At 48.7% G+C, this 70,033-nt stretch overlaps 2 protein-coding genes across 7 annotated transcripts in view; one reads left to right on the top strand and one right to left on the bottom strand.

The window, feature by feature from the left end:
• The window catches only part of ADAM11 (ADAM metallopeptidase domain 11), a 21,997-nt gene extending 13,455 nt beyond the window's left edge, over nt 1-8,542 (top strand). The window contains exons 7-27 of one of the 5 annotated variants that reach the window (XM_037993457.2): nt 113-179; nt 245-308; nt 706-780; nt 866-937; nt 1,107-1,273; nt 2,133-2,217; nt 2,330-2,420; nt 2,538-2,589; nt 3,050-3,149; nt 3,232-3,303; nt 3,422-3,514; nt 3,988-4,068; nt 4,605-4,655; nt 4,759-4,822; nt 5,049-5,148; nt 5,365-5,484; nt 5,577-5,745; nt 5,834-5,948; nt 6,034-6,124; nt 7,162-7,179; nt 7,674-8,542. In XM_037993457.2, the coding sequence (XP_037849385.1) occupies nt 166-179; nt 245-308; nt 706-780; nt 866-937; nt 1,107-1,273; nt 2,133-2,217; nt 2,330-2,420; nt 2,538-2,589; nt 3,050-3,149; nt 3,232-3,303; nt 3,422-3,514; nt 3,988-4,068; nt 4,605-4,655; nt 4,759-4,822; nt 5,049-5,148; nt 5,365-5,484; nt 5,577-5,745; nt 5,834-5,948; nt 6,034-6,124; nt 7,162-7,179; nt 7,674-7,689 (1,710 nt within the window). In that variant the 5' untranslated portion in view covers nt 113-165 and the 3' untranslated portion in view covers nt 7,690-8,542. Of the gene's footprint in view, nt 1-112; nt 180-244; nt 313-705; nt 781-865; nt 938-1,106; nt 1,274-2,132; nt 2,218-2,329; nt 2,421-2,537; nt 2,590-3,049; nt 3,150-3,231; nt 3,304-3,421; nt 3,515-3,987; nt 4,069-4,604; nt 4,656-4,758; nt 4,823-5,048; nt 5,149-5,364; nt 5,485-5,576; nt 5,746-5,833; nt 5,949-6,033; nt 6,125-7,161 lie in introns of all 5 variants that reach the window. The other 4 variants (XM_008012395.3, XM_008012396.3, XM_008012397.3 and 1 more) reach the window with 4 other exon arrangements.
• Nucleotides 8,543-30,967: 22,425 nt separating this feature from the next.
• Nucleotides 30,968-62,236, bottom strand: GJC1 (gap junction protein gamma 1). 2 transcript variants are annotated; one of them, XM_008012394.3, is made up of 3 exons: nt 62,091-62,236; nt 40,497-40,572; nt 30,968-38,940 (listed from the first exon to the last, which is right to left on the bottom strand). In XM_008012394.3, the coding sequence occupies exon 3, from the start codon at nt 38,918-38,920 to the stop codon at nt 37,730-37,732; it is 1,191 nt and encodes a 396-aa protein (XP_008010585.1). In that variant the 5' UTR covers nt 38,921-38,940; nt 40,497-40,572; nt 62,091-62,236; the 3' UTR covers nt 30,968-37,729. The 2 variants fall into 2 exon arrangements, with proteins under 2 accessions (XP_008010585.1, XP_008010583.1); XM_008012392.3 differs by lacking the exon at nt 62,091-62,236 and adding an exon at nt 61,516-61,867.
• Nucleotides 62,237-70,033: the final 7,797 nt, after the last annotated feature.

Genomic DNA, 70,033 nt, shown 5'->3' with positions numbered 1-70,033 from the left:
AGTTCTGGGTCACCCCAGGGTGGGATGGGGGTGAGGACTGGATCTGGCCCCCCCAAGTGGGCCTGGAGCAGACCCAGTTGGCACCCCAAGAACTAATTTCCCCTCATTGCAGGGACCCCTTCCCCACCTCATTTACCGGACCCCTCTCCTCCCAGATCCCCTCGGATGCAGGGAACTAGGTAAGGGAGGGAAGGGGGGTGGGGAGGGGCTGGCTGTGCCCCCCTCACCTGCCCCCTCCCCACAGGCTGCCTGTTTGCTGTGCCTGCCCAGTCGGCTCCTCCAAACCGGCCGAGGCTGAGAAGGAAAAGGCAGGTACGGGGGCCCGCACAGACCTCGGGCTGCAGAGACCTCAGGCTGCACAGACCTCAGGCTGCAGAGAGACCTCGGGCCATGGCCCAGAGCAGGAGGGCACCCCCAACCATGGCTGGGGCGAAGGAGGGCTCAGATGGATGTGGCTGGGGACCAGGGACTGTGTCTGGGAGAAACCCCCACCCCTTCCCTAATGCTGGCATCTACAGAGGTCACATCCTGGGCAAACCGAGGCTGCCTGCCCTCATTCCAAAGCTGAGGAAGGACAGCACCCTCTGCCAGTGGGGAGCTGCCACTGTCCCTGGCTGGAGTTCAGACCCCCCCATCCCCATGGCTTGGCCATGAGATCAGTCAGACATGGAAGGGACTGATTCCAAGTGCCCACCCACCCCCCAGGTCCGCCGGGGCCACCCTACCGTGCACAGTGAGACCAAGTACGTGGAGCTAATTGTGATCAACGACCACCAGCTGGTGAGTGTCAGGGCAGGGACGGGGGGTGACACTGGGAGGAGGCCCCAGAGGAGCCTCACCCTCCTCGCACTCTTCTCTCTCCCAGTTCGAGCAGATGCGACAGTCGGTGGTCCTCACCAGCAACTTTGCCAAGTCCGTGGTGAACCTGGCTGACGTGGTAAGCAGCTCTCCCTCCCTCCTTCCCTCTTCCTTATGGCCCCCACCCCATCACACACATCAGGGGGCACTGTCAGCCCCTGGCTCCCACTTCCTGGAGAGACAGGTCCTCCTCCAGCCCTGGCCCCAACACCCACTCCCACCCTCCAGCCCCCTCATCTTCTACCCAGATATACAAGGAGCAGCTCAACACTCGCATTGTCCTGGTTGCCATGGAAACATGGGCAGATGGGGACAAGATCCAGGTGCAGGATGACCTCCTGGAGACCCTGGCCCGGCTCATGGTCTACCGACGGGAGGGTCTGCCTGAGCCTAGCGATGCCACCCACCTCTTCTCGTGAGTCCCCCACCCCACACCTCCTGCCAGCCTCTGCTAGTTGCTACAGTGCTTAGGGTTACTTAACACCTGCCCTGTGCCAGGTGCTCCTCTCAGTGTCTGGGGACTGGGCTCACCTTGCACCTGCCACCTCCCCCCAGCCACGTGCAACAGGCTGGGCATCATCCCCCGAATCTGAGGTTGATGCCCTTGTCTTAGCCCTGGTGGCCCTCTTCTGTCTCTCACCTTCTCTTAGTTCTGTCTTTCCCCTTTTAAACTGTCCCAGCATCCCTTCCTCAGGGACCCAGTGCCCTGGTAGCGGAAAAAATCTAATAAAAGGGCCTTGCAACTAGACATGGTCTACTAGGAGCCTCTCCTTTGCCTTATGGGCAAAAGAACCCAAGAAGGGGCCAGGCGCGATGGCTCATGCCTGTAATCCCAGCACTTTCGGAGGCCAAGGCAGGTGGATCATTTCAGGTTAGGAGTTTAAGACCAGCCTGGCCAACATGGTGAAACCCCACCTCAAAATACAAAAATTAGCTGGGCGTGGTGGTGTGCACCTGTAGTCCCAGCTACTCGGGAGGCTGAGGCAGGAGGTGGAGATTGCAGTGAGTCGAGATGGTGCCACTGCACTCCAACCTGGACCACAAGAGTGAAACTCTGTCTCAAATAAAAAAAAAGAAAGAAAGAAAAAGAAAAGAAAACAATAACCCAAGGAGGCGGGGAAGGGTCTTGCCTGGGGTCACCAAGGCTGAGGTAAAGGGCCAGGCTCATCTCCCGAGGAAGGACTCTAGTGTGCGGGGCTCCCCAAGGCACCACCACCACCCGGGGAGCCACAGGGGAGGCCAGCAGGCCATCCTGACAGTGCACTGCCTTCCAGGGGCAGGACTTTCCAGAGCACCAGCAGCGGGGCAGCCTACGTGGGGGGCATCTGCTCCCTGTCCCGGGGCGGGGGTGTGAACGAGGTGAGCAGTGAGGGGACATGGCTGGGGTGGCGGCTGAGGGAAAGGGGCTTCAGGGGCACGACGTGCCTGTTGGAAGATGTAGACATCTGTGCCCCATCTTCCCCACCCCCAGTACGGCAACATGGGGGCGATGGCCGTGACCCTTGCCCAGACGCTGGGGCAGAACCTGGGCATGATGTGGAACAAACACCGGAGCTCGGCAGGTATCCGCCCCCCGGAAGCCCCCGTGTGGCCCACGCCCAGCAGCTCTGGAACGCGGAGGGTGTCAGTGGGAGGGGTGGTCCTTGGCCTCCCTCATATCCGCCTGGCTCACCCCTCAGGGGACTGCAAGTGTCCGGACATCTGGCTGGGCTGTATCATGGAGGACACTGGGTGAGTTCTTGGACAAACCGGGGGAAGGTCTTGGGCGAGGGGAGTCTTAGAGCGAGCATTGTTTGGCAGTCTGGACCAGGGGGCTCAAGAGGCCCACCTCACAGAACCACTCAGGATCCCAAGAAGCCCAGTTTGCCGCAAACACTGCCCCGGGAGACCCAGATTTCCCTGCTGGGACACCAAAACCAGCCAGGCTGCAGTGCGCATCGTGGCCACTGGGCGCCGCCCAAGCCTCGCATGGAGACACCTTCCCTCCAGCGCGGCTGCGAGTCCCCAGGTTCAGCGGAGGGGACGGGAGCGACAGGGACAGGCGGGAGGATTCTGGTGCAATCCCGGGGAAGATCCTCCGCCTCCTCGCGATGGTGACCAAGCCCCCCAGTGTACCCCCTCCCCAGCCTTGAGACGGGTGAGGGTGGGTTGGAAGGGAGCAGCCAGCGGCACCTCCCCTCGCCCTATCCAGGTTCTACCTGCCCCGCAAGTTCTCGCGCTGCAGCATCGACGAGTACAACCAGTTTCTGCAAGAGGGTGGTGGGAGCTGCCTCTTCAACAAGCCCCTCAAGGTACCAGCCCCGCGGCGGGGAGCATGGGAGCGGGGCCTGGGCGGGGTCCGGGTCAGACTCCCGACCTGTCCTCCCGGTCCAGCTCCTGGACCCCCCAGAGTGCGGGAACGGCTTTGTGGAGGCAGGGGAGGAGTGCGACTGCGGCTCGGTGCAGGTGAGCGGTGGTGCGGGCGCCAGGTGGGGGACCCGGATGCGGGGGTGGGCACGAGGGAGCGTCCGAGTGGGAGGATTAGGGCTCGCCCGCCTCCCTCCCCTTCTCCCGCGTCCCTCAGGAGTGCAGCCGCGCAGGTGGCAACTGCTGCAAGAAATGCACCCTGACTCACGACGCCATGTGCAGCGACGGGCTCTGCTGTCGCCGCTGCAAGGTAAGGAGGACCGGCCGGGAGGCGGGGCCAGGACACAGGAGGAGCGATTGGAGGCCTTCAGATAAGGGGCGGGAGCTAGGGAGGGAAGCGGAGCCTTCGTGGGCGGAGGCCTCTGGGGCGGGGCTTGATGCGAAGATAGCGCCAATGGGGAGCAGGGGCGGGGCTGAAGGATGTTGAAGGCGGGGCTACGAGGAGCGGGAAGGGAAGGCTGCCCGGAAGCAAGGAGGGGAGGGAACGTGGGCGGGCTTGGGGGCGGTGCTGAGTGCGCTGGGAGCGAGGTGGGGAGCGTCCAAGAGTTGGTGGGAGCAGAGAAATAAGAACAAGCCTCCCAAGAGTTGATGGGAGCAGGGAAATAAGGGGCGCTGGGGAGCTGGAGGGCCCGGGGACGTGGGGGCCCGGGGAGTGGGCGTCCTGGGGAGGGCAGGGCCGAGGCATCCATCCTGCCTGACCCGGGGAGCGCGTCTCTTCTCTAGTACGAGCCACGGGGTGTGTCCTGCCGAGAGGCCGTGAACGAGTGCGACATCGCGGAGACCTGCACCGGGGACTCGAGCCAGGTCCGCCCGGCCCCGCCGTCCTGTGGAGCCCTGGGCGAAGCAACCCCTACCCTTGTCGATTTGGTTTTCCCGGGCGAGTGCTCAGCACGCCCCTCCTCTCCACAGCTGGCTTCAACCCCCAGTGATCAGACTCAGTTTTCTTATCTGAGAAAGGGGTTCTTTATGCTCCTGGCTTTGTTCCTTCAATCGTTAAACCAGAATGTATCGTCTGACTGGTATTCCCAGCGCCTGGCCCGGTGCCTGGTGTAGGTTAGGGATCAGAGTAGATGATAATATTAGTTAACATCTATTACAACCTAATTACTCGCCAGGCATTTATCTCCCAGCCTTACGAGGGAGGGAGGCTGGAGCGGCTCTGGGGCTTGCAAATCCGGGTGGTCTGGGTCCAGAAACAGATCGCTTGTCCTAGGCGTGGAAGAGCCCTGTGGCATGAGCCCCCACATGAGGGGCACTTGGCACCCCAGCATTCCTCCGTGGCACAGCCCTCAGCTCCAGTCCTGGGGCTGCTCCACTCAACCCCACCCCTCTCTCCACAGTGCCCCCCTAACCTGCACAAGTTAGACGGTTACTACTGTGACCATGAGCAGGTATGATGGTTGTCCCCTCAGCCTGGGCTTCAGGGCAGTCTCTTGTCTCCACTGTGACCACTCAGCATCTCCATCCCTTGTCTCCTAATTCTTGGACCCTCAGGGCCGCTGCTATGGAGGTCGCTGCAAAACCCGGGACCGGCAGTGCCAGGCTCTTTGGGGCCATGGTGAGTCTGGCTAGGGCTAGGAGCGGGGACTCCAGAGGATCCAGAGCTGAGGGCCTGGGGAGAGTGGGTTCCAACTGAACAGGCCCCCAAGGGTATAGCTCCCCAGGATCTCAGGGACCCAGGCAGGCAGCCTGGGGATCAGGCCAGAGTGTGGGAGATGCAGGCCTGAGGTCTTGGGGTGGGTCCTGGGGTGCGTGAGGTGACACTTGGCATCCTCTCCCCACAGCGGCTGCTGATCGCTTCTGCTATGAGAAGCTGAACGTGGAGGGGACGGAGCGTGGGAGCTGTGGGCGCAAAGGATCAGGCTGGGTCCAGTGCAGTAAGCAGTGAGTACTGAGGCTCCCAGAGGGCCTTTCAGCTCCAGGGTGGGTGTGAGACTTTTCAGAGATGGTGCAACAGGTTCTCCCAGGAGGAGCCTGTCAGTCCCAGTGGGTGGTAACGTGGCAAATCAGGTGGCAGGGTGCAGGGTGAGGGCAGCTTAGAGTTCAGTAGTTGAGTCTGAGGTCAAACTTGGGGCTCACTGTCTCTATGTGCCCCAACAGGGATGTGCTGTGTGGCTTCCTCCTCTGCGTCAACGTCTCTGGAGCTCCTCGGCTAGGGGACCTGGTAGGAGACATCAGTAGTGTCACCTTCTACCACCAGGGCAAGGAGCTGGACTGCAGGTGCTGCCAGGACCAAGACTAGGGAGGGAAGGTTGCAGCTGTGCTGGGGGTTAGGAGACAGAGGGCTGAGGCTGGCTGTGTCGCTTCCCCAGGGGAGGCCACGTGCAGCTGGCGGACGGCTCTGACCTGAGCTACGTGGAGGATGGCACAGCCTGCGGGCCCAACATGCTGTGCCTGGACCATCGCTGCCTGCCAGCCTCTGCCTTCAACTTCAGCACCTGCCCCGGCAGTGGGGAGCGCCGGATTTGCTCCCACCACGGGGTGACTGCCTGGAGCCTGGGATGGCGGGAAAGGCTTTCAAGAGGGGACAGGCCCCTGCTCACCTCTCCTGGCCCTGCCCTGCCTCTAGGTCTGCAGTAATGAAGGGAAGTGCATCTGTCAGCCAGACTGGACAGGCAAAGACTGCAGTATCCACAACCCCCTGCCCACGTCCCCACCCACGGGGGAGACAGAGAGATATAAAGGTGAGGCTGGAGCTGGCCGAGGGGGGTCTGTCTGTCCCACTCTCTATGCCTGTCCTTGCCAACTAAGCCCTGCCCTTCTCCCCAGGTCCCAGTGGCACCAACATCATCATTGGCTCCATCGCCGGGGCTGTCCTGGTTGCAGCCATCGTCCTAGGTGGCACGGGCTGGGGATTTAAGTAAGAGACGCACACACCCTGTGTCCCCTGGCATCCTTGATGGGAGGGTCAGAACCCCTGACTGGTGGAGCTGAGGGGCCCTCCCTGAAAACTCAACTAAACCAGAGCTCACACGTCATAGGCCCAAGTCGCCTGCAGGGCTTAACATTTCCAAACTAGGAGATTTTAGGCTGGATGAGGTAGCTCACGCCTATAATCCCAGCACTTTGGGAGGACAAGGCAGATGGATCACCTGAGGTCAGAAATTCCAGACCAGTCTGGCCAACATGGTGAAACCCTGTCTCTATTAAAAATACAAAAATTAGCCAGCCATGGTGGCACACACCTGTAATCCCAGCTACTTGGGAGGCTGAGGCAGAGAATTGTTTGAACCAGGGAGGTGGAGGTTACAGTGAGCCGAGATCGCGCCATTGCGATCGCGCCATTGCACTCCTGAGTGACAGAGCAAGACTAAAAAAAAAAAAAAAGAAAGAAAAGAAGGAAGGAAGGAGAGAAGAAAAGAAAGGAAAGAAAGAAAGGAAAAGAAAAGAAAAGAAATCAGGAGATTTTACACTAGCAGTTCAGATTTCCAGCTCTGGAAACATGAGGAGGTTGAGCCCCAGCGTGCCTCTAAGCATCCCCGAATAGCCACAGAATGGAGCTGGGCAGGGGCTGCCCAAGCCAGGCATGTGTCCTCTGGTCCCCAGTCCCCACCCAGCCTGTCATGCTTTGTGCGTGTCTAAGTCTGGGGTCCTTGTGCTGGTCTAACCCCCTTAATGTTCAGAGGAGGAACCCATGGCCCAAGGTCACATGATTGAGTTAGTGGTGGAGTCAGAACTGGAACCTGGGATGCATTTTTGTAATTTTTTGTAATTTTTGTAATTACCTGGGGTGCCCTCGGTAATTCTCCCAGGCCCTTACATTAGTGTCCAGGCCCCGGGGACCCTGGCCCCACTCTGGGGCAAGGGGTCGCATGGCAGCCACAGGCCCCTCCCTGAGAGAAGCAGAAGGTCAGATGTCTCCTTTTCCTCTCCCCTTCCACCATCCTCCCCCTGCAGAAACATCCGCCGAGGAAGGTACGACCCGACCCAGCAGGGGGCAGTGTGATGCCGGCCACGTCATCCCTCCCGCTGTCCTTGTCTCCTCCATCTCATTCGTCACCCCGCGTTCTGTGGATGGGGAACGGGGGCTGATTCCCCCACCCCTGCTGCCAGGCTGTCCCAGCAGGGGTGGGAGAGCCTCGCTCAGGGAAGAAGGTCCCTGCTGCCCTCGCCCGCTCAGGCCACGTCCTTCTCGACTGCCCTGCTGCGGCCAGGCCCTCCCCCGCCACCAAGTGGAACTGGAGCTGTGCCCCTGGCGGTCCCCATCCCTGGGAGGGCCCTCCCTGTGCGTCCCATCTGTTTTGTCTTCCATGTCACCACTGTCTGACCTCCTGCAGATCCCTTCCCCGGCCAGCCTGTGACTTGCCGCCTGCCTCCAGGGCCCAGCACTGAGCTCCGGGGACCCTGCTGGGGGGCTCTCCCCATGGCCCCTGCTCACGCCCTCCCCTGATGCCCCCTCTCCGTTCCAGGTCTGGAGGGGCCTAAGTGCCACCCCCCTCCCTCCAAGCCTGGCACCCACCGTCTCGGCCCTGAACCACGAGGCTGCCCCCATCCAGCCACGGAGGGAGGCACCATGCAAATGTCTTCCAGGTCCAAACCCTTCAACTCCTGGCTCCGCAGGGGTTTGGGTGGGGGCTGTGGCCCTGCCCTCGGCACCACCAGGGTGGACCAGGCCTGGAGTGCACTTCCTCCACAGTCCCCCGCCCACCTCCTGCGACTCAGCCTTGCACACCCACTGCCCCGTGTGAATGTAGCTTCCATCTCATGGATTGCCACAGCTCAACTCGGGGGGCCTGGAGGGATGCCCCCAGGCAGCCATCAGTGGACCTAGCCTGGATGGCCCCTCCTTGCAACCAGGCAGCTGAGACCAGGGTCTTACCTCTCTGGGACCTAGGGGGATGGGGCTGACATCTACATTTTTAAAAACTGAATCTTAATCGATGAATGTAAACTCGGGGGTGCTAGGGCCAGGGCAGATGTGGGCATGTTTTGACATTTACAGGAGGGCCCGGAGAAACTGAGGTGTGGCCATCCCCCAGACCCTCCCCCAGGATGACCACGCCCAGAGTCCTGTCACTGAGCACAGGCAGGGGCTGGGCATCCCAGCTTGCCCCCGCTTAGCCCCGCTGAGCTTGGAGGAAGTATGAGTGCTGATTCAAACCAAAGCTGCCTGTGCTGTGCCCAAGGCCTCGGTTATGGGCACGGCAACCACATGTCCCAGATCGTCTTCAATTCTAAAACAACTGTCCTGCTGTCCCTGTCAGGACGCATGGATTTGGGGGGGGCGGGCTCTAGAAAACATAGTTCCTGAAATAAAATGGCACCTTCCCCCTTTCAAGAAGGGTAATTCTGGGGCCGACTCAGGGTTTAGGTGCCCCCTGGTGTGGCCTAGATGTCCCCGCCTGGGCCATCTTTCTGGGGAGGACTCTTCCAGGTAGGGAAGGCCAGAGGTGGCCCAGTGCCTGGAGGGTTAGGGGCTCTGCCTGGGATGTACAAGAGGAAGTAGGAAAGGGAAGTCTCATGGACGATCCTAGGCTGCTAGAAGTCCTTAAGGCCCCATCAAGTCCATTCCACTCTCTACCCCCATTCCAGGGCCGAGTAGTAAGTTTACAGATGTTTCCCCCCATTACTTGCCCCAACCCATCTCTGCTGCGGCAAGCCTGAGAGCCAAGCGGAGCCAGGCACAGCTCCTCAGTCTTCTCACACAATCCTGCCAGTGGCCTTCCCTCATGACCCTTGCTTGGGAGGGCAGAGCTCTGGCTCCTTGACCCTAAAAGGTAGCTGGCAGGGGCAAGATGGGGGCCAGCTACCTGACGGATGAAAGCCACAAGTGAATACAGTTCTTGTCACTAGGGGTGCCCTGCCCTCACTCGGCAGGGAGTTCTGACACCCCAGGGCCCATGAGCTGCCTGTTTGAGCCCCTCTGTTTCTGGGGCACCTTCGAGGAGGCGCTGTGGAGGAAATCGCTCCCTGTTTATTCACACCCCTCTCAGGGGCAAACAGGCCTGGGACCCGCTGACATCATTTTGGGTGGCTGGATGCACCTGACAGCAGTGGGGTCCTCACAGTGAGCTCTAGCTGGCACTGCCCACTTAAGGGCTGAGTGGAGGGACCCCCCCCCACAGCCAGCTCTGCCCCACCAGCCCTACAAGCTGAGGCGGGGCGGGGAAAGGGCTGGGTGTCACACTATTGCTGCGCTGCCGTAAGGCATGTGTCCTCTGGTGGTGCACCCGTGCACACAGGTACAGTGCATCTGGGCACAGCTTTTGGATCCACATCTCTGCACAAGTGTGAATACCTCTGCACACACGGGCATGTCTGTGTGTGCTCATGTATATGGGGTAGGGAACACGAGACTTCCTGTGACCAGTCCACCCTGGCTCCCAGCTGTCTGCATCCTCCTGCCCCGCCCTGGCGAGTGCCTACCCTGGCAGAACCCAGGGAGGAGTGGAGGCTGCCTCTGCCTGGGCCTCCACACAGCATCCTGTACATATGCCACCTGGGCTGGGGGTGGGGAGGCAAGGCCAGGAGCATCGATTAAAGATCACATCCTGGGGCTTCCAGGGAGCTCACACCAACCTTGTGTCTCTCTCTTGTCTGTGAATGGCCATGCTGTGACTTGTCCCCTCCCTGTCCCCTCTGGCTCTGGAGGGAGCATGACAACTAGGGTGCTGGAGGCAGGAAGGGAGCGCTCAGGACCAGCTCCAGGACCCAGAGGAAGGGGTGTTCCTCTCCATTCATGGTGAGGAAACAGGGTGGAGGCCTGGCCCTCCCACTTTGCTTCTTCGGCTCTTCCAACAAAGACAGCTGTGCCCCTCCTCTGGCTCCAGCAAAGCAGGAGGCGCAGCGAGTAGAAAAGCATTTTCCCAAAAGTCAGGAGACCCAACTTCCCTTTTATGGCTGAAGCCAAAGAAACCTCTCCTTTTCTCCCAAAAGATTCCGAAACGCTGGACAAAACCATCAGCCTGTCTGGTCCCAGGGCGTCGTGTTCCTGGGCAGCAGAGAATCTGCTCTTTCCCCACCCCTGTGCCCTCTGGCCGAGCCTGGGGCAGGAGGGGACTAAGCAAGGCCAGTGCTGGGAGTCCCTCCGCTGGCTGGGGGCTGAGTCTGAGCCAGGAACCTGCGATGATTATTCCTGTCTTCCCCTGCTGAGTGCTTGGGCCTAGAGGTATTCACAGACTGAGGGACCCGGAGGAAGAACTGGGGGAGGATCCATTGGGCTCTGGAAGTCCTGCTTGTTAAGGGAAAAGATAAAAAAGAAGCAGTTGGGGGCAGGGAAACAAATTAAAGGCTAGAAAAAATGGAGAAAGAAACAGCAGCACCAAGAGGGGCCTGGTGAGAATTGGCAGCTAGAAGCTTTGGGATGATGGCCCCCCCATTCCTGAAGAGGTAGAGTTCCCAAGGCCACCTCAGATCACGTGTCAAGAGAGTAGGACCCAGGGCCTCGTTCAGCTTAGATTCCTACTCTGGCATCTGGTCGCTGCAGGACACTGGGTAACATCTAACTCCAGTGTCTCCCGCGGCAGAAGGTCAGCTTCTTCCTATTCAGAGTGCAGGGGGAAAAAAGCAAGAATCATTCTCAAACCGATCAGTCATGAACTGAAGTCTAGCTGTGCCCTTGTCTTCCTTGCTCTAGGCTGAATAACACTATTTTTAACTTTCTCCTTTGCTTCTGCCTCTCAACTCCTCCATGTCCATGCTTAACCCTTTCTCAGTTCCCAGTTTGCAGTCTATCTGGGTCTCATGTGTGGTTCAGCTGACCCTCCAGATACGGAAAGGGTGGCTTCTGGCAGATGAATGGCAAGAAGGCAGAGAGGGCACAGGTGAGGCTCAGCCTCTGTGACTCTCAAAGGTCAGTGCAGGCCAAGCATGGTGGCTCACACCTGTAATCCCAACACTTGGGAGGCCAAGGTGGGTGGATCACTTGAAGTCAGGAATTCAAGACCAGCCTGGCCAATATGGTGAAACCCTGTCTCTACTAAAGATACAAAACTTAGCCAGGTGTGGTGGCACTTGCCTGTAGTCCCAGCTACTTGGGAGGCTGAGGCAGATAATTACTTGAACCCGGGAGGTGGAGGTTGCAGTGAGCTGAGGTCACACCACTGCACTCCAGCCTGGGCGACAGAGCAAGGCTCTGTCTCAAGGAAAAAAAAAAAAAAAAAAGGTCAGTTCAGAGTCGCCGGACACCTCTCAGCCTTGGACCAAACCCTGGAGCCCTAAGTGTCCCCCCGGTGGGCAGTAGGCAAGGGGATGCTGGAGAGGCACCGAACTCTCTGTCCTTGTCTTGCCTACCTGGGGATGCCAGCTCACCTTTTCCCAACTGGCCAGGAGAGGAAATAAATCTCCACAGGTTGGAGTGGAGAATCAGATCTGACCCAAATGGAACATCTGAAAAGACTGACTTTGGTTTCAGAACTGGTTACCGGCAGCTCTGATGGAGTGATTCCTAAACAACATGGAGCGGAACCAGGAATTTGAAATTTGAAGTGAAGGCCACTTATTGCAAGGTATTCCCAGGAACCCTTATTTTTCAAAAGTAGAAATTCCTTTGGCCAGTAGCTGTGGCTCACGCCTATAATTTTATTACTTTGGGAGGCTGAGGTGGGAGGATCACTTGAGGGAGTCCGGGAGTTCAAGACCTGCCTGAGCAATATAGTGAGACCTTGCCTCTACAAAAAACTTTTAAAAAATTAACTAGGACTGGGCGCGGTGGCTCACGCCTGTAATCCCAGCACTTTGGGAGGCCAAGGCGGGTGGATCACGAGGTCAAGAGATCGAGACCATCCTGGCTAACACGGTGAAACCCTGTCTCTACTAAAAATACAAAAAATTAGCCGGGCGTGGTGGCGGGCGCCTGTGGTCCCAGCTACTCTGGAGGCTGAGCCAGGAGAATGGCGTGAACCCAGAAGGTGGAGCTTGTAGTGAGCCAAGATCGCCCCACTGCACTCCAGCCTGGGCGACAGAGCAAAACTCTGTCTCAAAAAAAAAAAAAAAAAATTAACTGACCAGGCGCAGTGGCTCACGCCTATAATTCCAGCACTTTGGGAGGCCGAGGCAGGTGGAACCACAAGGTCAGGAGTTCGAGACCAACCTGGCCAATATGGTGAAATCCAATCTCTACTAAAAATACAAAAATTAGCTGGGTGTGGTGGCGCATACCTGTAGTCCCAGATACTCGGGAGACTGAGGCGGGAGAATCGCTTGAACCGGGAGGTGGAGGTTGCAGTAAGCCGAGATGGTGCCACTGCACTCTAGCCTGGGTGACAGAGCAAGAATCTGTCTCAAAAAAAAAAAAAAAAAAAAGTCAAACATGGTGGTGCGGGCCTGTAGTCCCAGATACTTGGGAGCCTAAGACAGAGCAAGACTCTATCTCAAAGAAAAAAAAAAAAAAGAAAAGAAAAGAAAATCCTTTGATAAAATCGCCATTCCAGGTTGCCTCCGAATCATCCCCCTCACCCCCTCACTTTTTTGTTTTCTTTTTTGAGTCTGTCGCCCAGTCTGGAGTGTAGTAATGCATCATAGCTCACTGCAGCATTGAACACTGGGGCTCAAACAATCGTCCCACATCAGCCTCCTAAGTAGTTGGGACCACAGGTGCTGGCCATCATGCCTGGCTAATTTTTTTTTTTTTTTTTTTTTTTTTTTGAGACTGAGCTTGCTCTGTCACCCTAGTGAGTGGCGCCATCTTGGCTCACTGCAACCTCCACCTCCAGGGTTCCAGCAATCCTTTCACCTCAGCCTCCCAAGTAGCTAGGGTTACAGGTGTGTGCCACCATGCCCGGCTAATGCCTGGCCAATTTCTTTTAGTAGGGGGCTGGGTGTGGTGGCTCAGCCTATAATCCTAGCACTTTGGGAGGCCGAAGAGGGAGGATCATGAGGTCAGGAGTTCGAGACCAGCCTGGTCAACATGGTGAAACCCTGTCTCTACTAAAAATACAAAAATTAGCTGGGTTTGGTAGCAGGTGCCTGTAATCCCAGCTGTAATCCCAGGCAGGAGGATTGCTTGAACCTGGGAGGCAGAGGCTGCAGTGAGCTGAGATTGTGCCACTGCACTCCAGCCTGGGCTACAGAGCAAGACTCCATCTTTAAAAACTAAAAATAAATAAATAACTAAATACATCTATTACATCCAAAATACTCTTATGCCAACATAAAATCAACATAAAATAATTATTGAGATGGTACGTCCTTTTTTTTTTAAATACAAAGTCTTTGAAATCAGGGATGCATTGTGCCCTTAAAGCACATCCTTAGTTTGCCCAGTTTCAAACTCAGCAGCTACATGTGGCTATTACTGTTAAGAAGCAACATTTACACCCAGGAAGCTTTGAAAGAAGGAAAGGACAGAAGAGAAACAGACAACTACGCGTGAAAGACTTAGGTCAGGAACAGCAGACACTGCCTCCTTAAAGGTCAGAGGAAACCTGTGTGTATAGTCCTTGCTAGAAGGCAAGAGATGGCGGGGCGCAGTGGCTCGTGCCTGTAATCCCAGCACTTTGGGAGGCCGAGGCGGGCAGATCACGAGGTCAGGAGATGGAAACCAGCATGGCCAACATGGTGAAACCCCGTCTCTACTAAAAATACAAAACAATTAGCCAGGCGTGGTGGCACGTGCCTGTAATCCCAGCTGTTCTGGAGGCTGAGGCAGAAGAATCGCTTGAATCCGGAAGGCGGAGGTTGCAGTGAGCTGAGATTGTGCCACTGTACTCCAGCCTAGGTGACAGAGCAAGACTCCATCTCAAAAAAAAAGAAAAAGAAGAAGGCAAGAGACAAGTCAGGCTGATGTTGGCAGGATCAAGGAATTTTAACTTAATCTAGAGTGAGAGACCTAGATTTATCCTGCCCCGAAAGGAGCTCTGGCCCCAGGAACTTGCTTTAGGCAAAAGAAGATTTCTGTCAATCTTTCCGGAAGATCAGCAGGAGAGAGAAGCGTCCCCAGCCCCAGGCTTCGTGCTGAGGAAGATCCAGCCCAGCCCAGAAACCCGGTGCCTGCGGCCTGGGCTCTTCAGGCCTTTGGTGTTGAAAGCAAACGTGGGAAATAAACACCGGTCGGTGGATCGTGTCCTCTTAAGAGGCGAAAGCTGTTACAACCTGGAGAGCATCCCTGGCAACAGCTCCTGAAACATGCCCTGACAGCCCCTGCCACGCGCAGGAGTCCTCAGGAGGCCTGTTCACCACCGATCCTTCGCTGAGCCCCCATGAGGTTGATGAGGCCGTGAAGCCATGCCCTCCACCTCAGTCACAGGCGGCATTCCAAGTCAGCTCTCAGGACTAAGTGACACTTGGCTCTTCAGAATGCTGACAGAACACCCCAGTGTGGCCAGGCACAGTGGCTCACGCCTGTAATTCTAGCACTTTGGGAGGCTGAGGCAGGTGGATCACTTGAGCTCAGGAGCTTGAGAACAGCCTGACCAAGATGGTAAAACCCCGTCTCCACTAAAAATAGAAAACCGTGCGTGGTGGCTGGCACCTGTAATCCCAGCTATTGAGGAGGCTGAGACAGAGGGATTGCCTAAACCTGGGAAGGGGAGGTTGTAGTGAGCCAAGATCACGCCGCTGCACTCCAGCCTGGATGACAGAGGGAGGCTCTGTTTCAAAAAAAAAGAGCACTCCAATGCAAGGGGCCTAGGGGCCTTCAGAGCATGGGGAGTGGCAAGGGGTCCCCAACAAACTCCTTTGCTTTGCACGAGGCTATTCACATGGTCCATCTGACTACAGATGGAGACCAAGCCTGGGCCACCACTGGGTACAGGGACTATGACAGTTATCACTTACACTGGCTCCATGTGGCCCCAGGGGCAGCCCAGCCTGAGGTCCCCACTCGCTGTGCTTAGTCCTCCAGGCCTGGCTGCCTCCTTAGGCCACGCTGGTGTTGGGTCCCAAAGGGTTAATTGCTGCTACCCTCACCCCCACAGACCCCTCTGTTCAGCCCTGGCCCTCTGCCACCTGAACCCCTGCCCACTTGGCAGCCTCAGGCTTCCTGACAAGTGTCTGACCGGCTGCCAATCTCCACTCTGCCCAAGAGCCGTCTGCTTCTCTCTGGCAGCCGCGGTGCCCACTTGGGTTTAAAAATAAACTTGCTATCTGCCTTTCCTCCAGCCGAATCCCAGGCACTTCTTCCATGTGGAGCTGGATCCCAGCCGCCCCCGAAAGCGTCATGTCGCTGTCATCTCAGCGGCCTCTGCGAGGAACACGTTCTACGACTCCATTGTAGGGACTTCGCTGCAGAAAACTCCATTTTATCAGGGGCACCTGTCACTTCTCCCATCTGAGGGTCATTTCTGGGTGGAGGATGTTAAGTATAGGAGTGGGGTGGAGGCGTAGGGCTGCTCTAAGGGGTATGGGGGTCCCAGGATGGCTCAGACAGGTGTCTCCGCAAAACCAGCATCTCCAGCCGTGGGGTACTGTGTGGCCTTCACACCCGCAGTGTTCCCTCCCCTCTTCCCACCATTTAATTTCTCCTCCTCTGCTCTCTTCAGAACTCACCCTGACCCACCCCTTCTCTCCCTGATGGCCTCTCCCCTCTTGCTCCTAGGAGAAAGGCCAGCTCCCCAGCTCCTTGCTTGCTTTTTCCCAGCACCTTCAGGCCCTTCCCCAAGGGCTAACCCCTCCCACTTTGGTTCAGCCCCTGCCCCTCGTACCACTTCAGGCCATGGTTCTGCCATTTATCAATCTTCTCCCCCATGTCTCCTGCTCCTTCCCATAACCCAGGTTTTTTCATACTTAAACACAAATCACCACCCCAACCACCCCCAGCCCCAGCGCCTCCGCAGCCGCATTGCACCGTGGCATTGCTGCTCCCACTGCCACAGTTCCCACTGCTGTCCAGTCCTTGGTGCAAACAATGGGGGCTGCCAACTCCAAACTGGCCTCCTGCTCATGCCACCACCTGATCCAGTCTTACAGGCTGAGCACCACAGACCCTCCTCCCACTGTGGCTGTGGCCAGAGCTCTGGCTCACCTGCCCCTTCCTTGCTCACCTCTCCAGCCTGTTTCAGCCCATCTTCCCCGCTAGGCTCCTGCCTTGGGAATTTCTTTCTGTTCCTGTTCCCTGAAAACTGTCACCCTTGGACCTTCCCCCGCATTTTTGACTTCCTCCTATTTTATTTATTTTTGAGACAGAGTCTCACTCTGTCACCTAGGCTGGAATGCTTTGGCACAATCTCGTCTCACTGTAGCCTTCACCCCCCAGGCTCAAGTGATTCTCCTGCCTCATGTCCCCTGAGTAGTTGAGACTACAGGCAGCGCCACCACACCTGGCTAATTTTTGTATTTTTTGTAGAGACAGGGTTTTGCCATGTTGTCCAGGTTGGTCTTGAACTCCTACACTCAAGCAATTCAGCCTCCCAAAGTGCTGGATTACAGGGGTGAACCACCACTTCTGGCCTCCAGCCCACTTTATATGACTAACTCCTACTCATCTGTTAGGTCGAAATTTATCCATCACTGCTCCAGAAAGCCAGCCTGGATGAGATGCCTGTGCCCTGTGCTCCTGGAGCACTTTCTGATCAGCTCCCTGGGTCCAAGCACGCAGCACCCTGAACCCTGACAGCCTGTCTACTTCCCCTCGGCAGTGTCAGCCCCTTGAAGAGTGGGATGGGGTCTGCCTGTTACAGAGTCATAGTTCCAGCATGGAGTCTGGTGCCAGCATGGAGTAGTGCTTAATAAATGCTTGTGAACTGCTCAAGTGCTACACAAGACTAGAACAAATGGGCAAATGTAAAATGGGACCAGAAAATCCAGACTGGCTCACAACTGTTTTTACTTTTATTGGTTCTTTTATTTTTCTTTTATTTATTTATTTATTTATTTTTTGAGATAGGGTCTTGCCCTGTTGGCCAGGCTGGAGTGCAGTGGCTCCATCATGGCTTACTGCAGCCTCGACCTCCCAGGATCAAGTGATCCTTCCACCTCAGCTTCCTGAGTAGCTAGGACTATAGGAATGCCGCCATACCCAGTTAATTTTAGTTATTTGTTTATCTATTTTATTTTATTTTATTTGTTTATTTAAAGACGGAGTCTCGCTCTCTCACGAGGCTGGAATGCAGTGGTGCAATCTCAGCTCATTGCAACCTCCACCTCCTGGGTTCAAGCAATTTTCCTGCCTCAGCCTCCCGAGTAGCTGGGACTACAGGTGTGAGTCACTATGCCCAGCTAAATTTTGTATTTTTGGTAGAGAAGGGGTTTCTCCATGTTGGTCAGGCTGGCTCCTGGCCCCTTTTTTATTTTATTTTATTTTATTTTGTTTTATTTTATTTTATTTTATTTTATTTTATTTTTTGAGATGGAGTTTCTCTCTTATTGCCCAGACTGGAGTGCAATGGCGCAATCCTGGCTCACCGCAACCTCTGACTCCCGGGTTCAAGCGATTCTCCTGCCTCAGCCTCCTGAGTAGCTGGGATTACAGGCATGCACCACAACGCCTAATTTTGTATTTTTAGTAGAGATGGGGTTTCTCCATGTTGGTCAGGCTGGTCTCGAACTCCCAACCTCAGGTGATCCGCCTGCCTTGGCCTCCCAAAGTGCTGGGATTACAGGTGTGAGCCACTGCACCCAGCTTATATTATTTTATTTTATTTATTTATTTTTGAGACGGAGTCTCGCACTGTCACCTGGGCTAGAGTGCAGTGGTGCGATCTTGGCTCACTGCAATATCCGCCTCCCAGATTCAAGTGATTCTCCTGCCTCAGCCTCCCGAGTATCTGGGACTACAGAGTCCCGCCACCAGGCCCAGCTAATTTTTTTGTATTTTTAGTAGAGACAGGGTTTCACCATGTTGGCCAGGCTGGTCTCGAACTTCTGACCTCGTGATTCACCTGCCTCAGCCTCCCAAAGTGCTGGGATTACAGGCGTGAGCCACTGAGGCAGGACTATTTTTATCTCTCTTTTTTTGAGACAGAGTCTCGCTCTGTTGCCCAGGCTGGAGTGCAGTGGGGCTATCTTGGCTTGCTGCAACCTCCGTCTCCCGGGTTTAAGCAATTCTCCTGCCTCAGCCTCTCGAATAGCGGGATTACAGGCGTGTGCCACTACACCAACCTAATTTTTATATTTTTAGTAGAGATGGGGTTTCTCAAACTCCTGACCTCAGGCAATCCGCCTGCCTTGGCCTCCCAAAGTGCTGGGATTACAGGCGTGAGCCACCATGCCCAGACCCAGTTAATTTTAATTTTAATTTTAATTTTTGTGGAGACAGGGTCTCAATATTTGCCCAGAATGGTCTCGAATTCCTGGGCTTAAGCAGTCCTCCCTCCTTGGCCTCCCAAAATGCTGGGATTACAGGTACGAGCCACCATGCTTGGCTGACAACTATTCTGCTTAACTGGAGTTTAAACTGAAATTTCAGTTATCTTTGGGATGTGGAGGCAAAACAGTTTCATTTGAGACATGCCCCATGGCACGTGCACACTGTAGAAATGTCTTTCCTGGCCGGGTGCAGTGACTCATGCCTGTAATTCCAGCACTCTGGGAGGCCAAGACGGGTGGATCAAGAGGTCAGGAGTTCGAAACCAGCCTGGCTAAGATGGTAAAACCCTGTCTCTACTAAAAATGCAAAAATTAGCTGGGTGTGGTGGCATGTGCTTGTAATCCCAGCTACTTGGGAGGCTGAGGCAGGAGAATTGATTGAGCCCGGGAGGCTCAGATTGCAGTGAGCTGAGATTGCACCACTGCACTCTAGCCTGGGCAACGGAGCAAGATTCTGTCTCAAAAAAAAAAAAAAAAAAGAAAAAACAAAATCAAGCCTAAAGACCAGTGTTGTTGAAAAGAGGATGGGGCTGGCGAGATGGCTCACGCCTGTAATCCCAGCACTTTGGGAGGTCGAGGTGGGCAGATCACGAGGTCAGGAGATGGAGACCATCCTGACTAACATGGAAAAACCCTGTCTCTACTAAAAATGCAAAAAAAAATTAGCTGGGTATGGTGGCGGGCACCTGTAGTCCCAGCTACTTGGGAAGCTGAGGCAGGAGAATGATGTGAACCTGGGAGGCGGAGCTTGCAGTGAGCTGAGATCTGGCCACTGCACTCCAGCCTGGGTGACAGAGCGAGACTCCGTCTCAAAAAAAAAAAAAAAAAAAAAAGAAAGAAAGAAAGAAAAAGAAAAGAGGATGGAGACTAAAATCCTGTTTATTCAGATGGAATTGCAGAATCTGAAGACAAGAGGGACGTGAGAAAGAATTCCACAACTCGTGGGCTTTATGCAAATCCTTACCATAAGGGGAAACACAGCCCCCCAAAAAGTAACAGATTCCGTCTCAGAAAACTCAAATGGTGTCTAAGCTTGGCCTCCCTGCAATTTCTACACACCGGGGCCCGCTTCCTAGGACAGTCCTTTAAGTATATAAAGATGCTGTTTCCCTAGTGCACGTCTTCTCTTTCTTAGGCTAAGAAGGCTTTCAGGTTCTCTAGCTGCTCCTCACAGCTATGGGCCCTGCCCTACCCTGCCCTCCCCAGCCCAGCCCTGCCCTGCCTTGCCCTCTGAACAGGCTGCAACCCACCCACTTCCTCCTGAAGTACTTTGTGCAGAAATAAAGAGCAAGCTCCAGTGCATTCTGCCCAGAAGAGCCAGGGTGCATTGGGCCCATTACCCTCCTCGATGACGGTTATCTTATTTCTAAGGAAGCAATAACTGTGCTCTGATTAGACCACATTAAGAATGGGTATTTGGCCGGGCACAGTGGCTCACACCTGTAATCCCAGCACTTTGGGAGACTAAGGTGGGCAGATCACATGAAGTCGGGAGTTCGAGACCAGCCTGACCAACATGGAGAAACCCCGTCTCTACTAAAAATACAAAACTGGCTGGGTGTGGTGGCGCATCCCTGTAATCCCAGCTACTCTGGAGGCTGAGGCTGGAGAATCGCCTGAACCCGGCAGGCAGAGGTTGCGATGAGCCAAGATTGCGCCATTGCACTCCAACCTGGTCAACAAGAGCGAAACTCCGTCTCAAAAAACAAAAGAATGTGTATTTGGTGGCCAGGCATGGTGGCTCATGCCTGTAATCCCAGCACTTTGGGAGGCCAAGGTGGGTGGATCACTTGAGGTCAGGAGTTCAAGATCAACCTGGCCAACATGGCAAAAACCCATCTCTACTGAAAATACAGAAATTAGACCGGCATGGTGGCAGGTACCTGTAATACCAGCTACTCAGGAGGCTGAGGCAGGAGAATCACTTGAACCCAGGAGGCGGAGGTTGCAGTGAGCTGAGATCGTGTCACTGCACTCCATGGAGACAGAGCCAGACTCCGCCTCAAAAAAAAAGATGTGTATTTGGGCTGGGTGTGGTGGCTCAGACCTGTAATCCCAGCACTTTGGGAGGCCAAGGTGGGAAGATCGCTTGAGCACAGAGTTCAAGATGAGTATGGGTAACATGGCAAGACCCCATCTCCACATAAAATATAAAAAAATTAGCTGGTTGTGGTGGTGCGCACCTGTGGTCCCAGTTACTTGGGAAGCTGAAGTGGGAGGATCACTTGAGCTCAGGAGGTCAAGCCTGCAGTGAGCTGAGCTCACACCACTGCACTTCAGCCTGGGTAACAGAGCAAGACTCTGACTAAAAAAAAAAAAAAAAAAAAAAAATGGCCTTCGTCTTACCTTGATTTGGGCTAAATCTGATAAAGTTATTTGGGCTAAATTTAATATGGCTTTCAGTTTTTCTGAAATTAAAAACCACATACCAATCCTTGTTCAGAGAATTTACTATATGAGGACACTTGAAATTATTACCCATGTTTATAGATGAATAAGTGCTTGTGTGCATTTATTTTTTGGTTTAATTTTATAGACACAAGATCCCACTCTGTTGCCGAGGCTGGAGTGCATTGGTGCGATCATAACTCACTGCAGCCTGACCTCCTGGGCTCAAGCAGTCCTCCTGCTTCCGCCTCCCAAGTAGCTGGGACTACAGATGCCCACCACTAAACCCAGCTACATTTTTTTTTTTTTTTTTTTTTTTTTTTGAGACAGAGTTTTGCTCTTGTTGCCCAGGCTGGAATGCAGTAGTGCAATCTTGGCTCACCACAATGTCCGCCTCCCGGGTTCAAGTGATTCTCCTGCCTCAGCCTCCTGAGTAGCTGGGATTACAGGCATGTGCCACCACGCCTGGCTAATTTTTTGTATTTTTAGTAGAAACAGGGTTTCTCCATGTTGGTCAGGCTGGTCTTGAACTCCCGACCTCAGGTGATCCACCCGCCTTGGCCTCCCAAAGTGCTGGGATTACAGGCGTGAGCCACTGTCTCGGGCCTAAATTTTTTTTTTTTTTTTTTGGAGGTGGAGTCTCGCTCTGTCACACAGGCTGGAGTGCAGTGGCACAATCTCAGCTCACTGCAAACTCCGCCTCCCGGGTGCACGCCATTCTCCTGCCTCAGCCTCCTAAGCAGCTGGGACTACAGGTGCCCACCACCAAGCCTGGCTAATTTTTCTTTTTTTGTATTTTTAGTAGAGACGGGGTCTCACTGTGTTCGCCAGGATGGTCTCGATCTCCTGACCTCATGATCCGCCCGCCTCAGCCTCCCAGAGTGCTGGGATTACAGGCGTGATCCATCGTGCCTGGCCCGGCCTAAATTTGTGTGTGTGTGTGTGTGTGTGTGTGTGTGTGTGGAAATGGTAGTATTGCTATGTTGCCCAGGCTGGTCTTGAACTCCTGGCCTTAAACTATCCTCCTGCCTTGGCCTCCCAAAATGTTAGGATTACAAGCAAGAGCTGCTGTGCCCGGCCACATATATGCTTTTAAAAAGACAATGCTGGCCGGGCGCGGTGGCTCAAGCCTGTAATCCCAGCACTTTGGGAGGCCGAGACGGGTGGATCACGAGGTCAGGAGATCAAGACCATTCTGGCTAACACGGTGAAACCCCGTCTCTACTAAAAAAAAAAAAAAAAAATACAAAAAACTAGCCGGGCGAGGTGGCGGGTGCCTGTGGTCCCAGCTACTCGGGAGGCTGAGGCAGGAGAATGGCGCAAACCCGGGAGGCGGAGCTTGCAGTGAGCTGAGATCGGGCCACTGCACTCCAGCCTGGGCGACAGAGCGAGACTCCATCTCAAAAAAAAACAAAAACAAAAACAAAAATAAAAAAAAATACAGTGAAAAAAAAAAAAAAGTCAGCTGGGTGCAATGACTCAACACTTGTAATCTCAGCACTTTGGGAGGCTGAGACAAGAGAATCACTTGAACCCAGGAATTCAAGACCAGCCTGAGCAACACAGTGAGACCCCCCCTATCCATGAAAAATTTAAAAATTAGCCGGATGTAGTGGCATGTGCCTGTAGTCCTAGCTGCTTGGGAGGCTGAGGTGGGAGGATCACTTGAGCCCAGGAGGTCGAGGCTGCAGTGAGCTATGATCATGCTACTGCACTTCTGCCTAACAGAGCAAGACCCTTTCTCAAAAAAAAAAAAAAACTGAGGCCGGGCGCGGTGGCTCAAGCCTGTAATCCCAGCACTTTGGGAGGCCGAGATGGGTAGATCACGAGGTCAGGAGTTCGAGACCATCCTGGCTAACACGGTGAAACCCCATCTCTACTAAAAAATACAAAAAACTAGCCGGGCGAGGTGGCGGGCGCCTGTAGTCCCAGCTACTCGGGAGGCTGAGGCAGGAGAATGGCGTAAACCCGGGAGGCGGAGCTTGCAGTGAGCTGAGATCCGACCACTGCACCCCAGCCTGGGCGACAGAGCAAGACTCCGTCTCAAAAAAAAAAAAAAAAAAAAAAAAAAAAAAAAAAAAAAAAAAAAACTACTTGAACTATATGCACTGTAAACAGGTATATTTATTCTCTGTAAATTATGCCCCCATAAAGTTAATGTTTAGAAGCTAAAAATGCCTTTAGATGGCCTACGTTCATTTCAAAATGTGTATTCTGGCACGTTAGTTATAGTCTTTATGGAAGAGTCTAATTCACGTACACTGGCAGCAGGGGTTCCTGGTCAATTCGCAAGTGTTCTCTTCAAGACAAAGTAAGTTCTCTAATTTTGGTGCCACCAATTTTGGATTTGGAGACCTGTAGCTCTATTACCAAAGACAACAATTGCAATTTGGCTGAATAAATGGTTCACTAAGCAAAGAGAAGACATATGTATATGCTTGTATATGCACAGATATTTCTGGGAAGAAATGGTAGACTGAACAGTGGTCACCTTTGAGGAGTGGGAAGACTCGGGAGCATGGGGGCACTTAATTTTCTTTTCTTTTTTTTGAGATGGAGTCTCCCTCTGTTGCCCAGGTGATCTGCCTTGTGATTTGCCTGCCTCGGCCTTCCAAAATGCTGGGATTACAGGCGTGAGCCACCAAACCCGGCCCTTGTTTTTTTGTTTGTTTGTTTTAAGACAGAGTGTTGCTGGGTGCAGTGGCTCATGCCTGTAATTCCAGGAGTTTGGGAGGCCAAGGCAGGCGGATCAGCTGTGGTTGGGAGTTCGAGACCAGCCCGACCAACATGGAGAAACTCTGTCTCTACTAAAAATACAAAATTAGCCAGGCGTGGTGGCGCATGCTTGTAATCCCAGCTACTCAGGAAGCTGAGGCAGGAGAACTGCTTGAACCCAGGAGGCGGAGGATGCAGTGAGCCGAGATCATGACATTGCACTCCAGCCTGGGCAACAAGAGCGAAACTCCGTCTCAAAAAAAAAAAAAAAGAGTGTCTCACTCTGTCACTCAGGCTGGAGTGCAGTGGCATGATCTTGGCTCACTGCAACCTCCGCCTCCCGAGTTCAAGCAATTCTCCTGCCTCAGCCTCCCAAGTAGCTGGGACCACAGGCACCCACCATCGCGCCAGCCTAATTTTTGTAGTTTTAATGGAGACGGGGTTTCACCATGTTGACAAGGCTGGTCTCAAACTCCTGACCTCAGGTGATCCGCCTGCCTTGGCCTCCCAAAGTGCTGGGATGACAGGCGTGAGCCTCAAAATTCTTTTATTTGTTTGAATATGTTTTTTAAGTGTTTAAATTGTGGTAAAAAACACATAATACAAAACTTACTCTCTCAATGTTCAAGAGTATAGTTTAGGCCGGGCGTGGTGGCTCAAGCCTGTCATCCCAGCACTGTGGGAGGCCAAGGTGGGCGGATCACCTGAGGTCAGGAGTTCAAGACCAGCCTGGCTAACATGGCGAAACCCCATCTCTACTAAAAAATACAAAAATTAGGCCGGGCGCGGTGGCTCAAGCCTGTAATCCCAGCATTTTGGGAGGCCGAGACGGGCGGATCACGAGGTCAGGAGATCGAGACCATCCTGGCTAACACGGTGAAACCCTGTCTCTACTAAAAAGTACAAAAAACTAGCCGGGCAAGGTGGCAGGCGCCTGTAGTCCCAGCTACTCCGGAGGCTGAGGCAGGAGAATGGCGTAAACCCGGGAGGAGGAGCTTGCGGTGAGCAGAGATCCGGCCACTGCACTCCAGCCTGGGTGACAGAGCCAGACTCCGTCTCAAAAAAAAAAAAAAAAAAATACAAAAATTAGCTGGGTGTTGTGGCAGGCGCCTGTAATCCCAGCTACTCGGGAGGCTGAGGTTGCAGTGAGCCAAGATCACACCACTGCACTCCAGCCTGGGCAAAAGAGTGAGAGAGACTCTGTCTCTAAAAGAAAAAAAAAGTATAGTTCAGTGGTATTAACTATATGCACATGGTTGTATAGCAGATCTCTAGAAGTTTTTCATCTTGCAAAACTAAAACTCTACACCCATTGACAACTGCCTGTTCCCCACTCCCTCCAGCCCCTGACCACCACCACTCTATGTTGTTTTCATGATTTTGACTATTCTAAGTCTCATATAAGTGGTCACACAGTATCTGTCTTTTTGTGGCTGGCTTAATCCACTCAGTATAATGTCTTCAAGTCTCATTCATGTTGTAGCAGATGTCAGGATTTCCTTCTTTCAAGGCTGAATAACTTTCTATTGTATGGATGGACCACATTTTCTTTCTTTCTTTCTTTTTTTTTTTTGAGACGGAGTCTCACTCTGTCGCCCAGGCTGGAGTGCAGTGACGCAATCTTGGCTCACTGCAAGCTCCACCTCCCGGGTTCACACCATTCTCCTGCCTCAGCCTCCTGAGTAGCTGGGACTACAGGTGCCCACTACCATGCCCAGCTAATTTTTTTTTTTTTTGTATTTTTAGTAGAGATGGGGTTTCACAGTGTTAGCCAGGATGGTATCGATATCCTGACCTCATGATCCACCCGCCTTGGCCTCCCAAAGTGCTGGGATTACAGGCGTGAGCCACCGTGCCGGGCCAATGGACCACATTTTCTTTTCTTTTTTGTTTGAGGTGGGGTCTCACTCTGTCACCCAGGCTGGAGTGCAGTGGTGCCATCCCGGCTCACTGCAACCTCCGCCTCCTGGGTTAAAGCAATTCTCATGCCTCAGTCCCCTGAGTAGCTGGGATTACAGGCGCCCACCACCATGCCCGGCTACTTTTTGTATTTTTTGTCAAGATGGGTTTTTGCCATGTTGCCTAGGCTGGTCTCAAACTCCTGGGATCAAGTGATCCTCCTGCCTCAGGCCTCCCAAAGTGCTGGGATTATAGGAGTGTGCCACCATGCCCAGCCTTTTAAAAAAATATTTTATACTGTATATATTTTATCTTTCACTGTACCTTTTGTTCAGATATGTCTAGATATACAAATACCATTGTGGTGCCATTGTCTACAGCATTCAATAAAGAAACATATTGCATGGGTTTGCAGCCTAGGAGCAATAGGTTATACTACAGAGCCTACGGGTGTAGCAGGCTATGCTGTGTCAATTTGTGTGAGTTCACTCTATGATATTTGTACAATGACAGAATCACCTGATGTTAAGTGTTGCATGACTGTAACAGTCCCCACCTTATACCATGTCTCTTCTAGGCCAAATTCCCCTCCCCAGAGCAGACCCCTAGCACTCCACAGCAGGATCACAAGCTGGTCTCTGGTTCCAGACCCTGCGGATCCTTGTCGACGCTTCCAGTCTCAATCACTTCCCGATGGTTTGAATGTGAAGTCAACAATCCACTGGACAATTTGCACTTACTATTTCCAGGGCTTTTGCAGTTAAAAGTGTCTTCAGGTTCCCCGATCTTCCTGCAGATCCCCCTGCAGTCAGAGGCTGAGTCTGTCCCTTCTCCCAGCAGCAGCTGGGTACAGGATGTAACATCAGTCTCTGCCTGCTGGGCAGAAGCCACAGCTGCAACGCGCTTTCAGAAAAAATGGGCCAGGCCAAAGGAGCTCCCTGTCAGTGCTTTTCAGTGTTTCCAGCACAAAGATAAAATTACACTTCCATAGGAGTACACAAACTAAAAATAAAATTTAAAGAAAGCTATCTAGTTCTGTATCATTTTCCCCATGGTCGGGTCCTGTTCGGGTCACTGGACATGCACTGAAATCGCTTATGAACAGCTGCTTGGTTCTGCCTCGCCTGGAGTTTAAGGCTCTGAGCATCCCCAGCCCTCTGTGATGGCCCCAGGAGAGCCGGGCAAACAAGGATACTTGTGGCAGTTTGGCTGAGGGTGAAGATGAAGTCATCAGTTCTTTCCTCCAGGCATGAGCAGGGGTCTTCCTTAGGTTTTTCTTCCACAAGCCCCTAGCTAGCTTAGAGTAGGCATAGCACCTCAAGGGCAGGGCAAGGAAACGCTGTGCCATTTCCTTAGGATCCTGGGGGCGGGAGAAAAAGTCAATTGACAAAGAATGCTTGTCACCATGTCATGTCAGCAGCTCTTTTCCTGGTGCTTCCCAATCCTGAGTCACTTCCTGTTTCTAAGTTCCTCCAAGATGTCATTAACTGTAGGGAGGAGAAATTTATAAGTAATGACACTAATTCTTGCTTACATACAAGGTGAGATGGTTCTTTTCACATGAGCCTAGTCACAGTCATGATTCAGAAGTTCTAAATCCATATTTTATTTATTTATTTATTTATTTATTTATTTATTTATTTATTTATTTTGAGATGGAGTCTCACTCTGTCACCCAGGCTGGAGTGCAGTGGTGCGATCTCAGCCACTGCAACCTCCACCCTCCCGCCCCAGGTTTAAGCAATTCTCTTGCCTCAACCTCCCGAGTAGTTGGGATTTCAGGCGCCTTCCACTGCACCCAGCTAATTTTTGTATTTTTAGTAGAGACGGGGTTTCGCCATCTTGGCTAGGCTGGTCTTGGAACTCCTGACCTCATGGTCCACCTGCCTCAGCCTCCTAAAGTGCTGGGATTACAGGCATGAGCCACCCCTCCCAGCCACTAAATTCATTATTTCATGATGAAACAGGAAAAGTTCCCTTGTCCCCTTGCAGGGTGTGCGATGGGGGAGTGGCTCACTTCTTCAGTGCCCTGCTGCTCAAACCCCAAACTTCTAGGGGAGCATACAGATGGGCAGGCTGTGGGGCTCTGACCCCAAGGCAGTGTCTAGGGGTGAATGTTTATAGCTGAAGCCCCAGTGGGCGTATGTTACAGTGTGTGCTTTTAGTTTTGCTCTTTTAGTTTAGCCATCTATAGGCGGCTTGTGTTAGCTCAATTAGCCCTCCGCCTCATTGCAAAGACAGAGGGCTTTCTGTATCCCAAGGTTCTTGCCTTAGCGTACTGGAAGAATTGGACCACACGTGGGCTTGGAGAATGAGTGCAAGGTTTTATTGAGTGGAAGTAGCTTTCAGCAGATGGGGGAGCCAGAAGGGAGACGGTCTTCCCCTGGAGTCCAGCCGCTTGGCGGCCTGGGCTCTCCTCTGACTACCCAGGCCAAACTCCAGTTTATTCTGCTTCTGCAGGTTGGTGGCCTGCCTGCGCACCGGTGCCTGTTGGTGTGTTCCTCTGGACATCCAGCTGCCTGCGTCTGCCTACTAGGGTCTAGGGGATGGGGGCGGAGCATTTGGGCAGGAAATGCCAGTCCTCACCCAGGTCCGTGGGGGTGGAGCCCTAGTCAGGAACCATGCCCTCCTCTATGCAGCACTTCCCTTACCCCCTTCCATATCATTTAAAGGGACCACCTCTTCCCTTTCCAGCACTCCCATATCCAAGATATTTTGAAACATATGCTTAACATCTAGTCAGGGATGGCACACTCTTCCATCAACCCTGCCCCAACCTCAAAATCACTGATAAGATTATTTGGCTGAACCCAAAGGAGTCCCTGGATCCTCTACATAGACCTCCCCTCCAGGCAGCCAGCAGTCATTCTGAGCTGACTGATGAGATGAAACTCACGTGCTATGCCAGGTCTAAACCTTCTTGAACAGAGGACGTAATTCAAAACAATTCTCTTTCCCCTTTTATTTTGGCTACTTCAAACCATTTTTTTTTTTTTTTTTTTTTTTTTTTTTTTTTTTGAGATGGAGTCTCATTCTGTTGCCCAGGCTGGAGTGCAGTGGTGTGATCTCTACTCACTGCAAGCTCCGCCTCCTGGGTTCACGCCATTCTCCTGCCTCAGCCTTCCCAGTAGCTGGGACTACAGGAGCCTGCCAACACTTCTGGCTAATTTTTTTGTATTTTTAGTAGAGACAGGGTTTCACTGTGTTAGCCAGGATGGTCTCGATCTCCTGGCCTTGTGATCCGCCCACCTCGACCTCCCAAAGTGCTGGGATTACAGGCGTGAGACACCGTGCCCAGCCTACTTCAATTTTTAAAAAATGAGTGGTTTTCAAACTATAATGTACATAAGAATCACCAGATAATTTGGGGGTAATGCAACTATTCTGCATCTTTCTGGTTTGGTTACTTAACTGTATGCATTTCTAACTATACAACAGTTTTACTCCATGTAAATTATATCTTAATAAAAGATTTTTTTTTTTTTTTTTTTTTTTTTTTGAGAGAGTCTGGCTCTGTCGCCCAGGCTGGAGTGCAGTGGCACGATCTCGGCTCACTGCAAGCTCCGCCTCTCGGGTTCACGCCATTCTCCTGCCTCAGCCTCCTGAGTAGCTGGGACTACAGGCACCCACCACCGCGCCTGGCAAATTTTTTGTATTTTTAGTAGAGACGGGGTTTCACCGTGGTCTCGACCTCCTGACCTCGTGAACCGCCCACCTTGGCCTCCCAAAGTGCTGGGATTACAGGCGTGAGCCACCGCGCCTGGCTAATAAAAGATTTTTAAAAAATGAATCGCCCAGAGAACTTGTTAGTTCTGATTATTTAGGTCTGCAATGGATCTAAGGAATATACACAGACACACACACACACACACACACACACACACACATATATATAGATAGAGAGAGACAGACAGGGTCTCGCTCTCGCTCTGTCATCCAGGGTGGCGTGCAGTGGTGCAACCACAGCTCACTGCAGCCTCCACCTCGGCGGTCAACCGATCTTCCTGCCTCAGCCTCCCAAGGAGCTCAGACTACAGGTGAGTACTACCATGCCCGGCTAATTTTTTCCTTTTTTTTTTGTACGGGTCTCACTATGTTGCCCAGACTAGGAATCTATATATCTATATCACTCTCTCTCTCTCTCTCTCTATATATATATATATATGCATGTATATATAGTATTTAGAGACGGAGTCTTGCTCTGTTGTCCAGGCTGGAGTGCATGGCGCAATCTCGGCTCATTATAAGCTCCGCCTCCCGGGTTCACGCCATTCTCCTGCCTCAGCCTCCCGTGTAGCTGGGACTACAGGCGCCCACCACCACGGCCGGCTAATTTTTTTGCATTTTTAGTAGAGACGGGGTTTCACTGTGTTAGCCAGGATGGTCTCGATCTCCTGAACTCGTGATCCGCCCGCCTCGGCCTAAAAATCTATATTTTAATAGCATTCCTGTTACTTCTAACAAGTAGTCCAATGGTCCAATGGTTACATTTTGAGAAAGTATTGTAATAGACAGATACAAGGTCCACCCAGCAAAGATGCCCTCAAACCCTTGTGAGCACCCGCTAACAGCTGCTTCTGGACCCTCCTCTTGCAGAACAAAGGATACTGGATTGTATAGACCTGGATTTTGTTCCCAACTTTGCCTCCACTTCCATGTTCTTCATGCCCCTGTGTAACCTGCTTCCAACGGGAGATATCTAAAGGAAACAAACCCTAAAAGTATCATATAAGCCCTTAAAACCTTAAAAACAGTTTTCAAACTCTGTGTAGCAAGGAAAACATATTTGATGCCAATACCTTTTTCAGGTATTAGTCTCCGTACTGATGGCAAATCTGCCAAAGAATCTGCTTTCAAAAATAACAGATCCAGAGTGATTTAACTGCTCCAATAGCTTTCAAACAGCTCACAAGTTCATTACCAAATATGGTTGGCTGACCAGTCTACAATCTGCGCTGCTGAGGGTGAGCTGTTCGTGACCTACCAGTCAGCTATCCCGTATCTGAAGGAACAAAAGGGCATTGCTGTTTCCTTCTCAGGAGGTGGATTAGGCTTTCCAATGACACTGCTCACTCTGCTGCCGCAAAGGGTCCCTTGCAGAAGGCACTCCAGGAAAGGCCTCCAGAACCGAGGGATGTCAAGGGTGCATTCCCAGCTTCTGAGCTTAGACCCCAGCCTCCCCCACCAGGCTACCTATATTCTCCAGATTGCGACGCCACAAATATGCTGACCTATTTAGCCACAGTAGTCCCAGAAGAGCTTCAAATCAGCTCTGAAAAAAGGCATCTTATACGCCCAAACCTTTAGTTGGAAATTTCTCTGCTCAAGTATTCCCACCAAGATCAACTTACAGGTGAAATGTATGAGGAAGAGATTTTCATATTAGGTTTCCTGAGTATATCACTAAGCTCTTGGGTATTATTTTATATGAATAAGGTAAAATCCTCAACATGACATTTCCTGGCAGCTGATTTTCAGTTGGTTTCGAATTCTGAGAAAGGAAGCACAAACCACAAAAGAATCTTCAAAACTGTATTTGGAATTGACAAAATCTTCCTGGAGACAAGGCCCTGAGCACAGAGTCTGTCTCCACCATGAAAGTTTTACATAAGCTGTACAGAACAAAATTAGCAATGAGTGATCTTTGGCACTAGAACAGGTGATTCCTTAGCTGTTCATGCAATATCCAAACTGCACACCACATGACATTAGATTGCTGGTTAACCGTTTAATTTTACATTTAAATTATCTTAAAAGGCTGGAAGTCCTAGCTAAGTTTTCGATATCAATATGCTACCCACGTCATAACACTTAGTGCCTGAGGTAGAGATTTCTGTAAGATATTTTTGAAAACACAATTGAGAGTATAATACAGAAAAACATTTTAAATCTTGGAAGCATATAGCCTGGTTCAACAAGCCAACTCTGAAATGCAGAACTAGTATCTTTTTTTTTGAGTCTCACTCCGTCACCCAAGCTGGAGTGCAGTGGTGCAATCTCAGCTCACTGCAACCTCTACCTCCCGGGTTCAAGAGATTCTCATCTCATGCCTTAGTCTCCCAAGTACCTGGGATTACAGGCACGTGCCACCATACCTAATTTTTATATTTTTAGTAGAGACAGTTTTGCCACGTTGGCCAGGCTGGTCTCGAACTCCTCACCTCAGGTGATCCACCTGCCTTGGCCTCCTAAAGTGTTGGGATTACAGGCGTGAGCCACCACACCCAGCCAGAACTATTACTTATCTCTGCAGAAACTGCACTGGTGCACTTTTTTCCTTTTTTTTTTTTTTTGGCGACAGTCTTACTCTGTCGCCCAGGCTGGGATGCAGTAGCACAATCTTGGCTCACAGCAACCTCTGCCTTCTGGGTTCAAGGAATTCTCATGCCTCAACATCCTGAGTAGCTGGGACGTGCACCTCCATGACCAGCTAAATTCTGTATTTTTAGTAGAGGGGGTTTTACCATGTTGGCCAGGCTTATTTCAAACTCCTGACCTCTAGTGATCCACCCACCTCAGCCTCTCAAAGTGCTGGGATTACAGGCGTTAGACACCACACCAGCCGAGAGCTTTCTTTTATTTGGACTCCTGGATTTTAGAATACCATGGTTTCTTTAAAAAAAAAAAAAAAAAAAGGCCGGGCGCGGTGGCTCAAGCCTGTAATCCCAGCACTTTGGGAGGCCGAGACGGGCGGATCACGAGGTCAGGAGATCGAGACCATCCTGGCTAACACGGTGAAACCCCATCTCTACTAAAAAATACAAAAAACTAGCCGGGCGAGGTGGCGGGCGCCTGTAGTCCCAACTACTCGGGAGGCTGAGGCAGGAGAATGGCGTAAACCCAGGAGGCGGAGCTTGCAGTGAGCTGAGATCCGGCCACTGCACTCCAGCCTGGGCGACAGAGCAAGACTCCGTCTCAAAAAAAAAAAAAAAAGTACGATTATTAACGTTAATAACACAGGAACCAAACTCAATATCATTATTAAAAACAGGCTGGGCACAGTGGCTCATGCCTGTAATCCCAGAACCTTGGGAGGCTGTGACGGGAGGATTGCTTGGGTCCAGGAGTTTGAGACCAGTCTGGGAAACACAAAGATCCCTGTCTCTACAAAGAATACAAAAATTAGCAAGGTGTGGTGGTGAGCACTTGCAGCCCAGCTACTTGGGAGGCTGAAGTGGGAGGACTGCTTGAGCCCAGGAGGTCCAGGCTGTAGTGAGTTGAGATTATGCCACTGCACTCCAGCCTAGGCAACAGACCCTTTCTCAAAACAAACCCCAAAAAACAAAACCAAACATCGATAGAACTACATAGGGACAACAGCAAATACAAATCTTTAAACTTCATGATGTGGTCGGAATGAGTACAATTACGCAATTCAATGATTCCAACATTTGATGGTGACTGTGAATTATTACATATTTATTATATATAGATGAGTTTAAATTTTATTTCCAAACTGCATGCCAGGACTTTGTTGTTATTATTTTTGAGAGAGAGATTCACTCGTTGCCCAGACTGGAGTGCAATGATGCAATCTCGGCTCACTGCAACCTCCACCTCCTGGGATCAAGCGATTCTCGTCTCAGCCCCCTGAATAGCTGGGACTACAGGCACCCGCCACCACGCCCGGCTAATTTTTGGTATTTTTAGTAGAGATGGAGTTTCACCATGTTGGCCAGGCTGGTCTCAAACTCCTGACCTCATGATCCGCCCGCCTTGGCCTCCCAAAGTGCTGGGATTACAGGCGTGAGCCACCACTCCTGGCCAAAACCTTTGATTTTTAAAAAGGCGTTTCTTGAAGTATCTTATTAAACATTTGATTTGAAGGAAACTGTGTATGTCTAACATTCTTGCCTTTTACAGAAAGCTGGCTAGCCAAAAACGTATCATCAACTATTGATGTTATTTTTAGAAGTGGACTGTCTCTTAAATGAGACAGAAAGCATGAAGTATGGACTTGCACAAGCTGAACGAGTAAATCATGGGTGTAACTGATAACAAATTAAGTCCATTCTTGGTATAAACTGCTAAAGAGTGTTTCAGACCATCACTGATGTCTGTGATAAACAGCACCAAGCGTCACAGTCCAACTTTTTTTTTAAGCGCCAAGTTCAAACAAGTGACCAATAATAATGGTTGGTCCTTGAACACCTTTTACCAGAGGCTTTTTCTAACCACTTCGTAACACTTTTGAGAGGTACATGGCTCCTGAAACTTGGAAAAGTAAAGTGATCTGCCTAATTTCATATCATGAATAAATGAGTTAATAAAGTACCTAATACTGATTTTTTCCCCTTTAAAGATACAGATGTCCTTCCAAAAAAAAAAAAAAACACATTAAGTGGAAGTCCGAAACTGAGAATCATTCTGGATGGCAAAGTTCATTTGTATCAAGAGTAAATAATTCTATAGACATTAGTCGAGGAAAATCCCCAGAAAAACTGACTTAAAATGATGTAACATACTTGTGGCTTTAAATGAACACATAAAGAAACAGGCAAAACTAAATAAGCAAAAACAAAGCCACAAAATGAACATTAACATTTCTTTAGGGGAAAATGCTATCTAATTTTCCCCTCAAGTTTGAATTAACTAAAAAAAAAAAAAGGCGCATTTCTTTTACAAATCTCTTCTGAATAACGGGTTTTAAGAAGAGCAGGCCGGGCACGGTGGCTCATGCCTGTAATCCCAGCACTTTGGGAAGCTGAGGTGGGCAGATCACAATATCAGGAGTTCAAGACCAGCCTGGCCAACATGGTGAAGCCCTGTCTCTACTAAAAATACAAAAAAATTTAGCCGGGTATGATGACAGTGCCTGTAATCCTAGCTGCTCGGGAGGCTGAGGCAGGAGAATCGCTTGAACCCAGGAGGTGGAGGTTGCAGTGAGCTGAAATCACGCCACTGCATTCCAGCCTGGGCGACAAGAGCAAGACTCCGTCTTAAGAGAAAAATGAAGAGCAAAGGACACACCACATCTGCATAAATCAAAGTGTGTTAAGGAACATAATCATGTCGATTGTATCCTGATTCTAGCAGGTGAAGGACTAAGAACTCAACTTATATTTGGAGTAGAAGCAAGTGTCATGATGGAGCGTGTCTTATATGGCAATTCAAAACACTATGATTCTGATGGGGTGGGGAACTCAATGTTGGACAGGCTTTTTATACAAACCCCACCTGCATGTTTCAGAACAATACTTAGAGATTCAATGCAGACCCCACCAATGGGTTAGGCAGACATGAATAGGCTCATTTTCTTTCTTTTTTTTTTTGAGACAGAGTCTCACTCTGTCTTCCAGGCTGGAGTGAAATGGTGTGATCTCAGCTCACTGCAACCTCTGCCTCCTGGGTTCAAGCAATTCTTCTGCCTCAACCTCCCAAGTAGGTGGGATTACAGGCGTCCACCCAGCACGTCTGGCTAATTTTTGTATTTTTAGTAGAGACGGAGTTTCACCACGTTGGCCAGTCTGGTCTTGAACTCCTGACCTCAGGTGATCCGCCAGCCTGGGCCTCCTAAAATGCTGGGATTACAGGCATGAGCCACCACGCCTGGCCCATTTTCTTGATGTAAGTTTACAATATGTCATTAGGGGAAAATGACTTTGGCAAACTCATATGCTTTAAAGGGAGAAAGATATATACTAAGAAGGCAGTTAGAGCTAGAAAATTCTTGACATAATTACAACTTTAGCAAGAGAATAAAAATAGATTTTAAAAGTGTGTGCATGTGGGGAGGTGACAGAGTATCTTTATATGTACTTTAAGAAGCTAACGAGTTATCCAGACACAAAAGGTAACATTCTCATCAGAACAGGCCAAGATGAAACACCAGGGACACTCTTCACAGAAACTAAGTGGATGCTTCTGGCGCCAAATGTCTTTGCCTGGTTCTTCCTGGCATTTCTGCTTGACTCCTTCCCTCTGTATCATTCTCAAATCCCCAACCTTTCCACTGGCAAAACCACTCTCTTCTCCCTCAGGCTCTGAATAGATAACACAAATGTATGGACATGTTTTGTCCTTCAATTAAAAAACCTGCTTGAAGCTCCACTGACGTAAGAATTAACTGGCAGTTCTTTATCTTACCTAGGCTTATGTATTCAAAATTTTGCCTGTTTTCTTGGAATTATATGAATTTCCTTATTAAGCATTTGATTTGAAGGAAGCTGTGCATGTCTATTAATTACCCATGATATACATGTGTATTACTTTCTGAAACTTCTCCTTCAGTCTCCTTTGAGTTTAATTTTTGCTTAAGATGTTTAGAGTTCCTGAGGTGCTTCTCTGGGCTAAAATTTAAAGTTTTTTTTTTTTTTTTTTTTTTTTTTTTTAAGCAAATAAAAGTAAATGAATGGCTAAAAGATAAGGCTAAATTTTCTAGGCTGGGCATGGTGGCTCATGCCTATAATACTAACACTTTGAGAGGCTGAGGCAGGAGGATCACTTGAACCCAAAAGTTCGAGACCAGCCTGGGCAACATAGTGAGACCTCATCTCTACAAAAAAAAATTTTTTTTAAAGAATTAGCCGAGTATGGTGGCACATGCCTGTAGTCCCAGCTAATCAGGGGGCTGAAGTAGAATGATCGCTTGAGCCTGGAAGGCAGAGGCTGCAGTGAGCTGAGATCATGCTGCTGCACTCCAGCCTGGGTGAAAGAGGGAGACCCTGCCTCAAAAAAAATTTCCTTAAGTTTATTTTCTTGGTGGGGGTAGGAATGCAATGCAGAAACAAAGAAAAACACTGCACAAAGGGTGCAGTGTTCTAGTGTTCATCTAAATAATGGAGAACTGGCATTTTACAATTAAGATATAAAAAATATTCATACTTTCAGAATTTCCAAGTCAGAGGTGGCTTACAATAGCTTTCGTTAGAAAAGGGTGAGACGCACAAATAAAATGCTCCCTGGTGGAACGAAGGCCCCTTTAAACCTTTACCAAGCTCTTTCTCAGAAGCTCACAAAATTTAAGACAATGAGAACATGATGAGAAAGCAAAGCTCTGCAACATAAGGTTGAAAATGACGATAAAAGACTAGTGGGATGAACATGAATGCTTGTCAGTGACAAACACATTATGCCTACAAGGAATAAATACTGCACTTCTCTTTAGGTCTATTTACAGAGAGGACCCCATGACCTTTCAGGTATAAACCTCCACTGGCCGAATTTGTTTAATCACAAAAGTTCTGTGGTAAATTATAAAAAAGAAATTTGGATTTAAGCCTTCTGCCATTTCCAATACAAGTAGCTTTGAGTATTCTTGGTTGACAAAGGAATGTTTGCATTTCTAATGTTAACAAAGAAAATATTCACCACTGGCTTCTTAACCAGAGGGAGAGAAGCAGGCAGGTTTCTGGATAGAGGTTTAAGGCAACTCAAACAGGTTCACAACTAAGCATCCTATTAGGGATTCCAGGCATGGCTTTGTTTTCTGAGGGTACAGCTCCACATCATCTCAAGCCAAGTTTTCCACATTGCTACCAAACTGGGGACACATTTCTGTAGCAAGTTTTTGAAAGAACTTTAAGTTATATACACACACCGTCAAAGCATATACTGGTGATGCTTGATATTTAAAGGAATCCTACAGTGAATCATTTATTTCCTTTGAAAATAAGGTTTTCAAAAACTGGCTACAACTCTGATTGCATGAATGAGATTCAAAGATTTCTCATGTAAAAGAAAGCTCTCAACCTCCTTATACTGTGAACTTGCTTTCCAAGACTAAAAACTGGTATCTCCTCTTCAGTCTCCTTACACATCTGAAATCATTCCTGCAATATGAGAGGCACTTTTATTAGGTGTAGCATCTATTAAAAACTCTAAAGCCAGGGTAGAATTTGCTGAACAAAGTAATAGCACTAGCCTAATAGGCATTACTTATAAGGACTTTTTCCCCTTTAATATAAAAGTATAACTACAGCAGTTCAATGTACAAATACAAAAAAAGTTCTCATACTAAAAAAAAAGTACCATAATACTGTACATACAAAAACTGTTCAACAAGAATGATTTAAATATGTCTGTTCTTCTCCAGATCTGGAAGACACAAATGTAAAGTTCTGCAACTGTATTATTGCTAAGAACATGTGCCCAGGAACACTGTGTTTCCGTTTCTCCCCCTCAGCCCAGCCCCGCCTCCAGAGTCCCCTGAGCTTGGATCATGAGCCAACAGCATCCCTGAAGATAACCAGAGCCAAATGTTTACTCAATGGAAGTCATTATTCAGTGAGCTGCTGCTTACCATAAACTATGAAAAGCACAGGTTTTAAGCCCGCCAGGATTAAATCCAGACGGAGGTCTTCCCATCCCCTGATTTGCTACTGGCAGTGCTTTTGTTGGACCCAGCTTTGGACCCCACTTTGGCCTTCTTCTCCCGGGGACCATGAGGGTTGTTTTGGTGACTGTAGGCCTGAATTGCCAGATCCAAGCGTTCCTGAGCCATCCTGATCTCCCGCTGCAGAGCCTCCAGGTCAGCTGGGAGGTTCTCTTCATGGCTGCCATACTGCTGTTCCTGGGCTGTGTTGGCCTTGTTTTGCTTGTAGGCGATCTTAGCATTGGATAGTTCGGTGTACTGGATTTGATCTGGTTTGACAGCAATGTTATAGCCAGGGGGAGCAGATGGTGTATTCCAAGTGAAAGGATAATTATAAGCACCCGGATCCTCAAGTTCCCTCCTTTTACTGTTTAGTGAGTCTCGAATGGTCCCAAACCCTAAATGAAGCATCTCCCAAATGTTAAGCAAGAGGCAAAGGCCTGTAACACCATACATTATCAGAAGGAAGATGGTCTTTTCAGTGGGTCTAGAAATAAAGCAGTCTATCTTATGAGGGCAAGGAAGTCTGCTGCACACATAAAACGGGTGGACTTGGAAGCCATATAGAAAATACTGCCCTATCAGAAAACCCACCTCAAACACGGTCCTTGCCAGCAACTGCAGCACATAGATTTTCATGAGCCCATCTTCCCGAATCCGTCGTCGGCCATCATGCTTAGGTTTGGGTTGGCTCTGCTCTTTATTTTCTTTATCACTTTCTAACTCCATCTCTGGATACATCATAGGATCCTCTTCGTTATCCTCCTCCGTTTCTTCTAGAGCCCGGTGTTGTTTCCAGCGCATTGCATAGGGCTTGCTCCGAGCCGCCTTCTTGTCTGCTTCACCGTGCTCCATTTTGGCAATCTTGTGGATAGCATAACCCAGGTACATCACAGAGGGAGTTGCCACCAGGATGATCTGGAACACCCAGAAGCGTACATGGGAGAGGGGTGCAAACGCATCATAGCAGACATTCTCGCAGCCCGGCTGTTCTGTGTTGCACACAAATTTGCTTTGCTCATCGTAATAGATGGATTCTCCTCCTACAGCTGTAAGGACAATCCGGAAGACAATCAGAACAGTGAGCCAGATCTTCCCCACAAATGTGGAATGGTTGTGAATCTCCTCTAGCAGGCGAGTCAGGAAGCTCCAACTCATGGTGATTGAATTGGTATGCCCTGATAAAAGTGGAAAAATACCAAAAGAAAATCAACAAATATTAAATCTTAATTTAATTATTAATTTATGATATCTCTAGGAACTACTACTTTGAATACTTGAAATCTAACTTCAAGGTTCACAGTGGAACAAATGTTAGAATAAACAGCATCTCGGTTGGGTGCGATGGCTCACACCTGTAATCCCAGCTCTTTGGGAGGCCAAGGCAGGCAGATTACTTGAGGTCAGGAGTTAAAGACCAGCCTGGTCAACATGGTGAAACTCCGTCTCTATAAAAATACAGAAATTACCCGGGCACGGTGGTGTGTGCCTGTAATCCCAGCTGCTCAGGAGGCTGAGGCAGGAGAATCACTTGAACAGAGCAAGACTCTATCTCAAAAAAAAAAAAGAATAAACAGCATCTCACTCTCCACTATCTTCAGGCAGGTCAATTCACCTCAGTCAACACCTGTTGGCCCTACAAGGTCCTAGAAAGTATGGATTACTTTCACGTCTCCTCTGGTTTGAAAGGTAAACTTGTAGCTACTATTTATCGAGATGTATTTCTCAGACCTCGGTTCTTTTTTTTTTTTTTTTTTTTTGAGACAGTTTCCCTCTTTCACCCAGGCTGCAGTGCAGTGGTGTGATCTTGGCTCACTGAAAACTCTGCCTCCTGTGCTCAAGTGATTCTTGTGCCTCAGCCTCCGAGTATAGTTATGGGATTATAGGCATGCACCACCATTTTTGTATTTTTAGTAGAGATGAGGGTTCACCATGCTGGCCAGGCTGGTCTCGAACTCCTGACCACAGGTGATCCTCCTGCCTTGGCCTCTCAAAGTGCTGGGATTACAGGTGTGAGCCACCATGCCCGGCCATACCCAGGTTCTTTACACATACTATTATTTCATGAGACCTTCAGAATTTTGTGAGATAGAGATTAAAAAAACACACAGGTATAGTTATTCGGTCCAATCACAGAAAAACCACCACGGAGAACATAAAGGGGACATCTCGGCTAGACTCCACTGTGAAGGGGTGACTTATTAGGAAACTTAAATTTTAGACAAGTGCTAAAAGGGATTAAGAAGATGGTACAGCTACAAACTGCTGGCAATCATTAAGAACTAAAAAGACGAAGGGAACTAGGAAGATCTTCCCTAGCTAGGCTGTATAGCATACCAGATTTTGGTTTCACTTGGAAGCCCACAATGAATGGTTTTGCAATAAATATTATACCCCTTTACTATATAACAGAATCTACAAATTATACTTCTATACCTTATTTATGGCAGACATTAAAAAATGATTGCCAAACTGAACTGTGAGGACATTAAATTCAATCAACAGCAAATCCACTTAAAATAGCATTTTAAAGGATAGTTTCTTTCTGAGATTCACAGATCTACATCCAGGATCCAGGTAAAAAACACCTAAATGAGGTAATATATGGGAAATCCCCAATAGAACCCCAACACAAAGTAGACTTAACTTTTAACTTGTCTTCCTCTCTCTCCCAGTTTACTTCTGCAGATTACAGATGATTTGTCAGCACCACCTAAGTTTAAATACACTTTACCTGTTGTCCAGAGCTTCTGTTACCCACAATTTTCTTAGAGAAATGATGTTTTGATTGCAATTTTTCCAGATTCCCTCTGGAAAGGAAAAAGAAAAGAGCAGGTCATAAGCTTCCTGCCACAGAAAACAATGAATCACTAAAATGCTATTTTCAGAAAGAAACAAAGTTTTCTATGTACCATAAAAATCAATGAGAATAAGACGGAAACAGGCTTCAGTTTGAATACCAGTTTTCTCCTCCCCATACAGGTGGCAGGAGAAACTATGTAACAGGTGACCTAAAGATTCTACCAGTCTAAGAATATACAACAGGAAGATGAGTCAGTAGTAAAAGCATGAAGCAGATGAACTCTGGCACCTATAGGAAAAAGCCAAAGCAGAAGAATTGCAGCAAATTGAAAGTGGGTCACTAAAGGTCTTGCAAAAACCTTCACCCCGTCTGCTGTATTCCCTGAAGCAGCCAATATACCTCTCGGGGATTTAAGCAGCTAACCAGGAGCAAGCTGTTTAGCTGAAACACCCAACAGCTGGCTCTCAGTCACAGGAACACCCGTCTCCATAGGAGGTGATTTACAGATACAACTGCTCACAAAAAGTCACAGAAAGAAAACACCTGTATCTGTAAGGGATTAAACAGCAAAACAGAAAAGTTTCCAAGATGAATTATGCTCATTATCAAGCTCTGGCAACTCTGCACACCTCTGGCCAAATGTCATCCGTAAGGCGAGAAAATAAATTTAAAACAATTCCTGAATGTTATGTGTTTATAGTAAATTTAAAGAGTGCTTTGTTTTGTTGTTTAAAGATACAGGAAAAAAAAACTGGAACAATTTCCAAAGGACCAATGGGGAAAAAAAAGTGCAGACATGAAGCTGCATAAAGATGTGCATATAAGCCTGGGCAATATAGTGAGACCCTATCTTTCCAAATTTAAAAAAAATTAGCTGTGTGTGGTGGCAGTGGTGGCCAATGCAGTCTAACCTGGTAGACAGAACAACACCCTCTTACACACACACACAAGCACACACAGACACACATGGCCCAGCACAGTGGCTCAAGCCTGTAATCCCAGGACTTTGGGAGGCCAAGGAGGGGGGATCACTTGAGTTCAGGAGTTTGAGACCAGCCTGGGCAACATGTGAAACCCAGTCTTCACCAAACAACAACAACAACAACAACAACAACACCCCCCAAAATTAGCATGGTGATGAACACCTGTGGTCCCAGCTACTTGGGAGGCTCAAGTGAAAGAATCACTTGAGCCCGAGAGGTAGAGGTTGCAGTGAGTTGTGATTGTGCCACTGCACTTCAGCCTAGGTGACAGCGAAACCTCAAAAATAAATAAACAAAGAAGCAAAAAGATTTACATATGAAGAATCCAGGCCAGGTGTGGTGACTCATGCCTGTAATCCCAGCACTTTGGGAAGCCGAGGTGGGTGGATCACCTCAAGTCGGGAGTTCAAGACCAGCCTGACCAACATGGAGAAACCTTGTCTCTACTAACTAAAAATACAAAATCAGCCAGGTGTGGTGGTGCATGCCTGTAATCCCAGCTATTTGGGAGGCTGAGGGAGGAGAATTGCTTGAACCTGGGAGGTGGAGGTGGCAGTGAGCTGAGATCGCACCATTGCCCTCCAGCCTGGGCAACAAGAGCAAAACTCCATCTCAAAACAAAACAAAACAAACAAAAGAATCCAGCTGAGCATGGTGGCTCACACCTGTAATCTCAGCACTTTGAAAGGCTGAGGAAGGAGGATCACTTGAAACTGGGAGCTCAAGACTGCAATGAGCTATGATCATACCACTGCACTCCTGCCTGGGCGAAAGAGGGAGACTCTAACACAATAGAATTTCCAGTATAGCTCCCATTTCTAGCCCTGCTTCCCAACTGAGCTCACCACCTCTTTTCTCATTGAATACACAAGTTATAGAACCTCAAAACAAGAAGTAAATAATATAAAATCTTTAAACGGTGATTTAAGCCAGGTTTCCAACACAGAACTCCATGATTCCATCCACAAATTCTCTGCAGGCTCAGATTTTCCCTAAAGCCTGAAATTTCTATTTGTTCCAATAAGCCAAAATTATGAAAATACAATTAGTTAGAACTAACTCATCTGTTATGTCTCCATCCACAAAGATAAATGTGCATCTTTTTTTTTGAGACAGAGTCTCGCTTTGTCAGCCAGGCTAGAGTGCAGTGGCACGATCTTGGCTCACTGCAAGCTCCGCCTCCCAGGTTCATGCCATTCTCCTGCCTCAGCATCCCGAGTAGCTGGGACTACAGGTGCCCGCCACCACATCCGGCTAAATTTTTTGTATATTTTAGTAGAAACTGGGTTTCACCGTGTTAGCCAGGATGGTCTCGATCTCCTGACTTTGTGATCCGCCTGCCTTGGAGCTCACTGCAACCTCCACCTCCCAAAGTGCTGGAATCACAGGCGTGAGCCACTACGCCCGGCTGATTTTTGTATTTTTAGCAGAGACGGGGTTTTCACCATGTTGGCCAGGCTGGTCTTGAACTCCTGACCTCAGGTAACCCGCCTGCCTCGGCCTCCCAAAGTGCTGGGATTACAGGCATGAGTCACCGAACCTAGCCTTTTTTTTTTGGAGACAAGGTCTCTTTGTTATCCAGGCTGGAGTGCAGCGACACGATCTCAGCTCACTGCAGCCTCAACCTCCCCAGATTCAGGTGATCCTCTCACCTGAGCTTCCCAAATACCTGAGACTACAGTTGCATGCCACCATGCCTGGCTAATTTTTGTATTTTTTGTAGAGAAGAGGTTTTGCCATGTTACCCAGGCTGGTTCTCAACTCCTGGGCTCAAGTGATCTGCCTGCCTCGGCCTTCCAAAGTACTAGGATTACGAGCATGAGCCACTGTGCACGGTATCTTTCTCTTAATATAACTCTGCGAGGAAAAAAATAGGCCGGGCGCGCTGGCTCACGCCTGTAATCCCAGCACCTTGGGAGGCTGAGGCGGGTGGATCACTAAAAATCTCTACTTTAGGCGGGTCTCTACTAAAAACACAAAATTAGTCGGGCGTGGTGGCACGTGTCCGTAATCCCAGCTACTCGGGAGAATGAGGCAGGAGAATGGCTTGTACCCGGGAGGCGGATGTTGCAGTGAGCCAAGATCGTGCCATTGCACTCCACCTTGGGAAAGAGCAAAACTCCATCTCAAAAAAAAAGAAAAAAAAAACCCGGCTGGGCGCGGTGGCTCACGCCTGTAATCCCAGCACTTTGGGAGGCTGAGGCGGATGGATCACCAGGTCAGGATCTGGCCAACATGGTGAAACCGTGTTTCTACTAAAAACACAAAAAAATTAGCCGGGTGTGGTGGCACACACCTGTAGTCCCAGCTACTCAGGAGGCTGAGGCAGGAGAACGGCTTGAACTAGGGAGGCAGAGGTTGCAGTGAGTCGAGACTGCGCCACCGCACTCCAGCCTGGCAACAGAGCAAGACTCTGTCTCAAAAAACAAAACAAAACAAAACACCCATAACATTAAAACCCATGTATGCCTATTGTTCCATTATTGGAACGCTAAGCATGTGGGAGTTATTTATATCCTACTTCTCAAGATCATTGCCAAGGTCTGATTTTTTCAAATTCAAAAAATTGCAATCTCAGACATAAATGGGTTAAAAGAAACAAACACACAAAAAACCCCATAATCACAGCTACTTACAAATGTTTTGGTTTTCCTTATGTCCTTCTAGTCTTTATCTAAATGAATACTCTTTCCAAAAAACACTAATTTACAAAGGGATCTAGTAGCAAAAATGAACTTTTTTTTTTTTGAGACAGAGTCTGGCTCTGTAGCCCAGGCTGGAGTGCAGTCGCACAATCTCGGCTCACTGCAAGCTCCACCTCGCAGGTTCATGCCATTCTCTTGCCTCAGCCTCCCGAGTAGCTGGGACTACAGGCGCCCACCACCACGCTCGGCTAATTTTTTGTATTTTTAGTAGAGACGGGGTTTCACCATGTTAGCCAGGTTGGTCTCGATCTCCTGACCTCGTGATCTGCCCACCTTGGCCTTCCAAAGTGCTGGGATTACAGGCGTGAGTCACCATGCCCGGCTTTCTCTTTTTTTTTTTTAAATTGAGACAGAGTCTCACTGTCGCCCAGGCTGGAGTTCTGTGGGACAATTTCAGCTCACTGCACCCTCCACCTCCCAGGTTCACACCATTCTCCTGCCTCAGCCTCCCGAAGAGCTGGGACTATAGGCATGCGCAACCACGCCCGGCTAATTTAGCCAGGATGGTCTCCATCTCCTGACCTCATGTTCTGCCCGCCTCAGCCTCCCAAAGTGCTGGGATTACAGGTGTGAGCCACCATGCCCAGCCAAACTTCTCTTACACTTGTTTACTATTTGTATTTCTTTTTGTGTAAATATGTTTACCAACTTAACTCCAACATCTCACAAAATGGGTGATGAGCAACTAACCTTCCTTCCTTGCTTCTCCTTTCCTCCCTCTCTTTTTTTTTTTTTTTTTTTGAGACCAAGAGTCTCTCTCTGTTGCCTAGGCTGGAGCGCAGTACCACGATCTCAGCTGACTGCAGCTCTGTCTCCCGGGTTCAAGCAATTCTCCTGTCTTAGCCCTCTGAGTAGCTGGGACTATAGGCGCACACCACCATGCCCAGCTAATTTTTGTATTTTTAGCAGAGACGGGGTTTCACCCCGTTGGCCAGTCTGGTCTTGAACTCCTGACCTCAGGAGATCTGCCCGCCTCTGCCTCCCAAAGTGCTGGGATTACAGGTGTGTCACTGCACCCAGCCACAATTGTCTTTCTAAAATAAAGAACCATGGGCTTCCTAAAATGAATGGCAGTATTACCACTGTTTTTACCCGTCGAGTCAGTAAGTTTTTCTTTAATACTCTTCCCTTTCCTCTCCTTCCAAGTTACTTTTTTTTTTTTTTTTTTTGAGACAAGAGTCTCTCTCTGTCGCCCAGGCTGGAGCGCAGTACTGCGATTGCTGCAGCCTTCGTCTCCCGGATTCAAGCAATTCTCCTGCCTTAGCCTCCCGAGTAGCTGGGACTAAAGGTGCACACCACCATGCCCAACCAATTTTTGTCATTTTTAGGAGAGATGGGGTTTCACCATGTTGGCCAGCCTGGTCTCCAACTCCTGACCTCAGGTGATTCACCCATCTCGGCCTCCCAAAGTGCTGGGATTACAGGCGTGAGCCACCATGCCTGGCCACAAGTTATCCATTCTTACTCTCAGTGAAATGTCAAATAATTCCTGGGGGATGACTGTGGTCTGAGAAACATTTTGAAAACATTATTCCTCATTTCTGTAATGGGTCACACATTCTCTAGGCAAGCCCCCTCCCCAGCAGCTATGTATTAACAAAGCATTTAGGACTGGCTTACAATGTTACAGAGTACAATACTCCACCAGAGAAATTAAGATCATTTCAAGAAGTAGAAGGCAGGTTCTGGAATTAACATTTCTAAATAGAATATGTCACTACCAATTGTGGTCTCACTGTGAAGAAAAGCCGGTTTTTGCTCCACTGAAGTTTCCTTTCTCCTGAACCATTATTATTATTATTATTATTATTTGAGACAGAGTCTTGCTCTGTCTCCCAGGCTGGAGTGCAGTGGCATGATCTCAGCTCACTGCAAGCTCTGCCTCCCAGGTTCACGCCATTCTCCTGCCTCAGCCTCCCGAGACTACAGGCGCCCGCCACCACGCCCGGCTAATTTTTTTATTTTTAGTGGAGACATGGCCTCACCATGCTAGCCAGGATGGTCTCAATCTCCCGACCTTGTGATCCACCCACCTCAGCCTCCCAAAGTGCTGGGATTACAGGCATGAGCCACCACGCCCAGCCCTGAACCATTATTTTATCTATTTTTTCTTGAATGGCTTCTTAAATTATTTTTTTAAAGAATGCTGCAATTCATGGAAGCCCATAATTCAAAAGGATTCACTTACTCACACACAAAAAACCCTGGAGATCTGCAGAGGGGCCCCTCAGTCTTCAGAACTGATCAGTGCACAAGGGAGGAAATGGTCTACACAAGGGACCTGAATAGGTGCCTAAAATTCAGGACATAGGGCCGGGAGCGATGGCTCATGCCTGTAATCCTAGCACTTTGGAAGGCCAAGGCGGGTGTATCACCTAAGGCCAGGAGTTTGAGACCAACCTGGCCAACATGGCGAAACCCTATCTCTACTAAAAATACAAGAATTAGCCGGGTGTGGTGGCATGTGCCTGTAATCCCAGCTACTTGGAGGCTGAGGCAGGATAATCACCTGAACCCGGGGAGCAGAGGTTGCAGTGAGCCGAGATGGCGCCACTTCACTCAAGCGTGGGTGAAAGAGCAAGACTCAGTCTCAGAAAAAAAAAAAAAATTTTTTTTTTCAGGACCTGTCTTCTCTGGCTTCCCTGCTTCTGAAAACAAACTCGGTTATAGCGTAAGGGCTGAGAGTCTGAGATTCAGCTGTGAATGGCTCTTATGAATAAAAAATCATTTCTCCATACTCCATCTACAAATAGAAAATGACATGGAAGCACAAGTCAAGTGGTGGAGATGGGTAGAGGCCAAATATCTCAATGTCTTTTGCTAATTAGTAAAGCCCCAATTTTTCATTACTATTTTTTTGAGACTGGGTCTCACCATCACCCAGGTTGGAGTGCAGTGGCATGATCGCAGCTCACTGCAACCTCCACCTCTTGGGTTCAAATGATTCTCCTGCCTCAGCCTCCTAAGTAGCTGGGATCCAACTGATTTATATGTACTTTTATACTTAATATCTTCGTGAATACATCCTAAATGCCTTGTCAACTCAAGTTGAGTTTGTATCTATAAATTCTAGGAGGTGGTATTGTTAGGTCACAGGCAATGTAAATCTGCATGGGTTTTGCTTTGTACTGTCATTTGATTTTCAAAAAAGGCACTAGTAATTTACAGTGCCTGGCAATGAATGTATACTTAAAACAACTTCACCTCCACCTCTTCAGCACTGGCATTATGCTCCTTTACTAAATGCAAAATGGCATTTCAAAATCATGTCAATTGTATGTTTCTAAGACAGTAGGATACGTTCCCCCTCATATATCCAACCTCTTTGTGGGTTATTTCCATCCTTTTACCTCTCTGTCTACAGAAGGTACTCTTGATATAGTATAGGCATTGATTATTTGACATTTAATATAAACATCTCAGTTTATTTTACTGACTTCCTTCAAATTTTATTATTTTTATAGAATCGTATCAATTCTTTAAAAAATTAGAAGGTTTAAAAAGTTGTTTTTTTCTAAAGTGGCTTCTATTTTTTAAAAAGAATACTGCAATTCATGGTAGCCCATAATTCAAAAGGATTCACTCACACAAAGAAAACTTGAATACTGAAGAAAATCATGTTTGCTTATATAACATTTATTAGAAATCAAATGTGCTATTTTCAGTCTATTTTCCAAATAACTTTGACACAAATCTACCTTGTCTTACACTAGAAAACAGAATTTTAAAAATGGGCTGGCATCAACATGGTAATAAATTACATAATTCTCTCTCAAATTCTTATCTCAAGAGTTTTCTATAGGTTATATCCAAACAGAATCAAATTAACACCGCGTTTTTCTTTTTTTTTTTTTTTTTTTTTTTGAGGCGGAGTCTTGCTCTGTTGCCCAGGCTGGAGTGCAGTGGCCGGATCTCAGCTCACTGCAAGCTCCGCCTCCCGGGTTCACGCCATTCTCCTGCCTCAGCCTCCCGAGTAGCTGGGACTACAGGCACCGCCACCGCGCCTGGCTAATTTTTTTTTTTTGTATTTTTTAGTAGAGACGGGGTTTCACCATGTGAGCCAGGATGGTCTCGATCTCCTGACCTCGCGATCCACCCGTCTCGGCCTCCCAAAGTGCTGGGATTACAGGCTTGAGCCACCGCGCCCGGCCAACACCGCGTTTTTCTGTAAAACAGAATTCATAGTTTTGTTTTTTGTTTTCTGAGACAGAGTGTCGCTCTGTCACCCAGGCTGGAGTGCAATGGCGAAGTCTCAGCTCACTGCAACCTCTGCCTCCTGGGTTCAAGCAATTCTCCTGCCTCAGCTTCCCAAGTAGCTGGGATTACAGCCTCTTGCCACCACGCCTGGCTAATTTTTCTATTTTTAGTAGACATAGGGTTTTACCATGTTATCCAGGCCGGTCTCGAACTCCTGACCTCAACTGATCCCTCTGCCTCAGCCTCCCAAAGTGCTAGGATTACAGATGTGAGCCACCATGCCCAGCCGAATTCATAGGATTTTTGAAGATCGAATGTAATGAACACTATTTGAATTATTTCAGCAGGTAGATTCTAATATTAAACTCATTTTAAAGATGAGGAAATTAGGTTTAAAATTTTATAATTTGCCGGCCAGGCACAGTGGCTCACGCCTGTAATCCCAGCACTTTGGGAGGCCGAGGCGTGCGGATCACCTGAAGTCAGGAGTTCGAGACCAGCCTGACCAAGACGGAGAAACCCGCCTCCACTAAAAATACAAAATTAGCCAGGCATGGTGGTGTATGCCTGTAATCCCAGCTACTTGAGAGGCTGAGGCAGGAGAATCGCTTGAACCAGGAAGTCGGAGGTTGCAGTGAGCTGAGATCTCACCACAGCACTCCAGCCTGATGACAGAGCAAGACTCCATCACAGAAAGAAAGGAAAAAAGAAACTTTATAATTTGCCGACCAGGCGCAGTGGTTCACTCCTGCAATCCTAGCACTTTGGGAAGCCGAGGCGGGCGGATCACCTGAAGTCAGGAGTTCAAGACCAGCCTGACCAAGATGGAGAAATCCTATCTACTAAAAATACAAAATTAGCCAGGTGTGATGGTGCAGGCCTGTAATCCTAGCTACTTGGGAGGCTGAGGCAGGAGAATCACTTGAACTCAGGAGGCAGAGGTTGCAGTGAGCCAAGATCGTGCCATTGCACCCCAGCCTGGGCAACAAGAGCGAAACTCCATCTCAAAAAAACCCAAAAACCAAAAAACTTTATTATTTGCCTAAAATCATCTACTTATTAAGTAATGAAGCCAGAATTAGAAGTCAGGCAGGCTTGCACTAGAGTTTGGGCTCTTTCTTGACCACTCACTAGTAAAGAATTACATTACAGGCCAGGCGTGGTGGCTCAAGCCTGTAATCCCAGCACTTTGGGAGGCCGAGACGGGCGGATCACAAGGTCAGGAGATCAAGACCATCCTGGCTAACACGGTGAAACCCTGTCTCTACTAAAAAATACAAAAAACTAGCCGGGCGAGGTGGTGGGTGCCTGTAGTCCCAGCTACTCGGGAGGGTGAAGCAGGAGAATGGTGTAAACCCAGGAGGCGGAGCTTGCAGTGAGCTGAGATCCGGCCACTGCTCTCCAGCCCGGGCGACAGAGCGAGACTCCATCTCAAAAAAAAAAAAAAAAAAAAAAAAAAGAATTACATTACAGATGGAATTATGTACAGGTTCTATGTGACCCTAATCCCAATCTTTAGGATCAGAGCTGTGAAAGAAACGCACAAGGCTGGGCACGGTGGCTCATGCCTGTAATCCCAGTACTTTGGGAGGCCCAGGTGGGTGGATCACCTGAAATCAGGAGTTTGAGACCAGCCTGGCCACCATGGTAAAACCCCCTCTCTACTAAAAATACAAAAATTAGCTGGGCGTGGTGGCAGGCACCTATAATCCCAGCTACTCAGGAGGCTGAGGCTAAGACTGGAGAATCGCTTGAACCCGGGAGGTGGTGGTTGCAGTGAGCCAAGATCACGCCATTGCACTCCAGCCTGTGCAACAAGAGTGAAACTCTGTCTCCAAAAAAAAAAAAAAAAAAAAAAAAAAAAGAAACGCACAAACACCAGAAAGAAAATAAATTTCAGAGTTTAAGATCTTAAAATGTAAAATGGAATGAAGGTTTAAAAGCGAAATAAAACAAGCTTTCTTCATACCTGGGGAGGAAGGAATAAATGGTATCTTTGACAAAAATTATTTAATTAAGAAGGATAATTTATTTGGGCATTGAGAATAGGAAGATCACAAAAACACTATTAATTTAAAAATTCACTTTTAAGTGTATCTTTGGAAAAGTCTCTAATAGTCTCATGTTTTAAAAAAAAAAAAAAGGCCAGGCACGGTGGCTCACATCTGTAATCCCAGCACTTTGGGAGGCTGAGGCAGGCGGATCACGAGGTCAGGAGTTCAAGACCAGCCTGGCCAACATGGTGAAATCCAGTCTCTACTAAAAATACAAAAATTAGCCAGGCCTGGTGGCAGGTGCCTGTAATCCCAGCTACTCGGGAGGCTGAGGCAGGAGAATTGCTTCAACCCGGAAGGCGGACGTTGCAGTGAGCCAAGATCATACCACTGCACTCCAGCCTGGGCAATACAGCAAAAGAGCAAAACTCCATCTGGGGGTGTGGGGCGGGAAGAAGCTGGCTGGGAGTGATGGCTTACGCCTGTAATACCAGCACTTTGGGAGGCTGAGATGGGTGGAACACTTCAGCTCAGGAGTTCAAGACCAGCCTGGACAAGATGGCGAGACCCCATCTCTATTTAAAAAAAGAAAACAAAAAACAAAACCTCTCAAGTTTTTCAAATCAAGCACTAAAAACCCCCCATTAACTTGCGTCCTGTTTTTACTATTTTACTGTGGTAGAATACACATAAAATGTACTATCTTATTAAGTGTACAGTTGAAGTATTAAATACATTCATAGCATTATCAACCATCACCACTACCTCCAGAAGTGTTTTCATCTTGTAAAACTGAAACTCTAGACCTAGAAACAGTAACTCCCCATTCCCAGCCCCTGGCAATTACCATTCTACTTTCTCTACGGTTTTGACTACCTAATTATCTCATATAAATGGAATTATGTATTTCTCTTTTTGTGTCTGGCTTATTTCACTCAGCATAATGTGTTCAAGGTTTATCTACGTTATAGCATGTGTCAGAATTTCCTTCCTTCGGCCGGGCGCGGTGGCTCATGCCTGTAATCCCAGCACTCTGGGAGGCTGAGGCAGGCAGATCACGAGGTCAGGAGATCGAGACCATCCTGGTTAACACAGTGAAACTCCCTCTCTACTAAAAATACAAAAAATTAGCCGGGTGCGGTGGCGGGCGCCTGTAGTCCCAGCCACTCAGGAGGCAGAGCTTGCAGTGAGCCGAGATCACGCCACTGCACTCCAGCCTGGGTGACAGAGAGAGATTCCATCTCAAAAAAGTAAAAAATAAAAAATAAAACAAAAAGAATTTCCTTCCTTTTTAAGGCTGAATAAATATTCCATAGTATGTACATACCACGTTTTTCTAATCCATTCATCTGTTGACAGACACCTGGGTTGTCTACAACTCTGGCCACTGTGAATAATGCTGTTACGAACATGGGTGAACAAATCATTCAATTCAATTTTTTTTTTTTTTTGAGGCAGAATCTCTCCTCGTCAGCTAGGCTGTAGTGCAGTGGCATGATCTCAGCTCAGTGTAACCTCTGCCTCCCAGGTTCAAGTGATTCTCCTGCCTCAGCCTCCCAAGTAGCCAGGATTATAGGCATGCACCACCACACCTGGCTGATCATTCAGTTCTTTTGTTTTAACATCCAGAAGTGGAATTGCTCCATCATACGGTAATTTTTAATTGGTGGAGGAACATTACACTGTTTTCCACAGTGGCCAATTTTTTTTGTATTTTTAGTAGAAACAGGGTTTCACCATGTTGGCCAGGCTGGTCTCGAACTCCTGACCTCAGGTGATCCGTCTGCCTCAGCCTCCCAAAGTGCTGGGATTACAGGCGTGAGCCACGGCGCCTGGGCGAAAAGTGATTCTTAACCTTGAATTTTGTGAAACTAAGCAAGCAATGGACTAGAAGGCAAGAGATTCTAATCCCAGAATGTAATCCATGCACTTCAGAAATAAGTTCTTTCCATATCCTAATTTCTGTAATAAATGAAAAATATCAAGTTAGATGATTTCTAAAACCTCTTCCATTTACATCTGATGAAAACTATCTCAGAGTAAAATTTACCAAACTGATAAATTATGTGGAACTTAAAACTCTAGGGATAGGAAAAAAGCAAAGTATTGGCAGTAAAATTAAACAATATAACAAGATGTCAAAATTTTAAAAAGGCACTCCCCAAACAATCATTTCAGAAAATTTGTGGTTGAACTAAACTAAAAAAATTCAATATTGACTCACTGTAATTCCAAAGTAGGTATTAACAATCTAGGCATCCCAGCTCATGAGCTGAGCAATCCACTAAGAATCGCGCTAGTGACTCATACCCCTGAACGCGACTGCTTTATGTGCAGAGACAAGGAATCAATTAAAGGGTTTACAATGAAGTGTTGTTTAACTGGAACGTTTTAAGTGGAAGTTAATTCCACATGAGTGATAATAGATGTTTAATAACTAGCTAGTGACAATTTCTAAGCAAAAGCATTATGGCAGCTAAACAGCAAATAGTAATCTATGTGCTACAAACATGAAAACAACTTGTTTTCAAAAGAGCTCTTGGCTATGAACAATATTTGAAAAACCTAAAATATAATTTGTGTTGAATCAAATCATAAAACCTCATGGAGAGAGTAGTTTGAGATCTTGGCTGTATCAACCAATGAGGAAACAAAAGGCACCATTGTGGGTTGAAGTGCCAATTTTCGCTGGCAAAAAGCCATTCTATTTGAATGTAAGAACCTTCAGGAACCAGCTGGAGAAGTATGAGGAACCTGGGATAGGGATAATATATTCATTCACAACATATCCTAAGTGGAACTGTCTTCATGCAAAGAGGACAATATTGGAACATATGTCCAAAACAGCCTAAGATTAGGTCAAACCAACTGTTCTGAACAACCCTCAGTCTAGAAAAACGAACATGTCTAAGACAAAAATAAATGTATGATTTTCCAATATGACTACGTTTAAGATACACAATTTCTTTTTAAAAACCCATACCATCAGCTGGGTACGGTGGCTCATGCCTGTAATCCCAGCACTTTGGGAGGCTAAGGCAGGCGGATCACCTGAGGTCAGGAGTTCGGGACCAGCCCGACCAACATTGGCGAAATCCTGTCTCTACTAAAAATACAAAATTAGTGGACGTGGTGGCATGTGCCTGTAATCCCAGCCACTCGGGAAGCTGAGGCAGGAGAATCGTTTGCACTCGGGAGGTGGAGGTTGCAGTGAGCCAAGATCGCACTCCAGCCTGGGCAACAAGAGGGAAACTGTTTCAAAAAAAACCAAAAAAACAAAAAAACACCCATACCATCATACACCAATGGTGTCATCTGGTACAACTTTTCTGGAAGGCATCTTTGCAATAGTTATCAAGAACTTTAAAGTGCTTATATCCTTTAATCAATAATTCCACATTTAGTAATTTACCCTAAACAAATGCAGGGCATTTATTATAAGAAACGTATATAATTCATGGTATAACCTCCATAATGGAATATTGTACAAACCATTATGGGGGAAATAGGGAGTAACTGCTAATGGGTATCAGGTTTCTTATTGACAGAATAAAAATATTCTAAAATTAGGCTGTGGTGGCTCACGCCTATAAATAATCCCAGCACTTTGGGAGGCTAAGGTGGGTGAATCACCTGAGGTCAGGAGTTCAAAACCAACCTGACCAACATGGTGAAACTCCATCTCTACTAAAAATATAAAAAATTAGCTGGACGTCGTGGCAGGCACCTGTAGTCTCAGCTACTCGGGAGGCTAAGGCAGGAGAATCACTTGAAACCAGGAGGCAGAGGTTGCACGGAACCAAGATCATGCCATTGCACTCCAGCCTGGGCAACAAGAGCAAAATTCCATCTCGAGGAAAAAAAAAAAGAGTCCGGCTTCAGTGAATTGTATGATAGAGCCACTTAATAAAAATAGAGTACACTGAAGAAAGTCTAGGTGTGGGGCCAAGATCAAGGGCTCACTTTGGACAATGCAATTCAAATTACCTCCTCTGAGTATCTCTGTGGAGATGTTGAACAGGCAGCCAGGATCAAAAAAGAGGTCTGGTTACAGATAAAAATGTGGCAGTATTCAAAATATATATGGTAACCGAAGCGACAGAATGGATAATTTCAGGAAGGAAAATTTTGAATCCAAATAAACATTTACTCTGGATGGGCAATTAAGAATTCCAAGTCCACGAATGACTCAAGGGGAATTCCTAAAAATAGGGTTCAGCTCTAATTTACTCTGAACATTCCCAAAAGGAATGTTATCACTCATTAGTTAAGTAATAACAATCAAGCCAAAACTGATAAATAATACACAGATGTGGATGAAAATAATCTCTATAACTATTTGGGAGTTGAATATAGTTTAGAGATTAGATGATAAGAATAGGGGTGTGTGAAGTTTATCCCATTTATATAGAGGAAAAACATCAAAACTTATTCTGAAACCCTATGCATTTCTTTTTTTTTTTTTTTTTTTTTAAGATGGAGTCTTGCTCTGTCACTAGGCTTGAGTGCAGTGGTGTGATCTTGGCTCACTGCAACCTCTGGGTTCAAGTGATTCTCCTGCCTCAGTCTCCCGAGTAGCTGTGACTACAGGTGTGTGCCACCATGCCTGGCTAATTTTTGTATTTTTAGTAGAGACGGGGTTTCACCATGTTGGCCAGGATGGTCTCTATCTCTTGACCTCATGATCCCCCCCGCCTCGGCCTCCCAAAGTTCTAGGATTACAGGCATGAATCACCGTGCCTGGCCTCTTTCTTCTTCTTTTTTTTTTTTTTAAATTTCTTATTTTTGTAGAGACAGGGTCTCATCATATTGCCCAGGTTGGTCTTGAACTCCTGGGCTCAATCAATCCTCCTGCCTTGACCTCCCGAAGTGCTGTGATTACTGTTATGAGGCACCATGCCTGGCACCTTTTTCCTTTTTTTTTTTTTTTTTTTTTTTAGATGGAGTCTTGTACTGTCACCTAGCCTGGAGTGCAGTGGCACGATCTCGGCTCACTGCAACCTCCGCCTCACAGGTTCAAGCGATTCTTCTGCTTCAGCCTCCCAAGTAGCTGGGACTATAGGCGTGCGCCACCACACCTGGCTAATTTTTCGTATTTTTAGTATAGACGGGGTTTCACAGTGTTAGCCAGGATGGTCTCGATCTCCTCATCTCATGACCTGCCTACCTTGGCCTCCCAAAGTGATGGGATTACAAGGTGTGAGCCACTGTGCCTGGCTCTTTCTTCTTTTTTCGAGACAGAGTCTTGCTCTGTCGCCAGGGTGGAGTGCAGTGGCACGATCTCGGCTCACTGCAACCTCCGCCTCCTGGGTTCAAGCAATTCCCCTGCCTCAGCCTCCAGAGTAGTTGGGACTACAGGCGCGCGCCACTACTCCCAGCTAATTTTTTGTATTTTAGTAGAGACAGGGTTTCACTATGTTGTCCAAGATGGTCTTGAACTCCTGATCTCGTGATCCGCCTGCCTTGGCCTCCCAGAGTGCTGGGTTTACAGGTATGAGCCGCCATGCCTGGCCTCTTTTCTTTTTTCTTTTTTTTTTTTTTTTTTTGAGACGGAGTCTCGCTCTGTCACCCAGGCTGGAGTGCAGGGGCGCAATCTCGGCTCGCTGCAAGCTCCGCCTCCCGGGTTGACAACCTGGCCTCTTTTCTTTTTGCAAATAGAGACTGTCCCACTCTGTCAACCAGGGTGGAGTGCATGGTATGATCGCAACTCACTGTAGCCTTCAACTTCTGGGCTCAAAAAACCCTCCTGCCTCATCCTCCCGAGTAGCTGAAACCACAGATGTATGCCACCACATCCAGCTAATTTTCAAATTACTTTTTGCAGAGACAGGGCCCTCACTATGTTGCCCAGGGTGGCCTCAAACTCCTGGGCTCAAGGTATCCTCTAGCCTCAGCCTCCGAAAGTGCTGGGATTACATGAGTGCCACCGAACTCCAGACTGGGTGACAGAGTGAGGCTCTGTCTCAAAAAAAAAAAAACCAGTCAAATTAGCCAGGCGTGGCAGCGTGTGCCTGTAGTCCCAACTACTTGGGAGGCTGAGGCAGGAGAATTGCTTGAACCCAGGAGGCAGAGGTTGTAGTGAGCTGAGATCGCACCACTGCAACTCCAGCCTGGATGACAGAACAGACTCTGTCTTAAAAGAAAAAAAAAAAAAGTCAAGTGCAATAGTGAGAAAGGGGAAAAGAAAGAGTCCAACTATTTGTTTTGTTTTGTTTTAATCAAGTGCTTGTATGCTTTGGGGGGAAAAAAAAGGAGCCAGGTGCCTTGGTCTGTAATCCCCATATTTGAGAAGCCAAGAGGACTGCTTGAGCCCAGGAGTTCAAGACCAGCCTGGGCAACACAAGAAGACCCTGTCTCTACAAAAAAATTTTTTTAAATTAACTGGGCGTGATGGCAGTGTGGGCCTGTGGTCCCAGCTACTAGTGATGCTGTGGTGAAAAGATCTCTTGAGAGCACCACTACACTTTAGCTTGGGCAACAGAACAAGACTCTGTCTCAATTATTTAAAAAAAAAAAAAAAAAGGGCTGGGCACAGTGGTTCACGCCTATAATCCCAGCACTTCGGGAGATGGAGGCGGGTGGATCACCTGAGGTCAGGAGACCAGCCTGACCAACATGGAGAAACCCTGCCTCTACCAATACAAAATTAGCCAGGCATGGTGGGGCATGCCTGTAATCCCAGCTACTTGGGAGGCTGAGGCAAGAGAATCTTGGCCGGGCGCGGTGGCTCAAGCCTGTAATCCCAGCACTTTGGGAGGCCGAGACGGGCGGATCACGAGGTCAGGAGATCGAGACCATCCTGGCTAACCCGGTGAAACCCCGTCTCTACTAAAAAATACAAGAAACTAGCCGGGCGAGGTGGCGGGCGCCTGTAGTCCCAGCTACTCGGGAGGCTGAGGCAGGAGAATGGCGTAAACCCGGGAGGCGGAGCTTGCAGTGAGCTGAGATCCGGCCACTGCACTCCAGCCTGGGCGACAGAGCAAGACTCCGTCTCAAAAAAAAAAAAAGAGAATCTTGAACTCAGGGGGCAGAGGTTGTGGTGAGCCGAGATTGCACCACTGCACTTCAGCCTAGGCAACAAGAGCAAAACTCCGTCTCAAAAAAATAAAAGGGCCAGGCACAGTGGTTCACGCCTGTAAACCCAGCATTTTGAGAGGCTGAGGTGACCTGAGGTCAGGAGCTTGAGACCAGCCTAGCCAACATGGTGAAACCCTTTATCTACTAAAAATACAAAAATTAGCCGGGCATGGTGGCACACACCTATAATCCCAGCTTCTCAAGAGGCTGAAGCAGGAGAATTGCTTGAACCTAGGAGGCAGAGGTTACAGTGAGCCAAGATCCTGCCACTGCACTCCAGTCTGGGTGACAGAGTGAGGCTCAGTCTCAAAAAAAAAAAAAAAGTTGAATGACTTAATGGGCACCAGAATGCTTTTGTCCAAATTGTGCTGGTATTACAAGCAATATAGCCTCAAAGAACAAAGCTTCAACTGAGAGCTGGAGAAGAATTCATTTCCCAGAATACTTCATTTCTTTCTCTCTCTTTTTTTTGAGATAGAGTCTCACTCTGTCACCCAGGCTGGAATGCAGTGATGCGATCTTGGCTAACTGCAACCTCCACCTCCCAGGTTCAAGCCATTTTCCTGCCTCAGCCTCCTGAGTAGCTGGGATTACAGACGTCTGCCACCACACCCAGCTAATTTTTTGTATTTTTAGTAGAGATGGGGTTTACACCATGTTGGCCAGGCTGGTCTTGAACTCCTGACCTCAGGTGATCCACCCGCCTCGGCCTCCCAAAGTGCTGGGATTACAAGCATGAGCCACCACTCCTGGCCCCATTTCATTTCTTTAGAAGTAAAATGCTACCTGCAAAGAGATAATCATATCCTTGTTTTAGGAAAACTCTTTGGGCAACATATTCCACAGGTCTGAAAGATAAACCTTTACTGCCAAGGAGTGCTCTCAGCCAACTACAGTACTTGTAAAATTCAAGAATGTATAACTGTATGCCAGCCAGTACTAACAGGTCATTCATTCTTTGGAGTTGTAGAAAATAGCAATGCTCAAACGCCCAGCTAGTTTTTTGTACTTAAAATTTTTTGTATTAAATCTTAAAAAATATTTTTAAAAATACATTTTAATAGGTCCTTATTTCAACACAAGCTGAACTCATCAGCTATAGTAGTACCTTTGAAAAACAACTGTTGCCACTCAGCTGATATTAACAGCTCAGAACTGTTTTCTCTGTCTAAATTTCAGGTTAATGATACCAGCCAAAATCTATCTTCTCATACCTATTCTCAAAGGAATGGTCTTACAAAAATAATAATCTGGTCGAGTGTGGTGGCTCACCCAAGGTCAAGAGTTGGAGACCAGCCTGACCAACATGGTGAAACCCTGTTTCTACTAAAAAATACAAAATTAGCTGGGCGTGGTGGGGCATCCCTGTAAACCCAGCTACTTGGGAGGCTGAGGCACGAGAATCGCTTGAACCTGGGAGGTGGAGGTTGCAGTGAGCCAAGATAGCGCCACTGCACTCCAGCCTGGGCAACAAGAGCTAAACTCCATCTCAAAAAAATAAAATAAAATAAAATAAATCCTACTTTTTCTTTGCCTAATTTTTTATCAAATATTTTGAACAGAAGCCACATGTATTTCTACACTACAATAAAAGCATAAGTTCAGAAATAAGTAATCATACCCCCTAGTCAAGCTTAACTATAGGAAAGAAGGACAGGACAGGAAAGGAGGGGAAAAAACAACTTAGCTGGGTATACTTGGGAGGCTGAGGCAGGAGGATGATTTGAGCCCAGGAATTTGAGGCTGCAGTGTACTATGACAGCCTGGGCAACTTCACAACGTCTTGTCTTAAAAAAAAAAAAAAGAAAGAAAGAAAGAAAAAGGAAAAAGAAAAAAGGACACACCTCACCAATTTTGAAATGTGAACGAAATGCAAATAAAGCAATAGTTTTTTGGAACTCATCACTTTGCATTGAATTAGGCATGGAACAAACACTACTCATTTGTTGAGATAATGATGCTCTGGATTTAAATTACATATCCTGTATTCTAAGATCCTCATTACTGAACTGATAGGCAAGCCTGGACCTGGGGGGAAGTGGACTAATCAGAAACAGCACCCTGCATTCCTTCCCTTTGGCTGACTTATACAAATAAAAGAATAAAATTTAATTGACAAAGGATAACAGCTTATAAGTAAGATTGTTATGTTGGAGATGTGTTAACTTAAGTCCTTTGAATTAAAAGCTAAAACTCAGTTTTACCTTCATGAATTGATTAGAGAGAAAATTACCAGGTCCTTTGCTCTTTTTTAAGAGAATTGTGGTGGCTACCTGGTAGAAAACAATTCTTAAGTCACACAACCTCAAAAGTTAAAAGTGCTAACTTTTGAAAAGGAGGTTTGAAATGCTTTGGAAAAATGCACAACAGTTGAAGCAGTAAATAATATTAAGCCATTACAAATCAGGACAAGTATTAACAGACCTTGCATATAACTTCTATGTATCTCTTCAATACGCCCTTTGCCTACAGCACTCAGGGCACAAAAATCTGGGGAAAACTTAAAACTAAGATCTGTTTATCGGAGCTTTTTACCTTCTACCTAGAAGAGCTCGTGTTTCTTTAATTCTGCCATTACACAGTACTTAAGACATCCAAAGCAACTGCAGTGATACAACTCTATGCTAAGTTTTTAAAAAGATCAGTAAACTTAACCCACAACTCACGGTATTTTAACCAGGAGTTCTGGAAGTAAGGGTATTTTTCTGTTTTTTTCCATACCCTCTGAGGTTGAAATTTTTTTACTCTTTATAATACCTAATAATACCTAAACCCTCCCTAGGGAGAAATATTTTACTCCTAAATGACATTATTAACGTATTTTTCTACAGATATTAATGTACTGGAGATATGCTGTTTCCTGCTTATCAGGAAATTAAAATCCCTTTATGTAGTTTGATTTTTTATAGCGCTTTCATATACTCACTTGAACGTGTACACGACACAAACATACAACAAATTTAGACTTATCAGGCATACCCTCAGCCAGAACTTATTCAAACTTACTCGATTTCACATCGTCTTGATGTTAACAAAATTAAGCATGAGCACAATGAAATCCATATTACTGCCAGTTCTCAATGAACAAAAAGAAAAACCAAATTCGCCCATTTCGCAAGGCAAAAGTACTCCCAATCAGACAATCGCAAAAAAAGAAAAAAAATCTCAACCATACATTCACGTAAATCTTTTCAACTCAGAGCCCCAAACGCAGTCGACAACCACACAACTGCCCACAATCACAGCGGTAGCGCCTACTCTTAATTTTGAAGCTAGAGACTTAAGGATACACACACACACACACACACACACACACACACACACACACACACACACACACACGTCCTCTAAAGTTTGACAAAGTGGGGGAAAAGTCATTTTAAGTAAAGAAAACGAGTTAATCAGGAGGCGATGAGCCCAGTCCTTCCGCCCCGCTTTCCCGCTTCCAGCCCTCGAACTAACCCTCCTCTAACCCCCGAGAGGCAGGAGTTCTAGCGGGAAGATGCGAAAAGCGGCCGGAGACTCAGGGACCGAAGTCGGGGAGACAAAGAGCAGCCCGCGAAGCGCCCGGGTGGCGAGGGGCGGCCCGGCTCCGCCCTGCGCCCCTAACCGCCCGGGTAGTTGTCGGCACCGCCAGGGCGCCGCCAAGTGCGCGCCACCTCTGCCTGGGCTCCCCGACAGTCCCCCGACAACTCCGCGGCCCAGGACACCCCCGAGCCGTTTCCCTCCGGATTTGGGAGCCGCGCGCTTGGGGACAAAGAGGGAGGGTGCGCCGGGGGCAGCGGCAGGACGCGGGCCGGCGACGCCCCTCCGGACTCGGCGGGAACCCCTCGGCGGCGCCCCCCTCCTTCCCCCCGCTCCGGCCGCGCTCTTCCCCGGACCTCCGGAGGTGCTCCTCGGCCCATCTTCGGGCTCCCCACGAGTTCTCCCGCCTCCCCCTGGGACCCCGCCCCTGGCCCGCTTCTCCTCAGCCGGCCCTGCGGCCGCCCCTCACCCGGCGGCGGGTTCCCCCGGAGCCGCCTCCTCCGCCGGGCCTCGGCCCGTCCCGCCGGCCGCGGCCTCATGTGCCCAGCGTCGCCATCGCCTTCGCCTTCACCCTCGCCTCTCCTCCACCTCCTCCGCCGCTGCCGCCTTCGCCTCAGTCTCCAGCCGAGGCAGAAGCCGCTCCCGCCGCCGCCGCCTCCCGCTCCCGCTCCCGCCGCCGGGACCCGCGGGAAGGCGCCTGCGCACTGCGCGCTGCGGTGGGGGCGGGGGCATCCCGCCGCGGCCCGGGAGCGGGGGGCGCGCGGCACGTGGCGCTCGAGTGGGAGGGGGCGCCCCAGAACGCGCGGGAAGCGACGGGAGCGCCAACTTTCCGCGGTCGAGTCCTCGCCGTGCTCTCGGATAGTCTGGGACGCGGGGGAGGCGCGGCGCGCGTGTGAGTCACCCGCGTGGAGTCTGGACCCCGGGTGGGCGCAGACTTCGCTCCGGGCAGTTCATTCCTCCAAGCTGATTTTCGGGCGAGAGTCCCCTGCTAGCCGCGCCTCAGTTTGAGCTGGCCGCTAACGGCGCCGTGGGTTCTCGCCTTACCTGGGTATCCTGGGTTGGTTCAGCGGGCCCAGAGTTGTCTTCTGCGCGCTCCGCCGAGGCCTTGGTCCATTGTAGCATGGGATGCTAATGTCTCCTCCTAGGTTCTGCTCTACAATTCCTCGAGGATCTAGCGGGCCCTGGGTGGATCTAGCTACCCTAGCGTCTTTGAGTCAGGGCTCTTAGAAGTGCTCTAGATACTTTTCAGGTCCTGAACTTCTCGGATTAGCAAGACCCTAATAGGCTATTTCCTCTTAACTCTTTGCATCCCAGCAGGGTCCCATTCAGAGGACTTGGGAAAATTTTTCATGCATAGGAATCCCCAGTTTTAAAATGCCCAGTAGGAAACCGAAAATTCTCCAAATGCTTTAAGTAGAGTGAGACTGTGGCTACTAAAGGAAGGCTTAGTAAAGAGATGGGCGACCTCTGGAATTATCTCATCTGAGCATCAGAATGCCGATGGATAGGCTTTTATTATTTTGCCCTTTTGACCAGAGGAAATTAAGCGCTAACAAGTGAGGTTACTTGCTGAAAGTCAAACTCCCCAACCCAAAGCCAAGCCCTAAGGGCTGGCCGCAGAGTGGAAAACTTGAAGGCTAGGCATCTAATGCACTGACCAGTTTTTTGTGGCCAGTATGGTGTTTTCAAAAAATATGAATTAATTACCAAAATATTAAAATCCAGATTTCTGGCCTTCCTAAAAAGTCAAAACGTGCTTACTTTGAGCTGCTCTTTTCACATGGCAGCTCCTCTTGAGTCACCTTGTCCGGGTAGGCAATGTCCCCACTCAGCTACTTAAATCATTTCATGACCTGCTTGGCCTAGGAGCATTTAAGTACTTCTCCCTGTGATTGCTGTAGTCTGTCCCCACGTCTTATCACATTGCCTCTCTACAGATGTATTTAAAATGACAAGTGTAGGATGGATGCGGTGGCTCAAGCCTGTAATTCCAGCACTTTGGGAGGCCTAGGCAGATGGATTGCTTGAGCCCAGGGGTTCCAGACCAGCCTGGGCAATATGGCAAAACCCCCATCTCTACAAAAAATATAAAAATTAGCCGGGTGTGGTGACACGCACCTGTGATCCTAGCTACTCCAAGCATGAGGTGGGACGATCGCTCAAGCCCGGCAAGGCTGCGGTAAGCTGAGATCGTGCCACTGCACTCCAGCCTGAGCGACAGAGTGAGACCCTGTCTCAAAACACTAAGTGAAAAAAATAAAATGACCAGGGTGGAAACCCTGAAAATACCTGGAAATAATAATAAATAACATGTAACTAAAATAACACAGTAAACAACATCATTGTACCTGTTGAATAAAATATTAAAATTCTCACAGCCTGCAACTGTAAACTAGTACAAATCACTTTGTTGTTGTTGTTGTTGTTGTTGTGACAGAGTCTCACTCCGTCACCCAGGCTGGAGTGCAGTGGGGTGATCTCGGCTCACTGCAATGTCCACCTCCCAGGTTCAAGAGATTCTACTACCTCAGCCTCCGGAGTAGCTGGGAATACAGGCACCCGCCACCATGCCTGGCTAATTTTTGTATTTTTAGTAGAAATGGGGTTTCACCATGTTGGCCAGGCTGGTCTCAAATCCTGACCTCAAGTGATCTCCCCGCCTTGGCCTCCCAAAGAGCTGGGATTACAGACATGAGCCACCGAACCCAGCGGACTATGCAAAACTGGCAATATCTACTGTTGAGGCTCAGAAAATGATATCCCAGGGTGTGGTGGCTGTAGTCCCAGCTACTCAGGAGACTGCAGTGAGCTATGATTATGCCACTACACTCCAGCCTAGAAGACAGAGCAAGACCCCATCTCTTTAAAAAAGAAGGAAAGGGCCGGGCGCGGTGGCTCACGCCTGTAATCCCAGCACTTTGGGAGGCCGAGGCGGGCGGATCACAAGGTCAGGAGATCGAGACCATGGTGAAACCCCGTCTCTACTAAAAAATAGAAAAAAAATTAGCCGGGCGCAGTGGCGGGCGCCTGTAGTCCCAGCTACTCGGGAGGCTGAGGTAGGAGAATGGCGTGAACCCGGGAGGCGGAGCTTGCAGTGAGCCGAGATTGCGCCACTGCACTCCAGCCTGGGCGACAGAGCGAGACTCCGTCTCAAAAAAAAAAAAAAAAAAAAAAGAAGGAAAGGCCGGGCGCGGTGGCTCAAGCCTGTAATCCCAGCACTTAGGGAGGCCGAGACGGGCGGATCACGAGGTCAGGAGATCGAGACCATCCTGGCTAACACGGTGAAACCCCGTCTCTACTAAAAATACAAAAAACTAGCCGGGCGAGGTGGCGGGCGCCTGTAGTCCCAGCTACTCGGGAGGCTGAGGCAGGAGAATGGCGTGAACCCGGGAGGCGGAGCTTGCAGTGAGCTGAGATCCGGCCACTGCACTCCAGCCCGGGATACAGAGCAAGACTCCGTCTCAAAAAACAAAAAAAAAAAGAAGGAAAGAAAACAATGTCCCAAAGTATGGAGCTTTGGTGTGCTGAGTGCTTTGAACTAAAGGAGATTGGAAGGCCTCAGAAGCAAAGTCTCTCTCTGACCTTCTCCTGCCCTCCTGTCTCCCGCCCCTTTCTCCCTGAAGCGAGTCATAGAAATAAAATTTCCTCTTCCCCAAGGCAGGTCACAGAAACTAGAACCCCTCTCCCCCAAAGCAAGCCATGAAACCAGAAAGGTCACTTTCCCCCTCTCTCTTCCCCCTTGAAGACCCTCATTCCAGAGGAACCAGGAAGGAATACCCTGGAGGAAGGAATGTTACACTGGGAGGCCAAGAAGAATTTGAACCGACAAGCCTTGTTGGGTTCCCCGCTCAGTCTGTTAAATTACATCATACCCCTTTTGTCTGATCACATTTCTACACGGCGTGTCCATTCTGCATTGAACCTAAGCACAAAAGCCGACAATTGTCCTTGGGTCTTGAGATTTTTTTGTTTTGTTTTGTTTTGTTTTGAGACAGAATCTCACTCTCTCGCCCAGGCTGGAGTGCAGTGGCACAATCTCCACTCACTGCAAGCTCTGCCTCCCAGGTTCACTGGCCATTCTCCCACCTCAGCCTCCCGTGTAGCTGGGACTACAGGCGCCTGCCACCGCGCCCAGCTAATTTTTGTATTTTTAGTAGAGACGGGGTTTCACCGTGTTAGCCAGGATGGTCTTGATCTCCTGACCTCAGGATCCACCCGTCTCGGCCTCCCAAAATGCTGGGATTACAGGCGTGAGCCACCGCGCCCGGCCTTGTTTTGCTTTTTTTGGTGAAACAGGGTCTCTCTCCATCGCCCAGGCTGAAGTGCAGTGGCATGATCTCAGCTCACTGCAACTTCCGCCTCCCAGATTTAACTGATTCTCATGCCTCACCCTCCCAAGCAGCTGGGACTACAGGCGCACATCACCACGCCTGGATAACTTTTTGTATTTTTTGTAGGGATGGGGTTTCACCGTGTTGGCCAGGCTGGTCTCGAACTCCTGATCCGCCTGCCTCAGGTGAGCCGCCTGCCTCAGCCTCCCAAAGTGCTGGGATTACAGGTGTGAGCCACCGCACCCGGCCCTTTGAGGTCTTCTATTTTTATTCTTTTCTGAGACAGAGTCTCACTCTGTCACCCAGGCTGGAGTGCAGTAGTGCAGTCTCAGCTCACTGCAACCTCCGCCTCCCAGGTTCACGCGATTCTCCTGCCTCAGCCTCCCAAGTAGCTGGGACTACAGGTGTCCGCCACCATGTCCACCTAATTTTTTTTGTATTTTTAGTAGAGACTGGTTTTCACTATGTTGGCCAGGCTGGTCTTGAACTTCTGACCTCCTGATCCACCCGCCTCAGCCTCCCAAAGTGCTGGGATTACAGGCGTGAGCCACCGCACCTGGCCCTTTGAGGTCTTCATTTCTGAAGGCTCTTGTGTTACATAAAACTTTGGTTAAATAACTTGGTTATGCCCTTCTCTTGTTAATCTGGCTTTTGTTATAGGAGTGTCAGCTATGAGCCTTATAATGGATGAGGAAAGGTATCACACCTTTCCGCCACTACACTACTAAAGCTGAACCTATGAATATACTATGACTTTGGAATTCTATGGCAATTCCACAAAAATGTGTACAAATGTTCACCAAAATACTTGTCCTAGAGTATTCATAGCAGCACTATTTATAATAAGCCAAAAAACTAGAAACTACCCAAAATGCCTGTCAACCATAGAATGGCTAGATAAATTGTGTTATGTTCACATAATAGTACATTATGCTGCAATGAATATGAACAATCTACATTTACACACAAGATGGATCTCACAAAAGTTTCCATTTACAAAAAGTTCAAAAACAGGCAAAACAGGCCAGGTGCAGTGACTCATGCCTGTTACCCCAGCACTTAGGGAGGCCAAGGTGGGCGGATCATTTGAGCTCAGTAGTTCAAGACCAGCCTTGGCAACGTGGCAAAACCTTACCTCTACAAAAAATACAAAAATTAGCCAGGCATGGTGGCACGTGTCTGGAGTCTCAGCTACTCCAGAGGCTGAGGTGGGAGGATCACTTGAGCCTGGGGAAGTTGACGCTGCAGTGAGCTGTGATCACGCCACTGCACCACTGCATTCCAGCCTGAGTGACCGAGCAAGACCTTGTTTAAAAACAAAAACAAAAACAAAAAAACAGGCAAAACTAATCCATGCAGTTACAAGGACAGTTGGCCGGGTGCGGAGGCTCACACCTATAATCCCAGCACTTTGGGAGGCCAAGACAGGTGGATCATGAGGTCAGGAGATGGAGACCATCCTGGCTAACACAGTGAAACCCCATCTGTACTAAAAATACAAAAAAATTTAGCCAGGCATGGTGGCGGGCGCCTGTAGTCCCAGCTACTGGGGAGGCTGAGGCAGGAGAATGGCATGAACTCGGGAGGCGGAGCTTGCAGTGAGCCGAGATTGTGCACTCCAGCCTGGGCAACAGAGTGAGCTCTGTCTCTAAATAAATAAATAAATAAAATAATTTTTAAAAGCCGGGCACGGTGGCTCACGCCTGTAATCCCAGCACTTTGGGAGGCTGAGGCGGGCGGATCACGAGGTCAGGAGATCGAGACCATCCTAGCTAATACGGCGAAACCCCATCTCTATCAAAAATACAAAAAATTAGCCGGGCGTGGTGAGCGGGTGCCTCATAGTCCCAGCTACTCGAAAGACTGAGGCAGGAGAATCACTTGAACCTGGGAGGCAGAGGTTGCAGTGAGTTGAGATTGTGCCACTGCACTCCAGCCTGGGCGACAGAGTGAGACTCCGTCTCAAAACAAAACCAAACAAACAAAAAAAGAAGTAAGGACAGTTGGCCGGACGTGGTGGCTCATGCCTGTAATCCCAGCACTCTGGGAGGCTGAGGTGAGCAGATCACCTGAGGTCAGGAGTTCGAGACCAGCCTGGCTAACATGGTGAAAACCCATTTCTACTTAAAATACAAAAAAATCAGCTGGGTGTGGTGGCGCACGCCTATAATCCCAGCTACTCAGGAGGCTGAGGGCAGGAGAATTGCTTGAACCCAGTAGGTAGAGGTTGCAGTGAGCTGAGATCGTGCCACAAGGGCACCAAGAGGGGCAACAAGAGTGAAACTAAAAAAAAAAAAAAGCAGCAGCAGCAAGGATAAGCCGGATGCAGTGGCTCACACCTGTAATCCCAGCACTAAACCCCATCTCTACTAAAAATACAAAAATTAGCTGGGTGTGGTAGCACATGCCTGTAATTCCAGCTACTCGGCAGGCTGAGCCAGGATAATTGCTTGAACCAGGGAGTCAGAGGTTGCAGTGAGCGGAGATTGTGCCACTGCACTACAGCTGGGTATAGAGCAAGGCTCCGTCTCAGAAAAAAAAAAAAAAAAAGAAGAAGAAGAAGAAGTAAGGACAGTGGGCTGGGCACAGTGGCTCACGCCTGTAATCCCAGCACTCTGAGAGGGTGAGGCAGGTGAATCACCTGAGGTCAGGAGTTTGAGACCAGCCTGGCTCACATGGTGAAACCCCATTTCTACCAAAAATACAAAAAATTAGCTGGGCATGGTGGTGTGTGCCTGTAATCCCAGCTACTTGGGAGGGTGGCAGAGCTTACAGTAAGCTGAGATTGCACCACTGCACTCCAGCCTGGGGACAGAGCAAGACTTGGTCTCAAAAAAAAAGAAAGAAAAAGAAAAAGATAGTGCGCTGGGCGCAGTGCCTCACGCCTGTAATCCCAACATTTTGGGAAGACAAGGCAGGTGGATCACCTGAGGTCAGGAGTTCGAGACCAGCCTGACCAATATGGTGAAACTCTGTCTCTACTAAAGATACAAAAATTAGCTAGGCGTGGCGCATGTGCCTGTGAGAACTGCTTGAACCCAGGAGGCAGGGGTTGCAGTGGGGCAAGATCCCACCACTGCACTCCAGCCTGAGTGACAGAGCAAGACTCTATCTCAAAAAGAAGTAAGGATAGTGGTTACCTGGCAGGCAGAATAGTTAGTGGAAGGGAGCATGATGGGGTTTTAAGGGGGCTTGTCCTGTTCTGTTGAAATTGCCTTTGCAAAAATCATGACAGTGAGAAAAATCTGACACAGGCTGGGGACAGTAGCTCACGCCTGTAATCCCAAGCATTTTGGGAGGCCAAGTTGGGTGGATCACCTAAGATCAGGAGTTCAAGACCAGCCTGGCCAACATGGTGAAACCCCGTCTCTACTAAAAATACAAAAAAAGACAGGGTGCGGTGGCTCACACCTGTAATCCCAGCACTTTGGGAGGCTGAGGCGGGTGGATCACCTGAGGTCAGGAGTTCGAGACCAGCCTGGCCAACATGGCGAGACCCTGTCTCTACTAAAAATACAAAAAATTAGCCAGGCGTGGTGGCGGGCATCTATAGTCTCAGCTACTCAGGAGGCTGAGGCAGGAGAATTGCTTGAACCCAGGAGGTGGAGGTTGCATGAGCCAAGATTGCGCCATTGCACTCCAGCCCGGGTGACAGAGCAAGACTCTGTCTAAAATAAATATATAAATAAAATAAAATAAAAGTAGCCAGGAGTGGTTGCACATGCCTGTAATCCCAGCTACTTAGCATGAGAATCGCTTGAACCTGGGAGGCGGAGCTTGCAGAGAGCAAAGATCTTGCCACTGTACTCTAGCCTGGGCAAAAAAGAGAGACTGTCTCAAAAAACAACAGAAAGAAAAATCTGACACAGGAAAATTACAACAGTGAAAGAGATCTGATCTAACTGACTCTATCTTACTTTTAAACTCCAAACTGCCTTTGTTCATTCCTGGGAATAGGCTGAGTTCATGGGAGGAATTGACTTTATAGTTTAATTTGGAAACAAAGATGATAACAGTCTCTTCCCAAAATAAATCCCCTCTTTGCCTGGGGAACAGACTGCCTTTGTAAAACTAGCAAATCAGCCACAAGATTAGAAATTAGGGGTCAGCAGTCATGCAGCCAGAGGCCATAAGATTCCTAACATCTCCAATTGCTCCTTTGCTCCTATGGATGATATTACTATTATAAAACACAATATTGCCCAGCATGGTGGCTCATGCATGTAATCCCAATGCTTTGAGAGGCCAGGGTGAGTGGAGCACATGGGCCCAGGAGTTCGATACCAGCTTGGGCAATATGGTGAAACCCTGTTTTTACAAAAGAAATACAAAAATAGCTGGGCTTGGTGGTATGCATCTGTAGTCCCAGATACTTGGGAGGCAGAGCAGGGAGGATCTCCTAAGCCCAGGGAGGTCGAGGCTGCAGTGAGCCATGATCACACCACTGTACCCAGCCTGGGCGACAGAGTGACAGCCTGTCTCAAAAAAAAAAAAGAAAAAAAAAGAAAAAGAAAAATCCTGAGATTGGTATGAGATATTTTTTTCAGATCCTGCATTCTGAGGCACCAGCTGGTACCACCCAGATCAGTAAACTGGCTCAACTAGTTCTGGATCCCACCCAGGAATAGAAGACAGCTTCAACCCCCTATGATTTCA

This window comes from Chlorocebus sabaeus, chromosome 16 (assembly GCF_047675955.1).
Source record: "Chlorocebus sabaeus isolate Y175 chromosome 16, mChlSab1.0.hap1, whole genome shotgun sequence".
NCBI classification, from domain to species: domain Eukaryota; kingdom Metazoa; phylum Chordata; class Mammalia; order Primates; family Cercopithecidae; genus Chlorocebus; species Chlorocebus sabaeus.
The sequence above is the reverse complement of the archived record's forward strand: the minus strand, read 5'-3'. Positions and strand labels throughout refer to the sequence as shown.

Excerpts from the sequence above, each read along its gene's own strand:
- GJC1 (XM_008012394.3), bottom strand. The coding sequence starts at position 38,920 with ATGAGTTGGAGCTTCCTGACTCGCCTGCTAGAGGAGATTCACAACCAT.